At 41.5% G+C, this 70,066-nt stretch overlaps 2 protein-coding genes across 2 annotated transcripts; both read left to right on the top strand.

Annotated features, from left to right (window-relative positions):
* The first annotated feature begins 2,340 nt into the window (after positions 1-2,340).
* Positions 2,341-7,879, top strand: EPCAM (epithelial cell adhesion molecule). The gene is made up of 9 exons (XM_085054604.1): positions 2,341-2,618; positions 3,026-3,133; positions 3,721-3,961; positions 4,242-4,307; positions 5,492-5,555; positions 5,913-6,014; positions 6,182-6,379; positions 6,722-6,763; positions 7,384-7,879. The coding sequence occupies exons 1-9, from the start codon at positions 2,549-2,551 to the stop codon at positions 7,423-7,425; spliced, it is 933 nt and encodes a 310-aa protein (XP_084910730.1). The 5' UTR covers positions 2,341-2,548; the 3' UTR covers positions 7,426-7,879.
* Positions 7,880-14,796: 6,917 nt separating this feature from the next.
* MSH2 (mutS homolog 2) lies at positions 14,797-56,816 on the top strand. Its single transcript, XM_085054603.1, has 16 exons — positions 14,797-15,074; positions 17,220-17,374; positions 17,792-18,070; positions 18,367-18,513; positions 19,527-19,676; positions 21,720-21,853; positions 38,409-38,608; positions 43,842-43,951; positions 45,956-46,079; positions 47,105-47,255; positions 50,126-50,223; positions 51,247-51,492; positions 53,006-53,210; positions 53,601-53,848; positions 54,502-54,674; positions 56,413-56,816. The coding sequence occupies exons 1-16, from the start codon at positions 14,855-14,857 to the stop codon at positions 56,581-56,583; spliced, it is 2,811 nt and encodes a 936-aa protein (XP_084910729.1). The 5' UTR covers positions 14,797-14,854; the 3' UTR covers positions 56,584-56,816.
* Positions 56,817-70,066: the final 13,250 nt, after the last annotated feature.

The following is a 70,066-nucleotide window of genomic DNA, read 5'->3' as shown; positions in this document are numbered from 1 at the left end:
TAACACTGCTGTAAATGGTCCCTCATTTCCATGGCCTTGCTGGTGAATGACATCACGTAGAGCAACTCTCCTTCAAAAACACTGAGCAATGTTTAAAGAATAATTTCTTCACACTTGGAAACTTGGCAAGACCACAGGTAGTGAGCTCCTTATTAGCTCCTGCAAATTAGAGCTGAATTAAATGCTATGCTACTGAAAGCAGAATGATGCACCAATGTTTGCACCAGAGTTATAGAATTACTTTCTACAGGTGCTAACTCACAGTTTGCAGTGTGCCCCAACACAACAGCAGCAAAACACACTGTGAGAAGCTTTAGCTCACATAAATATCCTAAGACCACTCAGCCCCTAGATAATAAAGGTTATGGCTATTTTTTGGCAACCAAGATACCTATTTGGTATTTGGAGGTGGTCATAAAAGCAGAGCTACCTTCAGTAATAGCCACTCCAAGGTTTCAAGACTGCTTGGATTTTTAAACCTAGGCACAGAGGTTTACCTACACAGAACAAGGATCAGGAGAAGAAAGAGGACCAGCTGTACCCAGCCTGTTCTGTTCTCTTACATTTACGTATAAAAAAAAAATAAAGGCAAAAGCCTATCATAAAATTTATTGGTCCTTATTATCAAGGCTTACGTAGTCCAGCTTGGCAATTTGATAATGACAAGATAGCTCTTCTCATCTTGAACAAACCAGTACATTAACATGGAATAAGAGGTTATAGTAAGGCAGACATTTCTGAACTTATTGATCCCACTCATGTTTCTGGAAAATGCCATCACTTGACAAAAGTGATGTGAAAAGTCCTCATCTGGAACTTTAGTCTTCCCAAGTTTTCATATTGCTAGGTCAAACTTTCATCTTGAGTCTTTGACAAGTGTATCAGAAGAATACACTTATCAATCAGAAACCACAAGAAGAATCAAGATAAATGCTACAAAACTCTGATTTGGGCTGTACCAGGAGCAAATCCAAAGAACAGTCCTTTAACTCAGACCCATTTGAGACAGCAGCAGGGCACTGGAGACAAAAACAAAACACAAAACCAGATACAACACAAACACAGCTGCGCACTAAGACAAAACCACTAAGATATTTTACCTACACTTTCGTTTCAAACATGCAAAGTTTTCCAACAGTTTCACTTCCTGAGGTCTGCATGTGCAAAACAAACATGTTTTTATTGTACAGTGAACTGGTAAGAGACAGCTTCAAGTCTTTGGGCAGAATGTCATTCTGGTTTCATCCTATACTCAACTTGTTTTTCTAGGGGTCTAATATATCTTTTGGAAAGATCTATGCATATTTTTAACTGAATTAATAAACTCAAGGTTCCTGAAGCATTTCCGGTATACCATACCTATCTTTTGTCTTCCATTTTAGCATTGCTTTTACACTTTGGAAAGCTAATTTAAAGTCTGCAGCCTGCTTTCCTGTGTTTCCTCCTTGGCAGCCTCGCAGGGCTCCAGCACTACCTCCCATTTTGTGGGTTCCCACAAAGCTGCGCTGCTCAGAGACAAAGCACTCAGGACTACTTTTTCCTGAACGAGGAAATGTGAATACTGCAGCACCAAGAAGGAACCTCCAGAGCAGCGTTGAGGTAGAGAGATCTACTATGAACTTTAGAAAGGAACAATAAACGAAAATAAAAACAAAACACATAACCAGTAAAGATCCTTACAAAAAGGCTAATTCTGTACGGGAAGGCGTTCTGTTTTTTAATTTACTGAGGCATTATCAGGATTTATGTCAGTAGTTCACACGGCACCCCCGGATGTGAACAAAGCTCACTGTAAAGTGCGAGTATTCCCCGCTTGCTCTCAGCTCGCCGAGAGAAGTGTGGAAACATCCCTGGCCTGTCCCGAGGGAACAGCCCGGGGCCACCAGGCCAGGGCAGGGACCTCGGGGCCACACGGGCGCTCTGAAGGTCAGCGGCGGGCGCGGGAAGCCCCGGGCCGGGAGGGACACGGGCTCTGCTCCCCCTACCCGTGTGTCAGCGGGCAAACGCGCCCGGGAGCTCCCGATCATGACTAACACTTTCCCCTCGACGGCGTGGGCAGCTGTCCCCCGACTCCCGGCGACGGCCCCAGCCCGCCCCTCCGCCCGGGCGGGGTGGTTTCACAGCTGGGGTGGTTTCACAGCTGGGGTGGTTTCAGAGCCCCGGTAAAAAGCGCGCACGGCCGCGCCCTGGGGATGCCCCTCGCATCGCCGCTCCCCCTCCCCGTTCTGCAGCCCAGGCGCTATTGGGGCCGGGCCGGGAGCGGGTCCGCCCTGCCCCAGCCAGTTTCGCCCAGGAGCGGGGGGAGGAGGGGGCGGAGGTGGTTTAAGAGCGCGCCCGGCCGGCCCGGGGGAGGAGCCGCCGCCGCTCCCCCCGCGCGTCCCAGGTGTAACCGGAGCCGGGAGGGCGCGGCGCAGCACCACCACCTGCGGAACCTGTCGGGCGACTCACACCGCTCCGCCGCCGCTGCCGCGCACGCACCGCTCCTTGTCCGCCCGCGTCCCCGAGGACTTTCCCCCGGCCTCTGCGCGCCCCGCCGCCCGCCCCAGCCATGAAGCCGCTCTGCGGGGCTGCGCTCCTGCTGCTGCTGCTCTGCGCCGCCGCCAGTGCCCAGCAGAACTGTGAGTGCCCGCTCCCCTCTGTGCGCCCCGCGCCCGCTCCTGACCGGGCTTCCCCGGCCCGGGACCCCCTCCTACCCCCCGCTCTCCGCAGGGCTGCCCCTGCAGCCGAACGGCGACACCATCCCCTCATGCCCCCTTCGCCGGGGGCGCGGAGGGGAAAGGAGTGTCCGGCCCCAGTAGCGCCCCTTTGTCCGCGCCCCGAGGGCAGCCCTGGCGCTCCGGAGGAAGCCTTCGCCCCGCGCTCGGCGAGGGAGGGCGGGTGGCCGGGGGGCAGCGGGGGGTGCGGGCACGCCACGCCCGGGCGGTGAGGGGTGGCTTTGTTCGTCCTGCCCGGCGGCGGAGCGCGGGTGGCCGTGCCCCGCGGTGTGCGGCTCCCTGCCCGGCTCACGGCCGCGCTTCTCTTGCAGCGCCCTGTGTCTGCGAGAAGAACAAGCGTGTCAGCAACTGCAGACTGGAAGGCGGCCGCTGCCGCTGCGACGCCATCGGCTCCGGCATCACCGTGGACTGCACCACCCGTGAGTTGAGGGGCACGGCCGGGTGGGTGGCGCGGAAACAGAGCGCCGGGGAATATGTGAGAATGACCGCTGAGATCGCAGCAAATAATGGAGTCGAGGAAGGAATGCTTCCTCCTGGGCTTCCAGGTCAGCTGGTGATGGAAGACAAGCGTTTAGGGCTCCTCTGCTTGTACTGATGTAGGCTCCTCAGTATTCGTTCTGCAATGGCAAGGATTTCTCAAAGATGATTCTTTGGCTTCCTTACAAGTACATATCATTACTTTTCCTACAAATTTAGATGGGAAAGAGCCTTGTAACAAGATCATACTCCAGTTTTGAGCTTAGCTAAGCTGTGAGAGAGCCTCTGGCTGTGAGGAATGAAAGCTGTAAATCCTACGGCTGGACTTGCTAGGCCTTTGCCTTAAGAGGCTTCCATACCCCAGTTGTATTGACTTTATGCACCACCTACATGTTAGACACCTGCTCTTCCGTGTAATGGCTTCAGAGCTGGTTGCTGTGATGTAACCTTGTGTTTGTACGGACTCAGAGCTCTGGTTTGGACATGCGTGGTCTGATGCTGCATAACGTGCCTCTCTGGTTATTTTTAGTGACTTCAAAATGCCTGTTGATGAAAGCAGAAGTGATGGGCTCGAAATCGGGTCGTCGTGAGAAACCAAAAGATGCGTTTGAAGATACCGATGGCCTCTACGATCCGGAGTGTGAAAACAGTGGTGCTTTCAAGGCGAAGCAGTGCAATGGAACCACCTGTTGGTGTGTGAATACAGCTGGAGTTAGAAGAACTGACAAACATGATGCAGACTTGAAGTGCAATCGATTAGTCAGAACGACGTAAGTCTTTCAGCAGGGTGTGCTGTGACATGAAAACATTCCTGTATGAGGCTCTCCCTTGTGTGGATGATGCACTGGGTATGAATGAAGATGAAGCAATCAACACTTGGTTACTGCTCGGTTTTTTTCTTCAGAAACCAGGAGAGGCATTGAAGGGGGTTGGAAGAGACTTTTCTTCCTTTGTTTTTGTCTCCCCGTTCTGCTTTTTTTAGCCTGGGGTTAGATTTTTTTTTTTAATGTTTTATATGCATGTACTTCAAGAATATTCATTGTACTTCAGGTGGATCATCATTGAAATGAAACATGCTGAGAGAAATGCTCCTCTGAATGCTGAATCTTTAAAGAAGTAAGTGGTGATAGTAAGATGTCATGGCAGTGTCTATGTGCCCTACTAGGTATCTAGTGTATTTCTAAACAGTTGCTTAAAAGCAAGTTCAGCACTGAATTAATTTGTCAGACATCTTAGAAGTGAGCTGCAGGTCTTTCATAGAATTGCTTTTAAATTTTTTGAAAACAAATTCTAAGGAGATTCCCTTCCATATAAAATTGGCTACTTTTTTCCCTCCTCATGTCAACAGACTAAAAGAAATGGAAGGTAAGAGGTGAAACTGTCTAGAAAGTAAACTGAGAAAGATGGTGGGACTATATAGAAGCAGCAGGAGAAAAACAAGAGTTTAGCTTTTTCTATTTTTTTTTCTAAAAACCATACTTGTAGCTATTAGACTGCCTCCTTTTCAGAACAAAAGCTACTGCCCTCTAGCTCTTTTTTCTGAGCTCTTCAAACTGGTAAGACTCTTTTGTCTACCACAGGTGTTTATTTTTCAGTAAGTGCATCTTCACTGTTAGGAGTTAATTGAACTCCGGTGTAAAGGCAGTGTGCTGGGTTTGGTTGGGGCAGAGTTAATTTTCTTGGTAGTAGTTGGTGTGGTGCTGTGTTTTAGACCAGTGACCAAAACGGTGTTGATAAATGTACCAGTGTTTTAGCTGCTGCTGAACATAACATTTGTAATGTCACAGCCTTCTCATACTCTCACTCTGCTGCCTCAGTGAGTAGGCTGGGAATGGGCAAGAGGCTGGGAAGGGGGACAGGGTTGACCTAAATTCACTGAAGAGATAGCCTATGTTGTATAATGTGATGTTCAGCAATAAATCTGGGGGAAAGTCTTTTCCCGAGTAGCCATTGCTCAGAGATTGCTGGACATTGATCTGTCAGTGATGACTGGTTGCTTTTACATCACCTGGGGTTTTTTATTTCCCCCCCACAGCCCTTTCACTTACCAGACTGTCTTTATTTTAACTGATAAAGGTTGTTTTGGTTTTTTCCCCTTGCTTTTGCCCTTCTGATTCTTTTCCCAATCATGGTGGAGAGGGAAAGTGAAAGAGAGACTAGGTGAGGGTTTAGCTGCCAGCTGAGGTCTACCCACCACAGAGACTGCAGGAAAAAACGATTGCACTGGTCTTCTCAACTTCTGAAATTATATGTGTGAAATAGTACTGTTTTTAACAGCTATGGCTTTCATATCCTTACAGGTTTTTCATGGATACCATTACCAATCGCTATCTGCTGGATGGCCGCTACATAGCCAATGTTCTGGTAAGAGGCACATAATATTTAGTAATGTATTAGGACTTTATTTTGTTGTGAGTAACTTTGAAAACCCTTATTTGACTACTGCAGTACAGCCTGAGTTTTAGTAGAAGCTCTCAAAACAGTGTCACTCACTGAGCAGTTAGCAAATAGCTGTATCTGAACAGAAGTGCTGAGAAACTATACTGCTCTTCTTAGTCTGGTGACTTCTTTGCTTCACTTAAAAAGTGGAATTTGAATCCTACTGTAAACAGTAGGCTTGAGTTGAAGAACTATAAACTTGATCCAGGATGTGAGTTTACGAACTGGATCAAAATGTTTTGGTGAATTTTAATACCATGCTATATTTTTTTTTTTTTTCAGTATGAAAAACCCCTCATTACTATTGATTTGAAGCAGAATTCCTCAGACAAATCTCTCGGAGGTGTGGATATAGCTGATGTGGCCTACTACTTTGAAAAAGATGTAAGTGTGTCACGGGTAAAAAGTCTGCCAGAGGCTGGATGTGTGTATTGCACTGCACTGGGGAGTCTGGCTGTGTGGTGGCCAAAGCAAGGTGAATTATTCCTGTGGCAAGATAAACACCTACTACAATGTGAACTAGCAAGTCTCTCTTTTCCTATCTGTTTTAGGTAAAAGGTCAGTCCATCTTTCATAATAATGCCGGGCTGAATGTCAGCATTGACAACGAAGAACTGAAGCTTGAGAGGACAGCGGTCTACTATGTTGATGAAATAGCACCAGAGTTTTCCATGAAGTCTCTGACTCCTGGCCTTATTGCTGTCATTGTAGTGATAGTAATAGCAATAGTGGCTGCAATTGTTGTTCTGGTAAGTTCTAGCAAAGCTGCCAAGCAGAACAGTACTGGTGCAATTTGGGAAGTAACACCACACGTATTTGGACTCTGATAGAAAGTCTTCTTCTGTAAATTGGCATCTTCAGACATGGGAGGTGGGAAATGATGTCACTGTTTCAGGTTACAACTGAAGAGTGTCACCTGGAAAACAAGTACTGGAAACAATTCACTGAGGTGAACAAAGTACTTCCTGGTTTAAAGTAGCTGAGAGTGACGGACAGGGGAGAGGACAGCTTCAATTTTGTTTTTAAAGTCAAAACCAGATGAAGTTAATTGTATATCAAGACTTAAAAAATATTGCATCTTTCTCTTACAGGTCCTCACAAGGAGGAGGAAAGGGAAGTACTTGAAAGCTGAGGTAATTAATTTCTATTTGTGGTGTATATGTGAGGAGGAGATTGAGCAGAATCCAGAAACTCCTAAGTTAGCTGTAGGTTAAAAGGTTGCTTTGGGTACTTCAGATGTGTTCAAGGAGACTGAAAGTATTCAAATTCTATAGCTAGTTTTCATCTCTGTGTAGTTCTGTACTACTTTCAAAGGCAACTGGTGATCTGCTGCTTTTCCCAGGGCTGAGGGGGTGGGGTTAGGTTTTACTGCAAGTTCTATTTTGCATATGTATAGCAAAGGGCTGTGCAATCCACAGGAAGTGCTGATAGTCTGTGAAGACCTTTACTGAGGTATTTGCATGGATCTGGCAGTTTCCATTGAAGAGCTGCTTTCCAATGGGATAGTAAAATGGTGCTTCACACCAAGTGTGGAGCCTTTTGTGAAGGAATCCAAACAATGTTGTAGCTAAATAGTGCCTTTTTCCTTTTTTTTTTTTTTCAATCTGATGATTTTGGCATGGTTGATTCTGTTAGTATTGCATCAAATCCATTTGCTAATGAAAATCTGGGCTGTTAAATCCTAATGGCTTACAGAGTCTTAGAGTTGAGAAGTAGCACAAATGTTGATCACCCTCTACCTCCTCCCTTCCAGGTGAAGGAAATGAACGAAATGCATAGAGGACTGAATCCTTAAATCAACTGAAGTACTATTCAAGCAAGAAGACAACAAAAACACTGGAGGCATGAATCCTAACTCTTAAAAGATTCCTCCTGAAAGGGAGGCAATTGTGCTCACTTAATGATTGATAAAACTCTTAACAACCAAGACTGGTTCTTTCAACTACTTTTACTATTTGTTGAGAGTTAAATGCCCCATCTAACTCAAGTCAAACTTAACTATTGCTCCCTGAATTTTTTTTTATGATGATGAAACGAGTTGGCAACTGCTGTTACTAGAGTTTTGGAGCATATATACTTAAATGGTTATTTTACCTTTGTGGGAGTTTATTGAAAATAATGATTTTGTAGCCATGTTTTAACGAGACTGTCTCCTGTTTAACTGGACGTGCGATTTTTATGGCAGTTTGTACATATTTGAAGTTGCTGTAACTTTTTTATGACTTGAATTAATAAAACTTTGAAACAGGCTTCTAATTCTTCCATGGTGAAGTGATAATCTCCTAAATTATCATGCTTACAAATTCATAGTTGAATGTTTCCTTAAAGCAAGGAACCTCAGCATAGCTGAAAATATTCTGGAACTCCAATTAACAGTTTTAATAGCCCTCTAGTATAAGAGCATGATTTTTTTTCTTAAAGCTGTGAAAAGTGTGCAACAAGAGTGAAATGATAATGTACAGATTGTTCTATAAAATCAACATGCCGAGAATGTAGTAATTTCAGGAATGCATAGAGTGCTCTTTCCAATGCTATGTAAGTATTTAAAATAAAATAAGCCTCTAATCTAGAGCATCTGTGGTTCAGGTTTGGGGGTGGGCAGGCCTGGCATCTGCTGGTGGAGCTGGGGAAGAGCAGTTTACCCCATTACTGTGATTTTTGTGCATGTCAAAGCCGTTGCACAGCAAGGAGCTGTTTCTGCTGTTGTTCCTGTTCTCTGCCATGGATGCTGACCACATTTTCACAGGCTCTCTGCTTCACAGAGCCTTCTTTGGACAAGAGAGCTTGCTTTGGCTGTTGGTAACCTGTGCCATGCATGTTGGCTAGCAATCCCTCAAGCATATCTGATTTATAAAGGAAATGCTGTAACTTCTGTTGCCAAAGAAATAATGAGATGCAAGATAAGGAACTGAATGACAAACCTTGTTACTAATGTGGTGTGTGTTTTGACCCACCCAGGCTAAAACAGGAAAAGTAGGATAAACTACCGAGAGAACATTTTATGAACTGCTCATGAAATTAAATGTGAAGGATGTCCCATCAGTGTGCCTCTTCGATTATACCAGGGATGTTGCTGAACTGTGGTGGTGTTACCTCCACCATCACAGTTCACCTGAATCCCTTCTGCCTTTCAACAAGGTACCTCACATGCATGCGTTGCTGTGTGGGATATTGTACAAAAATCCTGAAGCAGGGAATTTACTGGAAAGTTTTGCAGCCTTTTCAGGCAGCTTTGTTAGTGATAACTTCTGCAGGGCAGGCTCTCCCTCTGCTGATCTGTGCCATTCCCTTTCTCCCCAGGTATGCGGGCAATCTGCTGAGGTGTGATGAATTTTGTACAATTCTGTAAGCTGTTAACTAAATAAAGCCGAGTTTTCAGTAAGCTGGTCTTGTGCTGAGTTGTGTGTATTGTCTTCCCCGGGTGCTTCATCTCCATCTCTACTCTCTTCAATGTCTGCAATATGGCACATTTTCCTTTTCTCTCTTCTCCCCAATATTCTAATGCCATTGTTTTCTCTCTTCCTCCTCCCCTCCCTGTTTCACACCAGGTTTTTGGCCTGTGGGATGGAAAGAGGTGTTGAGTGCTGTGGCTGGGCTGGAGCTGCACGTGTGCAGACTTGACTGGACTGGCTGGTATGTAGCTGCTGTGTGGCCTGGACCTTGTCCCAATCGGTTTGTTTGAACATCATATCCCTGCTTTTCCCACAGTACAGAGAGGCATTTAGATACTTCTCAATTTTTTTTCACTTGTGGAGCTTTTCGTGTTATATGTAAAGCTTAATGCTCTATGCTCTATTATGGTCTTCTTCCTTGTCCAATTTGCTTGAAACTAGCCAACAGCTAAGAAAAACAAAGTTTACAGGAATTCTTAGGGAAAAAAAAAGAATTTAACTAAATCCACAACTGAAGGGAATGTATTGTTTCTAAACTCAGTTACTGCAGTTCAAACAGTGCTGCTCCGCTCTCAAAAGAGTGATCAGTAATAGCTTTTTCATTAGTTTCCTGTTCTAAATAGTTTTATCGTCATTTATATTGGTCTTTGTGGTGTTTTGTTTGCTAAACACTGCATTTGTCCAGCTGCATGAAAGTGTGTATTTGTAGGGAAATGGAAAAGGATGAGGGGGAAAATGCCTGAGAAATTAGTGTGTTGGTATCCTGCAGCTTATTGTGTTTTATAGATTTTTATACTGAGAGGAGACTAGTGCACTGATATAGTAAAAAAAAAAGAAGCCATTATCAGATTGTGTCAAATCTCCACATATGCATGTGACAGTTCTTCTCATATGGAGAGCAATGTGGCAAAAAATGATTGCTAATGAAAAATAACATGTTAAATAGCAAAATATTAACTGTTTGCTAGATATTTTTCAAGTATCAAAATAGCAAAGTTAAAAAGAGGGTTTCCTGTAAAAGAAACAAACTAATAGAACTTAATATAGGGCTAGTAGCCTCTGAATAAATTTTTAACTAGGTAAATGTTTTGATAATTCCATTTGTATTATTCATTAACTTCCTTACGTGAAGGAGCATATTTTTAAAATCTGGAGTTCTACACAAAGTTGAGATGCCATGTTTCCTCTCTTTTAATGTAATGTCAATTTGGAGAAAGCATATGAAGGGCAGATTGAAAATGTATTAAATAATTTGAGACTGGATAAATTAGATTTTTGTGTTACAGAGACGGATAAACACAAACTGCAAGAAACCCTAGTAATAATATATATCTTAGTGCCTATGTACAACATGGGGAAAATAGTGTTTGTGTAGGCAAGTGCAAATCTGTTAATTCCTCATGAATTATTACACTAGCAAATACATATTATTATTACTGCTGAGTAAAATGAAATACATGTTTATGCAAAGACAATGACAGACTTTGTAGAAGAGGGTATGCAAATAATATATTTGAGAAAGCATGACCAATGCAGTTCATACAACGTTCTTCTAAGACCTAAGGAATGCCAAAGCACAATTTCCATAGCTAAAAACTGAAAGGTCAGTGTTGCATGTGTAGGGTCTGACAGTACTGTACCCATTACCCTTCTGATCAGTCAGAGCAGTTAGTTAAGAGAAATAACATTGTTTGTGAACAATGTTTATTTATATCCTCACCTGCTGGACTTTGATCTCCATAATATACAGTGACTTTGGATTACTTGAAATAGCCAGAAAAATATTCCAGGAAACTAAAAATGCTAGCAGCTCTGCTGCTCCAAATTTACAAGTGCTGGTTAGGGAATCCTAGCAGCTCCCAGGAGAGGCTGCAGTCTGGTAAAGGTCCATCCTGGGGTATGCAGTCAGTCAGGCACATTGCAGGGGTGCTTTGTATGTTCAGAATAGTTGGGCCCAAACCTGGAGAGTTTTATAGTGTATAAAAACATCACACATGTAACAAGTGTTTTTTTTCTCTACTGTCCTCTAAACACACTGCAGAATTCTTACACTTGCGTGCCAAGTAGAGCACAGCCGTGCCAAATCTGAGTGAAAAAAGTAAACAAAAGAAAGTTAAAAGGTTCTTTACAAGGCTACAGCCATATTTTCTGTTTTCAAACTTAGGTTATCTAAATATTCTTATCTTGTTAATGTTAACAAGATTAACATTAATCGTCTCTGCTGCACAACGCGTGTGCACACAGATACACTTCAGTCTGATACCAGATTTTCTGGTGACATCCCCACCAGCTCGAAAGCATCAGAGTTCCACTGCTCACAGCTTTATACTGGTTAGCCACTGGTGAAAAATAATTTTTTTCCCATAAAGTGGTTAAAGAAAAACTGAAAATAGCCTGACTGAAAAGCCATTGTAACTTTTCTCTGCATGCTACTTACCCCTGAGAAGGCAACAAAATTAATTAAGGTCTAGATTTGCATCAGTTTTCCACCCGCCATGAGCATAACAATTACAGACATCTTTTCACTCCCATCGCCAATGGTAGGCAAGGGAAAAAGCCGGGAGTGTTCTGTTAGATACAGCACGGTGAAACAGGTCAGCCTGGCCACAGGGAAATGGTCTCCATACAGAGATGGCCTGTGTGGATCAGCCGGTCCCTGCTGGAGCCGCCCGGGAAGAACAATGGGACACAGAACATGGCAGAGGCTCTAAGGGAAGTGATCAGTGCCGAGCTGTTCTGTGCAGGGGATGCCGCAACACGAATGTTGTTCAGGGCTGTGGTCACCACGCTCTCAGGGCATTAGCGGCCAGTTTGGGTGGAGCTCGCTTCCAATGGGAGCCTGCAGAGCTGCCTTGAGCAAAATGCGGAATGAGGAGGTGCGATCAGCCCAGGGCAGAGAGAGGGAAACGCTGAAACATGCAGCAATTACAGCCTAGCAGGCATTATTGTACCGCTTTTGAAAGTGACAATGAGGTCCCTGGAGTCCACCCTGTCTCCAGATGTTTGTATGGGACACTCCTTTTCTCCTTGTCCTGTCTCCTGCCTTATCTCTCTAACCATCAGCGTGTACAAAGACAAGCAGTCCCAGCTATTCAAAATGTGGTTCTGGATTGACCTGGTATTATCGATGCTTGGCAAGGTTGCCTGACACTGTGAGTGGCTTCCCAAGTAAATGATAGTTGTTCACGCTGAATTTTACCATGTGAGTATTGCTGCAAGCAAGCACTTTTGGTGGAGGGAAATATCAGAGCAGATAGTTTAGCTACTTCTGAAAAGAAGGTTAGGAAAAGTACACTTATTCATACTGAAAATACATACAATTGACTTGCTAGAGCAGTGTCATTTTTACAACTGTTATGGAAATAAGAGGAGGATTTGGGGCAATTACAAAGCTGTCAAAGCTCTAGTGACCTGCCTGCTTTGCTTCTCCTTCCTAAGTCAAATGAAGGCAGATTGGTCTTTCTCTTCACCACGAGAGCCACCTGGGATTCTTCAGCAAATACATTTACGGAAGGGGTTTGAAGGCCTTTGCTGGAAAAGCTGTGTTACTTCAGGGATACAGGACTGGAGTTTCGGAGGGGAAGGCAGAAGTGTGGACAGGAAGCCAAGAGTGACACCAGGCAGGAATGGGGCAGAGGTAGAGACACCAAAGCACTCCCTGGGGTGGAACAGGCAGCACATGGCAACACTTTCAGACCAACGTACTAGGGTGACCCCAGTAAAAAGTTAGTGTGAAAATCTGAAGTAGTTCGTATGTAGGTATCTGAGAGCCCTTTGGAAACCACCTATTGACACCAAGAAATATTAAAAATGAGCACATTTCCAATTGGAAAAAGAGAGAAGCCAGGTGAGAAAATCTAGAAACAGAGGTCCCAAAAGTGTTCCGTAGCTGGAACCAGCTGGGAGGAAGAAAAGAAGGGTGGGAGATGAGTTTCAAGAAGCTGACTAACACAGGGTAGAAATGAGAGAGAAAGTAATGGGCAAACAAGGGGATGCTCATTAGCATCAAGGTACACAAACCTATGCAAAAAATACTGAGGCATGCAAAATAGAAGATGTGTTTTGTCTATAGGTGATAGTGTGCAGGCAGATGGATTGGGATACAAGAATCTGGGAATTGGGACACAATGGTTTTGAACTCTTCGGAAAGATGAAAACCAGTGCAAGGCATGAGAAGTTTCCAAGAAGACTTGACTCAGCTGATGAAACATGGCATTTCCCATTATTCTTTGTATCTAAAACAAAGATTGTGACCTATACTGTTTCTATTCCTTTTGTACTGTTTCTATTCCTTTGTGCCTTTGCATTACAAGATAAAACAGGCAAAAAAACAAAAAAGAAAAATGCTTAGGACAGTGCAAGGAAAAGAGCACAAAAAAATCAAAAACCTAAAGCATTCTGGTCATGAAGACCAGAATATAGCCAGGGCTTGGGATACCTCTGAGTGCCACAGACCAGTCTGTGCTCCTTTTGTCCCTGGGCTGTGTAATCCCCATGCATAAATGGGGTTCACATCTTGTGGTTTTTGGCTGTTTGTTTGAAACAAACAATGTTTGTTTCCTGTGCTGCTTGGGAGGAGGAGTGACCACCCCATAAGGAGGGCGAGAGCTGCTTTCTCTTTACTGGAGGGAGCACAGTGGGTCTCTGGACACCATTCCTGATGTGAGCAGAGAAGGCCCCTGGCAGTGTGACTGACTCGGGTGACAGCCCTGCTCTTGGGTTGTGCTCAAGCATTCGCCTTCTAGCAGCTTGTGAAGATCCTCAGCACTGAGCCCTGGGGGCTTCCACACTCCACAGGTCCACAGGACACTGTCTTCCTCATGCAGTAAAGGCAGTAACCACCTCGGCACGGCTGCCAGGGGCACACTGGTTGTCCATTAGGTTGGACATTAGGAGGAATTCTGCCCGGAGAGGTGGTAGAGTCATCATCCCTGGGGGCGTTTAAGGAACGACTGGATGTGCCACTCGGTGCCATGGCCTGGTTGACACGGTGGTGTTCAGTCACAAGCTGGACTCGGTGATCTCTGTTATAAATGAAGTCATGGAGTTGGCTTTCCTAAAGGGTTATGATGTATTTGTCATGGTTATTTGTTAATGGTTGTGTATGTGTTATGGCCATCTCTATAGATTTGTTGGGGCTAACTGATAAATGTTATGGCTACCTCTATAGATTTGTTATGTCTAATCGTCGATTTGTTGTGGCTAACTTACATGTTATGGTTAAGAAAGGGGAGAGCTGGACAAGCAGCTAAGCTATCAGAAGACCCTAGAAAGGATGAGCCAAGGAGGACTGAAGACCACGAGCCCATTGGAGCACCTGGGGAAGGCGGGGTTAAGGGGTTATAAAAACTGTATCCCCTAGCTTGGTGGCTAAACACCCAGCGCTGCATTTCGCTTTGTGTAACAGCAGACAGCCATTCTAAGCCTCTTATCGTTGTTTGCACTATGAAAATGAGTGAATAAATCCTCTCAAAATTTAAATAGTGAGAGGACATTTCTTACAATTTGGGAGGTGTTTTCCAATCCAATGGATTCTATGATTCCGAGATGCCCGAGCCCCGGAGATGACCGACCCCGGCCACGCCGCATCACCGTTGCCATGGCGGCGGCGCGCCGGGCCGGCCTGACCTGCGCGCTCCCGCGCCCCGAGCGGCCTAGGGGCGTGGCGGGCGTGACGCAGCGAGCGGGCCCCGCAGCGATTGCGCGATGGGGCGGGGCGGGCGTGACGCAGCGAGCGGACCGCGCGGCGATTGGGCAGCGCTGCTGGCGCGCTGGCGCGCGCGTGGCGTGTTTGGCGGGAGGTGGCGGCAGCGGCACCAGCGGCGGCAGAAGATGGCGGTGGAGCCGCCGCGGGAGGCCTTGTGGCCCGAGGGCGCGGGGGCCGAGGCGGGCTTCGTGCGCGCCGTGCTCTCGCTGCCCGAGAAGCCCGACACCACCGTGCGCTTCTTCGAGCGCGGCGACTACTACTCGGTGCACGGCGCGGACGCGCGGCTGGCCGCCCGCGAGCTTTTCCGCACCCGCGCCGTCATCCGGCAGCTGGCGGGGGCACCGGGTGGGTGGGGGTGCGCGGGGAGCCCCGGGGCCGGGCGGCGGGGGCGGCACGGGGGGACTCGCCTCCTCGGGCCTGGCTGCGGCGCGGCGGTGCTCGGGTGGCCGGGGCAGCGGGGATGGAGGGGGCGGAGGTGGCAGCTGGCCCTGGGTGCCCCAGGTAGGCACTGGATCCCCCTGTAGTCCCTGGGAGCCCAGGTAGCCCCCGGGAGGCCCTGGCAGGGGTGCAGCGATGCCCCGTTGCCAAGGCCCAGGCCCGGAGGTGTCACAAGGATCGGGCTCCAAGTGGCATTTCGTGGGTGCCTCGGAGTGGAGCAGGGGCCGGTCCTGGTCCGGTCACCGGTGCGGTGCTGGGTCCCTTCCCGCCGCTCCCGGGGGGATGGATGCGGGAAGGGAGGTGCTCAGAGTATTCCCCGTGTTCCAGTGTCCGCTCTGATTCACTGCGGCCGGGAATCACTGAATGCAGCTCTTTGCTTTCAAATCTTTCTGTGTATTTCATAAGGTTTTCTTGTCCATCCGCCCCGTGCCGCTTTTCATTTATCTCTAGGTATAAGACAGTGCAGCTTGGAGATGTTAGCTGTAAGAGCATCACGATAAATGATCTTGTTCGAAGAGACAAACCTTAGTATTAGCCTTAATCTCGAGGAACACAATGTTGCTAAGTTATTAGCTCAGGTTTTGCAAAATAAACCTCTTTGTAATGAATCAAATTTTTTTTCTGCAAGCAACAGCACTAAAACAGCATGACATTCTCATATGCTTTTTATTTTCTATTGACTGATGAGCTCATATGTAAAAAAAGTAAAAACCTCAGCCCTCCCCAAAGCTTAATGTGTCTTCCAGACTAGAAAAATGCCTGAGTATTATTTTTGTATTCAATTTAGAAGTAATTTTTAAGATGCAATCATGTGACTACCAGCTCCAGTTTTAAACCCTCTAAAGCCTTATCTGCCATATGCAACTAAAATCATGAAACTGCACTTTTTGCTTTCAGGATGATTTCAAAGTACACATAAAGTTCAGCAGTTCCCTACCACCTGCTAGAGTATTACATTGTTTCAACTGTAAGAATACAAAAAAATTGTGTTTTGTTGGACAGTTCTGTGCTGGGAAAGAGAGCATAATCATGTAGAATTAGTTTTTTTACCTGTTTCCAAAAAATTACTAGTTGTTTGAGGAAAGAAAATGAAAAAATCCCGTAAGTTCCTATGGGCATGGAAATTTGCCATATAACCTCTTTCATGTAAAGGGAGGAAGAACCTCAGATGTGATGAAGGCATGCTGCTAAGAGAGGGATGTCACACTCCCTATTGCTTGTGCTTACTTTGTGTGTCTCATGTGTCTGACACTAGTCTGAGTTAGTTCCACTTCCCAATCTGCCAGAAAACTTAATGTTTTCAACTGAAATCCCAATTTGTTCAGTAGTGGGATTACCTTATTCTTTGAGTAGGCTGCAGCTGGAGGTGGGGAGGTAGAAATGATGTTGCTCCACTGGGCAACTGCATGGAATTAAATTTGTTAATTTGTTCATCTGCATCATCTGCTTGCACACCTGTAGGAGCAGAAGCAAGGAGCTTGTCAGGCACTTTCTAAATTAGGTTTTAATGTAAACTGTAATTTTTTTTTTTTTGAGGATATGTTGTTTTTACTGGATATATTAGGATAAAAGGGAAATGTCTTGACACGTGTCTTCTGAGTGTGAATAGGGTGACAGTCTGTTCTGTCAACAAAAGCTGCTTATCCAGGAAAGAAGAAATGTCCAGAAGGAAAACCTGTAGCAGACTTCTAATGCTCATTACGTCAAAGTGTGTGAAATATTAATTAGTAAAACAAGTCAAGAATATTGTGAGAGGGGAGGGGTGAGAGGAACATATCCCTTTGTATATATTAACATACAGCTTTAGTGAAATGAGGAATTGAATGTTGGTTTTATTTGGAGATGGAGTATGCTTTCTTCATTAGTATTAACCAGTTGAATGTTGTGGGTTTGTGGTGTTTCATGGATTCTACATGTTTGCTGCTTTGATATTAAGATAGTGTCTTTTGAAGGGTTTTGGCTCCCACAAATTCTTGGGGATTTTGACTACAGAAAATAAGCTTTATGAAAAAATTCAGGTATCTCATATTTTTTTCTTTTTTTCTTTTGTAGGAACTCAGAAACTTGAGAGTGTTGTGCTTAGTAAAATGAACTTTGAATCTTTTGTGAGAGACCTGCTTCTGGTTCGTCATTACAGAGTTGAAGTTTACAAGAACAAAGCAGGGAGCAAATCTGTCAAAGAAAATGACTGGTATTTAGCTTACAAGGTACAATTTTCAGCCTCTCTTTATAACCATGAGATGAAAGAAACAAAAACCCCATAGCTTTTTTTCTGAGCTCCTCTGCTTGGAGTTTTGGGATTTTAAGGGACTGGTGATGAAAAATCACACCTGTTTGTTACATATTGGTCATATATCTGTTACACATATCACTGTGTTTTCTACTGCTCTAAGGCTGAAAGAGTTTGCTCTGTGTCTTTGTCATAGGTTGGGAAATAAAGGAAACCTGAAGTGTTTTGCTCTGTGTAGATGATATGTAAATTTAAATGGTTAAAAAAATAGAATAACTGTGTATTTTGTTTTAATGGACCATTCTGTACTTAGTTTTTTCCAGTGTTATTTTTAAAGAAAAAGAAAGTGTGTATATACATGCTCTTCAAAAAGTGTTTTTCTTTTTCCAAATAGGGTTCTCCAGGAAATCTTGCCCAGTTTGAGGAAGTTCTCTTTGCCAACAATGACATGTCCACAGCCATTGGGGTTGTGGGGGTTAAGCTGTCTGCTGCTGATGGACAGAGAGTAGTAGGAGTGGGCTATGTCGACACTACCCTGAGAAAATTGAGTGTTTGTGAGTTTCCAGATAATGATCAGTTCTCAAACCTTGAAGCTCTACTGGTTCAGCTGGGCCCGAAGGAGTGTGTGCTGCCAGGAGGAGAGACTGCAGGAGAGATGGGAAAACTGAGACAAGTAAGGGAACCACTGTGGCTGACAGACAAAACTCCTGAAAATCTCTGTTCTGATTTATTAGCCAGGCTCTGTGATTTATGAAAAAACGAAGGACTCAAAGAAGTTTTGATTTATGCATACAAAATGTATTATTTTTTGATTCATTTGCACTTTAATCAACGAAAGTTGTTCTAAAATCTTGTCTGTCATTCCTTTCCCTGCAGCCTAGCAGTAAATAAATATAATTTCTATGTGGTCAACACCTGTTCCCTGAATATTGAAAGTAACTGCTAACTGTGTGTGTTTGTGAACAACAGGTCATTCAGAGGGGTGGAATCCTGATAACAGACAGGAAGAAGGCAGATTTCACAACAAAAGATATTGTTCAGGATCTCAATCGCTTGTTGAAATCCAAAAAAGAAGAGCAGATGAATAGTGCAGCTCTGCCAGAGATGGAAAAGCAGGTGAGCAATGTTTAATGTACCTCTCTTTCTTAGACATGGAGTGGTGTGTGCACCTGATGTGAGCTGATGTCCCTCACATTCCTGCTGAAGTGTTTAGCAGTTCTGCTCAGCTTGAGTCTGTGAGATTTGGATACCAGGGGTCCTGGAAGAAAGGGAGAAAACCATTCACTTACCTCTTTAAAGGAGTAGGCTCTGGTAAGCAAATAGACTGCACAAAAGCTGCCTCCTGTTTGTAATCCATCTAGCCTAAGGACTGAAATACAATACTCTGGTTATTTTGCATGAGAGGAAAATTGGTATTTGAAAACAGAGTAATGTTTATGATAATATTTTTGTGTTGTCTCACGGCTTAAGTGTATGATTTAGTGCCTGCATGTTTGTTGTTAGCTGCAGACAAGAAGCAGTTTATTGAGATAAACATGTTTTAAAATGCCCTTCACTGCTGATACTCGTTGCAGGTGTTAGGTTCAGAGTTATCCTCCCTTAATGTGTCATTTCATAACAGATTAAAGTTGTTTGAAGTGTGTTGCAGCTGAACAAGTCAGGCATGCTACTGCCTCTCTTTTGTGCTGGCACTCAGCAATGCCATGCAGTGAGTCAGATCAGATCCTTGTTCTGGTTGAAAATCAACCCTGAAACCATGTCCTGAGATGATCCAGCATATCTCATTTATCTGCAGTATAACTTGTTTGTGTTCCTGAGCTGGAAACATCCTGATAACAGCTTTGGAAAGCTGGCAAGGTGTGCAACTTCACATTTTGTTTATCAGATTATGCAGATGTCTCGTGTGTTACTCTTGCACCTGCCTAGAAAGACGCTGCAGTGCCATAGAATGTCCCTATGGAAATGAAGTCTTGTTAAACAGGATGAGTCTCTCATAGCTCTGCCAGAATTGAGATGGGTTAAAGTCTTGCCCAGCTGTAATCTTCTAGGAGCATTTATCAAATCCTCTTGGATTCAGGAGTGTTTCTAACTAAAATGTGATGTGTTTTTTTTAAAATAAAAACCTTCAGGTTGCTGTTTCGTCTTTGTCGGCCGTTATTAAGTTTTTGGAGTTGCTGTCAGATGAGTCTAATTTTGGACAATTTGAACTGACTACTTTTGATCTTAGTCAATATATGGTTCTAGACAATGCAGCTGTTCAAGCCCTCAACCTTTTTCAGGTAAGAATTACACACTTTAGTTTGTAACTATTTTACAATATATTTACATAGCTGTTCGATAATGAGCTTGACTGCCCAATTACAACTCCCCAGATCCTGATTAATGGCAACTTTTACATTTTAGCTTTGTTTTCGGCTACTCCTGTGCAATGTGTGTTTTAAACATTTAGATACTGTTGCCACCTTTTTTGTTTTTGTTTCTTGTTAGTTTATTTTAAATGTGGAAGAGGAGAGGAAATCATCAAGGAGGTAGAAGTGGCCACAGTAGTGCTGTTCTTGGGAAAAAAATACAAGCCTGAATTAGATGGTATTAGTGGAGCATGTAACATGTGGCGGGAGCTAAATTGATGGTTGGCTGCAGAAGTGAACAGGGCAATACTTGAGAACATTCTGAAAGCACCATGTCATGCTAACTGGATGATGTCAGTTTTACCTTTTCATACACGTTTTGTACAAATCCAAAGAGGCTGACAGGCTCCTTCATACCTCTTGCCACGTCTATTTTTCTACTTTGTCCCTTTTAATAATTATAGGAAAACGTGGACTCAAAGTAGTGTGTTGTATCAACTTTTCTCCTTTGTTTCCATGTTAGTGAGCCCTGCTTAATGATCTCTGCTTGGAACCAATCTGCTTGCACTTCAGATTTATGGGAAGAAATCACAGATTATGGTCCCCTGTTTATCTTGGAGGAGTTTCTTCAGGAAAACAGCATAAATTCAGCATCTAAGCTGGTTAACCCTGAAGACATATGTTCTGACTTTTTAAATTTTTTTTTTTTATTATTTTTGTTGCCTTTTGTTTTGCATGTATGTTGCATGTGTTGTGATTGGAAATACACTGCTGTGTCTGTCTTCAGGGGCTGTTGTGAGCCTTGGAGCAAAGGTTTTACCATGTAGCAGGAAGCTGCCTGTGTGGTAGGGTGTGTGTGGGGAGGTTTTTGGACAGCAGCAAAGCAAAGACAAACTATTTTATAATTTGAGTTGCTCTGTGAGGTGTGTAGGTCAAGTTCTTACAGTGCAGCAGGTGCAGTTGGTTATATGGAACTTTCAAATTGGATGTGCTGAAGTAGGTAATTCGTGTATAATATGTGTATTCTGTGATGCTCTCTTACATTCAGAAGTTTTTCATATGTAGTACTGTCCAAAACACTGAAAATATGCCCATCCACTTTAGATATTAGATATTTCAGGGGCTGAACGTGTCAGTATTCCTTCTCACTGCTGTTGTGATTCTAGTTCTACATCCTAGCTGTTTGCAGGCATCCAGACCTGCTTCTGCTTGAGTGCTTGCCTGCTGCTTTAATTGCAGCTTTTCTTTTGTAGAGAGGGTTGAGATTTTCATTTCCAAGTCAAAAGTTGAAACAAGCTTATTTGTTCTTTTCCAATATTAAATAAAACTTTTGCTTCCTAGCTCTTTGTGCAAAAACCAAACAAAACCTCAAGAAAAATGCCCAAAAGGCTGTCTGGATTCCAGCTAATATTAAACCTGAATTATAGGTAGTAAACTATAATCTGAATGAAGCTAAGTTTAGAGATGTTTATAGCACTGCAAAGATGATCTGGGGAAGCTTGAGAGAATTTGAGTAAGTGATTTCCTGGTTCTGTTGTGTTGTTCTTCCCCCAGCAGCCCCCAAAGTTCTTTAACTACAACCCTTGAACACAAGTCCTGTTTCTTGCTGCTTTTTTGTGATGGAGAGGACTCCTGTTTTTTGACCTTAAGAAGAGCAAACTAGCAAATACCTAGATCTATTTCCATTTTTGCTATTTAAAGTGCAAACTGCTGCATGGCTAGGTACACTTTCAACTTTGCTTTTCAGTCAGGATAGGTTTCAAAATAGACAAATCTATTCCTTGCTTGCCATGTTCCAGGGACCAGAGTTTATTGCTGTACTGTTTCATTTACCATTTTTAGTGGGTGCTGAGTTTAATAGAAAAAAAAAATCCTGTTCCTATATAGTTGTGTGCCATTTAGTGGGTGTCAGAAAACTTCACTAACTCTATTTTTTTTGCTTTATCTTTTTTTTTTTTTTCCATTTTTTTCCAGAGTTCTGTGGAAAATGCAAATACTGCACAGTCTCTAGCTGGTTTACTGAATAAATGTAGAACCCCTCAAGGACAAAGACTAGTTAATCAGTGGATCAAACAACCACTTATGGACAAGGCCAGAATTGAAGAAAGGTAACAATATTATGTGTTTGATAGACTTAAACAAGTTAATAGCTATTTTATATAAGACCTTCTTTTTAAGCACAAGATACTGCAATCAGGAAATAATAGTGGTTGGAGTCTTTTGTGTGCTACCCTGTAATGCATTGTAGTTAGAGCAGAATATATTTTTCCTTGAGATGCAAATAGACAGGTTACTGTTAAATTACCTACATTTTACAATTATACATTTTAAAGAGGAGGTACAATATGTTTAGATGATCTGAATGATGCTCTGCCACAGGCTAAGGCAGTGCAGCAGCCACTTACTAACTGTTGTTCATATGGAAATGCTCACTCTGTATAATAGTATTTTAATGTCACTTCAAGTTTACCAGTTGGAAAAAAAAAATCAACAAGACACCCAAACAGTTAAGCAGTAGTAACCTCTTCCTGTTTTCAGAAGAAAGCTACTTTTGGTTGCAGTGGGTCACTCTAATCATATCTTGCCTAGATATTGTGGGGGCTTTTTCTTTCTTGCTCTTTGGTCCTGCTCTCTGTCACTGCTGCCCTGCCAGTAGATAACAGCATCAGCTGATAAGAAGCCTTAAAGAATCTGCTAAATCTCTGCTGGGAATGTACAGGTAATTCTCAATCCTTCAGAAAGGGAAGCTACAGAGGCTGTATTCTTACTCTGTGTGTTTCTCTTGGATACATTCACCATGCAACTAAAAGTTAGGTGTTTTTTAAACTCCTCCTAAATATAGCTGCATTCTTATGATCTAAAACCAAATTTCATGCAATTCCAGCAATCAGCAGGTTAATTAATTACAAAATGTGTATTACAGTGTATCTTGACAAAGCAGAAGAGGCTGGAAAATTGAATTCAACTTTGATAGGTTCTCTAAGGCTCATATTTCATACAAGGCATTGCAGGTATGACTGTATATGCTGTTGGGCACAGATCCCTACAACCAAAAAAAGAAATCTTGGCTTGGACATGCTGATATTTAAATAAGTTATGCAAAGAGTAGTTGTGGTTTAAGTCCAGCTGGCAGCTAAGCACAGAGCTGCTCACTCACCTCCCCAGTGGAATGGGGAGGAGAGACAAAATCCAAAACACAGCACTGTACCACCTACTGAGAAAAAATAAACTCTCCCAGCCAAAATCAGGACGATAGTTTTCTCTCTAGATTTCTGGAGACTGAAGTATTCTGCTTCTCTTCAACAAGTTTTTCTGCTTTTCCTAATCATTTGCAGAATGGTGTGTAGTAACTTGATCAGCGGCCGCTTAGAAATGTTGTTAATGTGACACTGAAATACTTGTTCCCAGGTTTATTGAATGCTGTATTTCACTCTTGCATGTGTTACAAAAGTTTTCATTCTTAGTTCTTGACTACCTACCTGAGATCATCTCTGTTTGTCAGTTTTGGATCCTAAGGTCTGAGCCAAATTTAATTTTATAGTTGTGTTGTTTTTAAATTTTTGAAAGTTAGAACTCCCATTTGGTAATTTTCTTTTGTCAAAGGAAACATTAGAAATTTAAACTTCTGTGTGAGACATATTTGCTCATTACTGTGCATCAGAAGTCTTCCAAGTTTGGAAGAGAGACAAGTTTTCTTTATAAAACTGGGGCTGAGTTGTAGGCAGAAAATGTAACTTGACCTGTTTTGTAGAGTTACTACCACCTCTGCGTTTTGTGTTGCGATTCTGTGTGGCTAATGTTGACTGCATGAAGGAAAAGCTATATTTAAAGGAGGAGGGGAGTAATTAAATGAATTTAAGCTCTTAGTGAAGCTTGTAAGGGTCAATGTATCCAAGTGTTATGAAGTTGAAAGAAGTCCACACTGATAACCTCCTGTACCTTGCACAGCCACAGAATCCTTGGAGCTGCATTTTAATAAAAGTAGTTTGCTTTAACTTCCGCTTATGGGCACTGAAATACCATAATGATGCTTTTTCACTTTATTCTGCTGCATTCTGTCTGAATGCATCTTGCTTTCAAGTACTACTTGGTTGAATTAAGTTCTCTGAGATAAAAGCAATGTCATTTACTTGTAAACTTTTCAAAGGGTATAGGACTGTTCCTCTTTTTTAATCCCAGAAATAAAGTATGGTAAGAGAAGCTGTTACTGGGACTGATGAGATGCACTGACAGATTCAAATACCTTTTGAAAGAGATCCAGCCCCCAAGTAATTTCAGAAGACTTTACAGTATATTGTGGCTGTTTTAAGGATTGCAAACCACAGTTTAGAACCTGTGGGTGGTTTGAGAAGGAAATACCTGGACTGTTGTTCCTTTATGTCCCCTTTGTTGTTTAGGGGAGCTACTAATTATTTCTTAGCCTGAAGTGTGCCATGTTTAAGGACCCCATTTAACAATAAACAATTTAAACTCCTCAAACTAAGCCGAAGTGCCCAAGCTGGACTGATGTTCAGTGACTGTTTTGAAGGAAACCTCTTGTTTTGCTTATACAGGAAGTATTTTCACTTCACTGTTGTCCCAGTAGTGTAAAACTGGTTTCTGAAAGTTTTATTTTCAAAAGTTAGACTGTTGCAACCCTCTGCTAAGGAAGACCTGCAGGTGGTGCAAGTCATCTTTTGGAGATAAAGTAATCAACTTCTTTCAGTAGTTTGTAATCTGCAGTGTGTTGTTAACCTATATGGATAAATGGAGCACAGAGTTGCATCAGCAGTCCGTATTAACTACTGATACACTAACAACACAAATTAAAGGACATTGTGTACATACTTTAGATAAAATGATGTTTACTGAGTGGAGCAGCTCCTGATGAGAACTGAGAAAACAGAGGCTCCTGGTAGCTGCCTGTCTTGTAAGACTTGGGATTCTGCCAGTGTCCAGCTGGTTTTCCTTGATTAAAAAAATAATTATCAGTCATAAGTAGACACAATACAGTCCTACTTCTCCTATGTGGTGTGTTCAGAAGGCAAGGACATGAGGTTCTTGCTCCTTGTCTCACAGTCAGCATATTTGAAATTAAAATGTAGTCGCAGAGCCAGCATGTGCACATACAAATATGAATTGCATAACCAAATTGACTGCAATACAGCAGGCAGCTTCAGTATGTCATGTTTATTCTTCAGATACTGGAAAGTCTGAGAAATGGGGCACAGTGTAAAATAGTGCTTGTTCTGTTACGTCCTGAGAAGAGAGTTCATGCGGAATGTTTTTTTTTTCTATTTCTGGGATAAGCTCTATCTGACATTTATACACAGCATAAGTAAAAGATTCCAGCTCACCTTTTTAGTCTTTTATGTATACTGTGGCTGAACCTCTTAAATGTCTGTGTCCTGTGGTGGAAGAGATGCAGGGGTCTCAGGGGAGTTAAAGGCTGTACTCAAACATCACTTGTTCTGATCCAAGCCTATTCTGAACTTTCCTCTTGTGTTTCTAAATATCAGCTGCATGGGGGCCACATTGTAGAAACAAGCTCTGTCTCTGGCAGGGTCAGGAAGTAATAAATTTGGCAAGCTTGAGGTGGATAAATGGCTAGCAGGGTAAAACTTCCAAGTTTGTAGAACATTTTCGTGCATCAGTCTTGACTGATAATTAAAGTAGCAGTTTGTTTAAAAATGGAAAAAAACCACCAACCCTAATTTGTTACCTTGAGACAAGAAGAAGAAACATCATCAAAGGCCCGGGCTTTCTTGAAGCCCCTGCTGGGGTGCATGAGGAGGGTCAGGCTCTGGAATGTCTTTTCAGAGAGATGGAGGGATCTCTGTTCTTGTTCTGTGTTCCACTGAAGTTAGCCTTGTTTTGAGCAAGGACTGTCACTACAGGCCTGGAGTTCAGTGTGAATTGTTCTGCAGTAAGATTTCAATACTTTCTTGTTCTTCTCTAACCTGCAGCTGTCCCTGCACAGCATTGCAGATGGGCTTTGTTGCTTTTGTCATTCTGGTTAGCAGCTCTGGAAAGACCCTCAGTGCTTTTCTGAGCTCAGGTCAGGACTTCTCCACAGCCACAGATGATTCCAGGCAGTTGGATTGTGTCCTCAGTAAGGGAAGATGAGACCAGCTTGGAGGTTTGTCTAAATGACCTCATAAAAATGCATTTTAGATGTTGGGAGTGCTCCCAATGCCTCTGGAGAAGCTTCTGAAATACAGATTGAATCTGAACAGATTTGAAGACAAATGTGATTTCTAATTGTCATGGAGGTCATGATGCAATAAATGTTTCCCTGGAAAGAAGTTGTCATTCTAGTGACAGGAAAATGGAGTTGGCTTCCAGTAAGCCTCTAGAAACGTTAGAAAAATACCAGCTTTCTTATTCCAAAAGTTACCATCACTGAGTTCCCTAGAGAAATGTTTGGAGCTTGAAACTCTCAATGCTGCTTCTTTTACCCTCTTCCCTCCCTTCAGCTATGTTAACTATTTTCAAAACTAGCAATTTACCTCTATTTTCATTTGGGTTTGCTTGTAGAACTGAGGTTGACATTGGGTGCTGTCTGGAGACATTAAACAAGAGCTCTGCTAGTCAAGCACCCATCACACAGGCCATGTCTCTAGGAAGGAATTTCCATCAAAATCCCAGGCACTCAAAACCTATCAAAAGGCTTAGATTGTTGTGTTGCAAAACTTATTTTTAGTTTTCTTGTCCGAGGGGCTGAAAAAAAGACTCCTTTCATGACATTTCCAGGTGTGAGAAAGACAATGTTGGTGTTTGCATTCTGCATGTTATCCAGATTATTTGTCTTCTGGGTCAGGGATCAGCAATCAGTGTTGCAAATCTGTAAATTATAGGTGGCATTGAGTGGTGCAGCACTGGAGCAGGTAGTCACAGTGTCTCCTAGTAGATACTTCCAGCTCGCCCACTTCTTCCTGACAAATCCACACACGGTGCAAAATAAATAGGATTAAGCTTTTAGTAATTTCTTTTGTGTCTGAATTCTGAGGCTCCACAGAAATGAAAATCAAACTAAAATTTGATTGAAATGTCAAATCGGTTTCCAGACTTGTAAGACACGATCAAATTGCTGTTTATTTAGGGAAGTGTGAATCTGTAGCTGCCATGCTGTTCTTTGGCTCTCATCCTGCCAAAATGAGGTGGATGGCACTTACTGCCGTAGTTAAATTTTGCTTAGAATCTGTGTTGAAGTATTCAGGGCTGTATGAAAACTTTCAGGTGCAAAGCTCTCAGCTTTGTAAGTGTCCTTGGTAGTCACTGTTTTGAACATGGGATACTTTTGAACGTGGTATATTCTCTGTGAAAGAGCAATGACCACATTTTTGTTTCTGCTCTGTTTAATTTATGTCCAAAAACATTAGAAAGGTGTCATGTTAGGACACTGCAATGAAAGCTCTTGGCAAGAAAATTTTGTCTTGACTTGTAATTTAATTTCATTTATCATGTATGAGGATTATAAAAGTCTTTAATGTTTTGTTGACATACAGTTTTGAGTTTCTTCTGTACAGAATGAATGCAAATGAAGAAATATTTGTTTTTCTACAGCCAAGAAATAGAACTTGTTCAGTATGCTGTCAGTCTGCCCAAGATTAAAGAAATGTATAGGTTAGCAATTTAAAAGGGTATTAATGTTGATGGAGTAGTGTAATAAATGTAACATCTTAATTTTAATAATGTATGGAAACTTGTAAGGAATAAAGCACAAAAAAAAAATGGAAATACCTTTCCTCAGCTGACTCTAGTCTTTGAAGACCACACAGTAATACCATTTTATCATTGTATCCCAAAATGCCATATTTAATTAAAAAGCAAGACTGCCAGAATACCTCTGTGGTGTAAGGCATTAGGCTGAGAAACAGCCTCTGCTGCTTTCCATCTGGGCTTTTTCTGGAAGTTTTGGGTGGAGCAGTTTCACTATGTGGGGTTTACAAATATGCCCATGACTGTGTAGTGTTTGGTGAGTTCTTGCTCCATTGTCTTCATTATTCTTTGTTACCACATAAGAAGTGGAGGTTTATTAGTAATTCTTAAAAGATTGGCAATTGTTTTTTTTGTCTAGATGCCTGAATACTGTGTTGGTTGAATAGCAATGTTTAAAAAAAGTATTGTTAAACTGGTTGTTCTTGTCTTTATTCAAATTAGGATCTTTTTGCCATCAGGTCCCTGACACTTGCTCACGCTGTCTGTTCTGTGTGTAGGGTTTCTTTGTTCTTCAGGATTTAGTGTGAAAATTTTTCATTTGTTTTCAACTCTTCTGCACCATGCGGCAGCCTGTGGCTCTGAGTTGTTTCATAGATGGCTTGCACTGTCTGTAATCACTTAAAAGCAAAGGTGCAGGTGTGCTTCCCTGGCTGTGGATTGTCACCTGTTCCCTTGCTGTTGACACTGGCACTGCTGTTCCTATAAGCTGACTTGTTCATCTTTTGATGGGGAGTTAAATAATCAAGGGTGTCATGTTGGATAACAGATAAGATAATCCAGAAAAACTCAGCAACTCAGCAGTTGCCAAAAGGGGCAGTCCATACCTCCTGGTTTTTTTTTTTTTGTTGTTGTGCTGGTTTTTTTTTGTTTGTTTTTGGGTTTTTTTTTGGTTGGTCTTACAGCTAAAGATTGATTTGATTTGGCTAGTTCACAGGATGAAAACTAATCCATGAAAAAGTGAGGAAAGTTGTTATGTAAAATTAACCCTTTTGCTCCTCTGCAGTTGGTCCATGACCTGCTATCATCATAAACATGAGAAGATTAACACCTTAAGGGCAGGTCAGCTAATACCAGAAGCCAGAAGTTGTTCAGATTTAATAATCTGGCTTGAGTTTGCTTTCTGGTGGTATTTTGATGTTTTTAGAGGTTATGCCAATAATTTATGATGTGAGTTAGATTGTCAACCTTGCTCCAGGAGGACAGAATGGATATCTGCCTATCCTTGGATTGGAATAGTAAATCTGTGAAATGGAGCTGTGCACTACCATTGCTCAATAAACCTGCTGCTTTCCTGACAGATTTGCTGTGAAGGTGCTGCTTGACTATTTTTAGCTCCTACAGAAAACAGACTATGAAAATTTTTTGAAAAAGAATATATGCATGGAAATAAACATTGGGAAGACAAAAAACATGTCTCTGACAAAGATTTTGGGAGATACTTCTTGTTTAATGAGCTATACTCTTATCACTTGTGTCTGTACAGTTCCTTGAGGGTAAGAGATTACTTAGTCCAGCAAGATTGCAATAGAGTTTGAGGTGGAAAAGGATTTACTGTGTTGAATATTAAAAATTCAACTTTGTTGGCAGATACTTTTGTTTTTTCTCTTCTATAAACGTGCATGTTTATAAGTTGGGAACACTTTATCATTTGGTGAAGTAGTGTGTTACTGTAAGGTGAGAATTTCCCCTTTTTTCCCAGCTCCTCTTCTTTGGAGCTTTTTAATTCACTAAGGTTCATAATTCAATAAGTTAAGTTATTCCTTAACTGTGAAAGAGGAAGAGAGGGGAATCATACCTAAAAATTCTGTTACATAAAACTAGTCAGAATAATTGGTAGTAATTAAAAATATTTCGTTCTTATTTGGGAATTACAGCCTTTCCTATTTGGGAAAAGTAAGTAATGGTTTATTTTCCTTGTCTGTAACTCAGATAGTGACTGTTCCTGTATGCAATACATCCAGGCTGAGGAATGGGAAATAAAAGACACTTGGCTTTGGTTTTAACTGTGACTGGGATGATTGTGTAGGTTGGATGAACAGGAGTATGAAAGTTTCTTTAGAATGTAGACAGGAACAATACTTTTTGTTTTAAATGTTCCAATATTTTCAGGACCTGAGTCTTGTAGAAGCAGGGCTGGTCTGCCACGGGAGTGTGGAGTAGTCCCATCAGCAGTGTGAACCCTCAGCAGGAGGTGGTGAGAGGGAGATGTCTCTCTGTGTCCCTGTTGCACAAAGGAGGCAAAGCAGAGCTCTGCTGTTGTGGTGCTGCTTTTATTTGCATGCTCTTCAGCAGGAGGCCAGGCACTCCCTGCTCTCAGGGTCTAAAAATACTGCTGCTGCAGCAGCCTGCTTCAGGAGCAAGGTCTTAATTGCATCAAGTGGTACTTTGCTGACAAGAATAAGACCAAAGATTTTCTTTTTCTGCTGAAGACTTGTTTTCTTCTTTACCTTGCCTGATCTGCTGAGGTTGGACAGTGCATAAGCACTTGTGCAAAAATAATGAATTATTGGTAATATCAGACTTGAATAAGTATCTTGGAAGGAAAAAACCCCAATATTATTTTGGAATTAACTGCTTTTCCTGATAATCCTGTTTTGTATTTTGTGCTAATCCTTTCAGCTTGCCTCTGAGTTAATACATACAGCTTTCAAATCTTTTCTTGATTGTTACAGAAAAGAGTTATTTTGTGCCTGGTACCCCTGATAGAATCCCAGGGCTTTAATTTGCTCTCTAGCCTTTGTCATAATACTGATATATTCAGGAATTCATGTAGGGTGGTAAAGAGTCAGTTGCTTCCCTGATCCTTATTAATTTTATGTTACATATAACTGATACAGAGGAGTGTGAACTCTATTTATTTGGAAGAATACATCTATTTGAATTACAAAATATATGTATAAGTGGACTGTCCTGAGGTAAGAAATATCCAGTATTGTTATCATGCTAGGATGGTTTAGGGACTAATTAAGAAAACTGGACAAAGTGTGAGACTGATATTTGGATGTGACTTTCTTTTATATTGCTTAATCTTCCAGGTTTAACAGCAGGGAGTCTGATCTGTCCAGCTGCTTAGTAGCAGATTCTGTATACCCAGGGCTCTGGAAAGTGTGTGCAGTTTGATTTCTGTGGCTCTCCTAGGGTCTAAAGCTGCTCTTCAAACCTTGGACTCTGCTTTACAAGGGATTATACTTCAGTAGGGCAGTGAAAAACAGTCAGGATTTTCATGGTCTCTTCAAGTTACATTTGAAATTAAAAAACAACAGTAGCAGGTTAAATCCAGAGAGCTGCACTGTTATAATGGAGTGCAGGCCAGTTGTTAGTGCTAAATACATTTTTGGGGTTTCAGATATATGCCTGGAGATCCCCTGGTTTAGTTAATTTAAAACTTGAAGGAGAGGTTATGGAAGGGAGAAGAGCAGTGGGTAGCAGCACTGTCTCACACTTCTCCTGGTGGCAGTGCTGGCAGTGCCAGCTTGGAAGTGTTGGTGGGACTGGGGCTTGAGGGCATCATTTCCTAGCCAGCTTAAGGCAATTGGGCTTGTCCACAGCTGGCGGGGCCACCCCAGGGCAAGGTAGGTCAGGGGAGCCAGTGGTGCAAAGCTGACACAGCCACAGCAAATGAAGATGTGTGTTTGAGGATCTGCAGCTGGGAGCATCACCCTCAGTGTCACGCTCAGGTATCCACAGCTGCCTTTGCCAGACTGCCAGGTTTTGTTCCTGCACACTTTCTGACTTGTCAGGACCACTGAGCCAGGTCATGTTTGGTCTCTCTGACTTCTTCGTTTTGGCAGAGAAGTTTTGAAACTCTGTTTGGGTCTAGAACTGTGAATGATTGCAAAATCTTTTAAGAAGCTGGGGAAATCATCAGAGTACAAGGCATGCTGTAATCGTACTGGGATGACAGCATTGTCTTTGTAAGAACACAGACATTACAGGTAAACTCTGAAATGCATCACCCTGGGGCTCTTTGTTCCTGGTTTGCTGTTAATCTACTGTATTATACAATATCTTCTCATTTGTTAGAAGCCTGTAATTTCACATGAAACAGTAATGAACTTCAAATTCTGAATTGAGGAGGAATATACACTGTTGTACTTCTTCACTGTTGTGTTCAAAGTTTTGTTTTGTAGGCAACTGTATCTTTTAATTCAGCATTTTGGGGGGGTTTAGGTTGTGACAGTGGTTTTCAGGGGGGGAAGCTGTGGAGTAATTTGATAGTATAGAAACATTCATGGCATGTTAACCGAGGGAACAAAACCAGCTTTGTGCTCACATGCCAAGAAGAAACAATGACAAGGTTGCACGGTTTGGGCAAGAGCAGGTGGTAAAGAGAACTTGAGCCATTTAGTGTGGAAAGGAATCCATATGAAAGTGCAGCCTGCTCCTATTTTGGCAGTCAATAGGAAGAAGTCTTGTTTATTTGGGCACAAGCCTCTCACCCAAGCCAACGATTTTAACTCCTTGCTTGGGATGTTCTGTCTCATATGTAAGAAGTGCTGGACAGGTGCTGTGCTACTCATCTAGAATGCAACATTCTGAGTTCTTGAATCAGAGTGATTCAGTGGTGAATCAAAAACCTGGGTTCAAATCTAGACTCTTCAAAGTACTGGAAGAACTGGTGTCCCTGGTGAGCCCCTTCTAAGGCTATTCCTGAGACTTGGGAAAATGTTGCCATCAGCTGGAGACTCCCTGCCAGAAACCAGAGCAGTTTTCTGGCTGTGCAAAGGCTCCAGTGTGAGCTGAGTGGGGATTGAGATCAGTGATCCTAAGCCTATGGTGTATGAATAAAATAAAATAGCTTTTAATGGTAATAGTCTCTCTAAAGCTGCTGGTTCTTTATTCCCCAGGGTTTGTGTTAAATTTATTTCAAATTGTTGGCAAAGACTCCTCCAGTTTCATTAAAAAAAAATTCTTTCGTGCATAACTAAGCACTTCCAAAAGCATGTGTGGGTTGCCTAGCTATTTTGCATTGTTAATTTATTGTGCTTGTCTGAGGAATTTTGAATGTTACTTTTATAAATGCATGCAACAGGTCTGATTGTATGAGGCAAAATTACCTGAGGTGGTCAGTGTGATTTTTATGCTGCTGTGTGCTGGACTAAAGCAATTCTCAGTATCAGGCTTCAGATTTCTGATTTAGGCTCCAATGTGCCAATCTTTGGTGTCTGTCTTAGTACTTCAAAGGCTGTAAAGCATACTGAAGTTCTTTGGCATGGAAAGAGCTTTGCAAATTTAAGGTGGTATCTACTGCTTACCTGAGGCAGTGAACTGGATTATGGCTGAATTTTTGGGAGAGAGATGATTGTCTAGGGAATGACTGGGTCACCAGGAGAAGTTTGTAAAGGGAGCTTAGGACAGTGCCTTGCTTATTTCTGGTTTGAAAAGAAGATGCCAGTGTTTATCAACCACAGCATCTTGCTGTATTCTGGGCTTCCTCCAGGGTGTTCAAATACCATGTGCTTTGTGTGGAAAAGAAAACCCAATTAGAACAGGTGAGGTGGTGGGTATCATTTTATATGCCTCTGTTTAGTGTGTTCAGGGAGGATTTGCCTTGGCTACATTGGATTAAGAAGAGATCTGAGTTTGAAAGAAACCTGAGGGAAAACAAAATAATCATACAGGAAGTGTTTTTCCACTTTCCTCTGTATTAAGAAAGTATGAAATTAAACTGATAGAACTGTGCATGTTCTGAAACTCGGGGTGAGATGAAAATCTCAGTATATTTTAAAGCAGTCCTTAATATGCTGCCTTGGTAAAAGTTGTTTCTCGATTAAAATTCTGTATAATCAAGTAGAACAGTTGGACAGGAAAGTTGATCTTAATCTGCAGTCAAAGAAGCTCTTTAGCAGGCAGAGAATACAAGTGTCTGCTCTTCAGAAGACTCAGCTGTTAATCAGTCAGGGGAGTTACAAACTTAAAAGTCTTCTGTAAAGCAAGGCAGCTTTTCCTGTACGAGAGTGCATTCTTAATTTCATTTCAGCGTTAATACTTTTTTTCCTAGTGTCATGGAATTTTGAGTTAGCACAGTTTTTTCCCCTTGAAAACGTCTAGGAGTAATTGGGATTTTAAGTCACTGCCCTGTAGTAATAAAATATATATTACTCATTATGAAATATGTATATTACTGATTATATGTGGATCCCAGTTTCATGGATTGGATAAAAATACCTCAGGGTCCTTTTCCTGAGGTGCTTGAGGGCGGTGTTTTATTTCCTGTATGCACAGAGAGGTGCAGAGCTGTCCAGGGTTTTGTAGGATATTGGTGGTGGAGAGATTAAAAACTTTAGATGCATATACAAATCAGGCTTGCTTAATGTTTCCCTATTAACTTACACTTTGATACTTAAAAGTTAATATTAGAAATTAATATTGATATCAAAGATGATATATAATCCTCGATATTTAAAGCTGTGTAAAAACTAGAAATATAATTAAGACCTTCTGTGTTGAGGCACCTTAAAATGGTGATGAAAAATGCTGCATAGGTGTAGCAAGGGAAGAAGCAATCTCTTCTGATATCAAGTATGATACAAACCTCAGTGGAATGGAAGTAGTATGTTGAGACTTGGGGAAGTGTGTGACATTTATTAGATTGCAAACAGATTTTTGTTGCCTTTTTTTGTGTGTGTCTGGTATGTTGGCCTTTTGTCAGTAGTTGGTTCAAGAGGTGCGTCTTGTTAACAGCAAAACTGGGGAAAAGATGGAATGTTTTGGGTTGGATTCCAGAATATCCAGCAGAAACTTGGAGATAGGTGGGTTTTCTCCTCTCTCTGTCTCCCAGAGCACAGTAAGCCTAATGTAACTTCTTAGTGCACAGAATTCAAAGCTGGTAAACAGCCATGGTTTTGCATAGCAGGAATAAAAGGTGGTTACAATTTCCAAGTTCAAGAAAAGCACTTGTGTTGATTTTCACTTATATTAGCTGCAGTCTCGTTTGCTGTTTATGTGGTTTAATTTTCAAATTTAAATAACCGTCTTGAAACAAAGATTTCCTTTATGTTCTAGTGTGGTTTCACTACTTACAGTTGTTTCTGTTATCTTGACTGTGCTGGCTTAGATCTGTGATGGGAAGTTTAGCCTTATTTTCCTTTCAGCTGTGTGGCAGAAACAAGTTATCCAGTGTTGTCAGCTGGTGTTTGATTACACTTTCTTGGATTGTTAAAATTTCTTTTGTATGTTCTTTTTTTATTCCCCCTCAGCTGAACTTTACATTAAAAACAACCTGTCATTTGATTTTGTTATTATTTGTGAGCATTATTCATGGCTTATGGTTGCATTACCTTTGTATTCAGCAGCCTTGTATGTATTCTTACCAACAGGAAAGTGTTATGCAAAATGTGGCAATGAACACAACCCTGTCAGCTCTGTCTTTGTGGTTGGCAAATGTAAGGGGGAAGACAAAACAGCACCAGGAAGGTCATGAAATGTTAGTCTAATTATCATGGTTTTGGCAGAGGAGAATTGTTCGAGCTGATCTGAGAACTCTTTGAACTTGTCATTGTGGACAAAAGAGGAGGGGAGAAAAATAAATTAGAGCTTTCAAAGCGCCTTTGACAGGTCTTTATCCAGGAGGCTGTTGAACAAGCTGAGGGAGTCGTGGGATGAAAGTGAAGGGTTTGTTTGTGCAAAAGGCACAAGCGAAAAGAAAAATCTAGATCTTGGTAAACTCAAGACTACAGCAGCTGTGCTTGGGATATTCTTTAATGATTGTTATAGCAGCTGTACAAAATTCAGTAAGTTTTCAGAAGTGATTCAGTGTGTGTATCCATATGCCAGGATTACTGATTTTCTAAGAACCTCTTGGAAGAGAAGCTAAGTTCTCTGACTTTAAACATAAGCCATGAGAGGACAAGATAGGATCTAATGTTGATGGTGAACTTGAATTTTGCATGTTCTTCCGTGTGTGAAGTTAATTGTCAAAAAAAGAAAAAAAAGGTAGTTTTTATACATGAAATTTTGAAGTTGAAATCATGGAGTAGTCTGTAGTTTAAGTAGGTTGCATAAACCCAGCAAACTCTGGTTTCCTACTGCAGGCAAGAATAGGATTTTTGTGTATTAAAATTCACTCTGATAATGGATAAACATTTCAAATGCGTCTTGCTTTCTTCCTTGTGCTTTTTTTTAAGAGAAGAAAGCTTGTTCTAAACAAACTCCTGCAGTTTTGCAGATAATAAAACTTGAAGGTATTTGCAGCTAGTTCCTCTTTGTGGGTTAGCACTGTGGTGGTATTTTGATAACTGAGAAACAATAAATATGTTTACAAATCCTACATAATACCTGGGAAGTGAGAGGACATAACATCAGGGTAGTACCATTTCTTGTGTGTTTACCATGACTACAACTGCTAAAGACTAGGGAGGGTAACAATAGGAACACATGGGTATGCTTTATGGAGAAGTTTACAGTGAATCCTGGTTTATTTTTGCCAAATGAATTGTTTCCAGATTACAGGACTAAAAATGACCAAGCTGTTTAGTTCCTGTGGGGAGGATCATGTTGGCAAGTTGGTTCCTTCTCTAATTCCTTGGGGAAGGAAGAGATCTGGTTAGTGGGCTTATATTTAGGCTTTTAAGCAGTTGTATTGGGTGTCTTTGGTTTGTTGTTGGGGCTTTTGTTTGGGTTTTTAAAATAATATTTAAACAAAATCTGGTCTTTAGAAGCTGTATTTGGTCAGCAGTTGTTGGTGCTCCTGAGGGAGCAGTTTGTGATGTGAATCCTAAGTAGGGTCTGCTCAGTAAATTGAAGGGATTTGTAATAAACACAGCAAAGTGTCTGCTGTGACAAGATCATGTAGTTCTTGTTATTCCTCCAAACCATTTGACAGAAGTCTGAAAGCTAAAACTCATGCTCAGAAACACCAACAGGGATCAGAATGGAAAATTGCTTGGCTTTTATGATGTTTCTCATACAAGTCTTGTTCTGTGTTCTTGCAGTAGTTATCTTCAGTATATTCCTGTCTACTTGTGACAAGTTCTGTGTACATGCTGAAACTTTAACATATCTTTTGGAAGTAAAGCACCCTTATGTGTCAGTAATGTCAATCTCTAAATTTATCTATTAAGGTTGTAGTTGAATGAATAAATGTAAAGGTAGGATTCTTCTCTCATCTTTTTCATTGATTTTTTTTTTTTTATAATACAGAAGATTCACTGGAGTGTGGGGGTAGAACACTTTTTGAAACAGAAAGACATTCCTTTAGAATTTTTTGTATGCAGAAATGTACCAGGGGTCTCTACCTCTTGTGTTGCTTTAGCCAAAGCCTTTGTTTCCTGACTGTCTTTGCTAATTACCTGAGGCAGTGGACTGTGTTAACCCCTGTGTACTGCTGCCAGTGTCTGGCACTCTGCAGAGCACTGCAGTGTGTAATGTAGAGATTACTGCTGTCAGAATGACAAAAAAATTGTCATTTCCAATGCAGTTTGCAATTGCAGATGTTGCTGTAATTGAAACAAATGCATTTTTCTGCCAGTAAGCAAACCAGCAGGAATAATGTGGTGAAAGCTGTCCTTTCTTTGTGTGCATGTCTCTAGATAAAATTAACTTCCTTGCTGAAGCAAAGATATTGATAGATGTTATTATCCAGAAATCAGCACACTATGTAATATGTGGAGGTCTCTGAAGGAGGCAGAGCTCTTCCTTGGTACTCTGAAAATGTGATCAAAGAACACTGACCTCCCTGGCATTCCCACATTAACAATATCTGCCTTCTTTTTTTAACTGCAAATGCAAAAGTTCTAGAGAGATGGCAATATTAACTGATGCAAAACCCCCAAGAAAGGTATGAAAATTCACTTGCATTCTAGTGGAGAAATACAATTTAATGCTCTGTCAATTCTTGTTGAGATTTATGCTCGCTTTCAGAACTTAAAGAATATTTATGTCACGATTTAAAACCCCCCATACCTACAATTAAAAAAAACCCTCCAAAAACACAAAACAGGAAAAAACCCTCAACAAAACACCAAACCAAAATGTCAGGGAGCAACAGCAAGGGAAGGCAAGGTGGGAGTCAGTGGTGACAAGGCTGGCTGACAGTACCCTCATTGATAAGAATGCAGTCCCCCAATGCCTGCCACGAGGCAAACAGTAGTTTGGAAGTAGTTGGCATGGATTTGCAAAGGGAAAATCATGCCTGGCTAACCCAATAGCTTTCTTCAACAAATAGACTAGGCTGTTGGATAAGGGAAGAACAGGGAATGTTGCTTATTGTGTCTTGAGCTGTCACTGTCTCCCGTTACATCTGATGAAGTATGGACTGGATAAGTACAGTGTGGACTGAAAACTTGCTGAGCTGCCAGGCTCAGGGGTATGCAGTAGTCCTGGAAGTCAGCCACTAGTGGTCTGTTCCAGGACTAGACACTGGAGCCATCCTTGGGCATGCCCAAAATGTCACTGGACACCATCCTGGGCAGCTGGCCTTAGCTGTGACCCTGCTTTGAGCAGAGGTTGGAGGAGCCAATGCACAGAGGTGCCTTCAACCACGAGGATTCCCATTCTGTGCTCCAGGGCTGCACAGTGTCAATGTTGGCCCTGACCACAGGGAGCTAAACTCTGCCAAGAGGTTTTTTTTTTTTCCTGCTTAATACCTCTTCTTCCATAGACTACTGGAAGACTTTTTATTATAGTGAAGGGAAAGGATTAATCTCAAAGTCAATTCTGAGAGTCAGTTTACCTACAGGATAGATGTTGGCATTTGCATTTGAAACAATTGTACTCCAATGCTATTCATTAGAAACCCCAGCTGTTCAAAACTACAGAAGCATGACATAGGCTAAATATCCTTGCTTTCTCAGATCATATGTTGTCCTATTTTAGTTTGGTTTTTTTCCAGGGAAGTTGGCCAGTGGATATATGCGGAAATTATAGATGGAAACTGTCAGCTAAGTGTTTTCATTCTAACTGGTGACACAAAAGAATTACAGATCATGCCATGCTAATCATTGTTACGAATTTCTTACTTAGGTTGAATTTGGTTGAGGCTTTTGTTGTGGATCCAGAGCTACGCCAGTGCCTTCAAGAAGATCTGTTACGTCGCTTTCCAGACCTGAACCGGCTGGCGAAGAAATTCCAGAGACAAGCAGCAAACTTACAAGACTGTTACCGAATGTACCAGGCTATCAATCAACTGCCTAATGTTGTACAAGCACTAGAAAAACATGAAGGTAATGCTACCCCCATCTATTTTCAATGTTTTGTAGCATACTGATGATGCAAAGAAATGGAGAATGGTAGATTTCCAAAGATTACTTTTTTTTCCTTTGTGCTTTTGTTGCAGGAATAAAGCTTAAACACATGTGAATTTGAAATGAGCTGAAATTCTGAAGTCAGTAGATACTTGCAAATATACATAGCCAGATCTTTGCAGGCAGATGTGTACCAATTAGTGTGTAGCTGAGATACTTGAACTGTTGGGTGATGCTGTGGTAATCTTTGATATAGACTTGTCTCTAAGAATTCCTGACCCAGTGGTGTGTGTATTATGTTCTTGTAAACAAGATACCATTCATACAATATTGTTGTCATCCACTTTGGGTTGTAAATAAACACAAAAATCCCCCCAGTTTAAGTATTATTGATATAATCTGAAGGGCTTTTTTTAATAAAATCATTATGCTCCTGTATTTGATACAAGTAACATGGCAGGGTTTCTTCCAGTCTTCATTAGTAGAAAGCACAATGCTGTGACAAGCAAGTGTAGAAAATATAAAAGCTGCTATTTTTTTTACTTTTCTGTATGTTACCAAGAAAATGCAGAATATGATCAGCATAACAAGGAGGTGATTCAATTTAGCAATAGCAGTTCTAACTTGACATAAAGCTCATTTTGGTAGAAGGCCATTAATTTGTTTGAATTTCTCTTTGCATAAAGCAAGCATCAAAGGTTTAGAAAGAAATGGTATTTGAAATTGTATGGTTACAAAAATTTCTTTCCTCTATTTGAGTAGAAAATAAAGCTACCCAGTGTCTTATATTTTTCTGTACTATAGTTTTATGACTTCAAGTAATGAAATTTATCTTCTAAAATAGTAATCTTAAAATAAATCAAGATTTGGTTGCTGGCTGTGTTATTTCCAAGAGCAGTTAAGATCTGAAACTCTGAAGGAACTGACAGATGTAACTCTTTCATTTGTTTTTGTTCTTAAAGAGCTGTGCCACTCTTCAGCTGCCTCAGTCATGTCCATTTGGCTTTTCCAAACAGACTCTGCTTGTTTTAGCCTTGACATGTAGCTCTTGAATTCCCATCTTATATTGAGGTGTTAGTTCAGAATGCTGGCTTCCTGTTTTCTTTTTATATTAGGTGCCATTTGGATCAACAGAGTCCCTCTGTCATAACACTGGGGTAGGAAAACAATTCCATTTTTAGAGTTTTGAGGAGCAAGCTGCATAAGGCAAACTGCTAAGCTCACCATATGGAAAAGTTAATAGACTGCAAAAGGTTCTTCCTGTTCTACACATGAATCAGTTGGACTCAGTAGGGCAATCACCAGCAGTATATTAAAGATAGTTTAAAATAGGTGATGTGTTATTTTCATTTTGCTTTGTACTTGTACCACCTGTTCCAAGTATGTGAATGGTCTGGTAATTTTCAATATCTGTGAGTGATTCAGGCTGGATCTGGTAATTTTTCTGTTTCTGACTATACAGGATGCTTTTAACTCATCAAGAGATGGAAACTCAGGAAGATTTCTTGACAATTCTGAGTGTGTGCCAGTTTCAGAACTCCCTTACCTTATGAATGGCAATGGGTAGTTCCTGCAACTACAGCAGGAAGTGATCAGCAGTGCCTTTCCCTCAGTATGAAACTTTTGTTTCTTTTGTTGAGATCCTTGCTTTTATGGATGATGAAACCTGAGGAGGGGGGTAATGAGTGAGATGACTTTTTTCTGGTTTAGACATAGGAAGTGTGTGTAAGATGGGAAGGGACTCTGAGTCATCAAATCATTTTGCTCTAGCTGGCAAAAGGGACCAGTTGTTCATTACTCAAATTGCTGGGGCATAAAATTTAGGTACTTACAAGATTTCTGTCTTCAGGAAGCTGCTGGAGTATCTTCCTTCCCATCTTTAAGTCTGTAACTGTACAGGATACAGGAATTGTATGCTGGGTTTCAGATGTATTTTTACCACACTGTATACAGTGACTTGAATACCTCTTACTTTTGGAAATACCTCTTACTGCTTGTTTCAGTCCTGTTCTTTCCCACTGTTGCACTGGTGTATTACAGCAGTGTTGTGATCAAACTTGGCTGTTTCCCATCCTTTGTCATATCCAACTGATTATTCCCTTACTCATAGTGGAAACACATTTATCTATCAATGTGTCATCTTACTCAGTGTTAAATTTTACTTCATTTCTATTAGCCCAGTTTTCAAGGTCAGTTAGTGTTGATCTATTTCTGATTTATCTTACTCCAAGATTATCTACAGACATCTTCCATATGGTATATTTTAGTGACTTTTGTAAGCAGCCTTCTTTTGTGCATTAATATGAATTCACACATCTTAAAAAGCTAAATGGTTCTGTGAGCCCTGAAGGAACTGATGTCCTTTCAGCTTGTTCATCTTTTGCATCTTTTGGGTGATGTCCTCTTGGTCTGCACTGTGGTCATTGCATAAACCATACATCTTACACCTCAGCATCTCCTGTGACACCATGCTGGATGCTTTGGAACAGCCCAGGTTAGTTCTGCAGAGCCTCCCTTGGCTTAGGCATTCAGTATTTCAGACAGATGTTGCACAGTATGGGTATGATCTGCCTCTAGAAAGCCATACTGTATTTTATCCCAATTTCCATAACCTTAGGAAAGGTTAGGTCCTTCCATTGTTCTTTTCTGCTGGAGGTTAGGATTTTTCCTTTTGTTTTCTTTCTCTTAGGAAATTTTCTCCCATTTGTTGCTAAGATAATAACAACTGGAATTTAAGAGAGACAAAAAACATAGCTGTGGAGGAGGAGGAGGAGGAGTGCAGCTGTCAGCTATTCTCTTACATAGGGGTTTTCTCTTGGGAAGGACAGGATACCCCAAGATTTTGGGCTGGGGGGAAGGGGCTGGGCTTAGCTTCTAGCTCTTTTTTGCACTCAGCATTGAGGAGGGCAGTGGAATTCTTGCTTGCTGCAGGAGTTTGCTGCCGAGCTGTGTGTTTCAAGTCTGAAGATCAGTGTTTTATTTTAATTTCCATAAAACATTTTTAGACCATATTAACAGTCAAGTATTTAATGCATGTAATAAACACTTGTCTGTGCTACAGTCAGTAAATTATTGTTTAAATTAAAAACTGTACCTGGGAGAGCAGATAGTCTTTGTAATCAATATGCAACTCTGCTTTTGATGGTACATAGGTCTGTTAGTCTTTCTCTCAATAGTTAGTTTACATTCTAATAACGTTGAGTATGTGCAAAAGCAGATTTTTTTACTATGTATCTTTTCTATGAGTTTATGAATACAGGTGCAAGACATGTTGGAGTTTAATTTAGAAATTTTCAGTGGTGTTTCTTGCTCACATTCTTTTACTGCCAGGTGTTTTAAGAAAAGCATATGCATGTAACTTTTGTAAGTCCTTATTATTCGCTGACTCCACCATTTTACTTCCTTCAGGTGCTTGATACTAAGTTTAAAGTTGGATTAAAAATGTAAATAAATTTTGCAGTGTATCAGTTTGATCCATATAAATGTATGTAAATACATGGGTATTTTATTTACTTCGTAAATCAATATAGTCTAACTTTTGAATGTGACATCTTCCTATGGTGTCTGAGATGTACTCTTCAAGCTTAAATAATGAAATGGCATCATGAAACTTCCTTACTTATTCCTTTCAAGAAAAGAAATGATATCACTAAGTTCAAGCACAATAATTTCTCATTGATTCAAGAATACTGAAGATCATTTCATTGGATGTGTCATGTATTCTGTCAGCTGGAGCACTGGGAACTGCTAAGTCCACTCTGAAGAATGAACATAAAGCCTTTTGTGCTCTTCAGTTTCTTCCTTCTTTGTTGACTGTTTGTTTTCTGGGTTGGTTTGGATATGTCTTCTTGCAGGAGGGAAAAACCAAGATATTATGAGAGCAAGCAAGAAATTTGGAATAGAAAACAAGCTGTACTTTATTTCATGTCTCTTAGTTTTGAAGATTTTTAGTCAGTAGAAAACAATTTTACAAGTTCAGTAATCTCTCAACAATATGTAATTTTTTTTCTCTATAAATAGATATTAGTCAGTTCACAGCTTTAAAAGTTTGAGGGAGTAGAGAAGCAAAAAGTCATGGGAGGAAAAGGAATCAAACCAAACTTTTTCTTTCTACTTGAACTACAGTGTTGAGAGATGAGAGATTCACTTGGGTAATTATGTCCTCACTATATGACTTGTATAAATTTGAATGTCAGTTTTTCTTAGGAAATGTTAGGTCTTTTTTCCTAGTCTGGTAAGATATAGAGAGGCTCAGGAATAGCCAGAGCCTAATCCTGTATTTCTCTGTTAATGTGCAAAGCCTTGCCTGTAAACATTAGAGACAAGCAGTGTAATTCTGTACATAATCCAATGACTAAAAGATCATAGTATGGGATTCATTTTGAGGCATTTTTTGCAAATCAATAATGCTAATCTTTCTGTGATTAAATCATAACTTGAAGTAGCTGCAAAGATGTAAACATGCATTTACTGACAGAACATTTTCACAGCTGGCTGCTGGATATAGGTGCTTATTTGTAGGCCTGAAGAAAATACTTCTTTCACAAATTTGGCAATATTTGTGTGTGTTAACTGTGAACTGCTTTTGGTGTTCAGTGCTTCTGGTGTTCTGTGGACTCCCAGCCAATATGTGGTCTATGCAGTTTAACTTGGTGCTACAGAGTATCTCTGCTAATTTTGATGCCTTCCTATCTAGTGGAAAGAAGTGACTATAAAGATCTGGTTATGATAAATGGTCTTTTTTTTTGTGGAGAACAAAACCAGATAACATACAGTTCAGTTTCTATGTCCATATTGTAATTACCAAATGTTCCAAATTTTTGGTAATTTTTCATTTAGAAGAAAACTGTGAGTGTGGCTGATAAGACCTACATTTTTGCTAAAGGCATGTCAACTTTTTATGCACAAGAATCTGTAATATTCAGACAGCAGTTTTGCTTTCATGCTGTTGTTTGTATCCTTGCTCATAGTAGAAGGGAATGAATACCCTCAGTTATGAACAAAGATGGCAGAAAAGGTACAAGCTTAATCAGAATGTAAATGGGATAATGCCAATTTTAGAATAAGGTACGTGTGTTTCAGTGAAATAATTGTAGCCCATCTTTGTAAAAATTAACCAGCTATGCAGTTGTGTTGTTTATTTTGAGTTAGTGAATTCTGGTAAATTTGTGGGAGTTTGTGAACAATAATTTTTCTTGTTTGTTCGTAACAGGAGCTCACCAGATGTTGTTGTTGGCTGTATTTATAACACCTCTTACTGATATCTGCTCTGACTTCTCAAAGTTTCTGGAGATGATAGAAACAACACTGGACATGGATAAGGTATGGGCTGGTGTGTGGGAGGGGTTTGCTCAGCAATTAAAGTTTCTTATTGAACTTTGCAATCTGCTCCACTCTCACTAAATTTAATTGATCATCTATATTAAGGAGCTAGTGATAATTTAGCTGTGGAATATATGAATACTGTTATTAGAATATCAGTTGAATATTCTGGGTACTTAACAGAATGTTCACCCACTATCTGAAATTATCTAGCCAGTGAAAAAATGCTTTGGGTGCATGTATGCTCTGGACTTGAAACTATTTTTAAAAGTCTCATCAGTATTAAGGCTGGAGAAGTAATTTTTTAATTTCTCTGCTTCTTTGTATTTTTAAAGTTATGTCTTTATGTCTCCAATCTAGAATCTAGCCAGGGTATCTTTATTACCTGAAGAGTCTTTTAAGATTTTAATTCTCTTTTTATTAACCAAGGATTAGGGTTATCCTAAGTGTAGATCTCAGCTGGCTGTAGAAATGTGAGAAATACCTAAAAATTTGTGCCAGGCATGGTAGAAAGGGCAGTTTGTTGAACTTGTGGAAACTGCAGTGGCTTTGAAATTTTGAACATGCATACTTTTCTCCAAAGGCTGCATTTTCTCTCTTTGTATTGTGTTGTGCATCCATCAACTGCATTTTACTGTTTATGGAAAGACTGTTTGATTGGCATGTTGCTGTAATTTGTGATGTATGGTAATGAAGAAATTTATAGCTTTATACAAGTTACAGACCATCTGTTGATGCTGTTTGTGTGCCCTGGGACTCTGTTTTCTTTAAAGCTAACAGCTGTTTAAGCCTTCACCCTTCATAGTCCAGCTCTTCAAATTTCTTTTCAGGTTCTACTTTAAAAATGTTTTGTTGTCCTTCTAAATAGAATAACAAGTCAGTTATTTTTAATCAAGTCCCATAGAATCTGGCATGTTGGGTTTGGTTTTTCTCCCCCTTCAAGGTACTGGCAAATGTCTATAGATAAGACAGCACTGGTTTTACCAGAAGACTAAACCTTGTCTGTATGAATATGAGAATTTGAACTTTGACTTGAAATTCCTCTTCGATTTTGCGGGAGTTCAAATAAAATACGTGGTTCTATTCTGAGTGCAATTGAAGGATAGGTTGTCATAGCAACTAAATTATGTCAATAATCCATTCTAATATAAAAAGAAACATCTAAGTTCAAAAAGCGTGGGATGTGGTTATTCATTTACCTAGCTGTAATAAAAGTTGAGAAACTGTCACTTCCATTCCTATCTATCACAGAAGCATAAAGGGCCTTTGAAAAACCATCTACTCCAACCTCCTCCTCAAGTCAGGGCAGCTTCAAAGTTTGTTGGTGCTTTTGGTATGTAGCCACCTGGCAGTGGAAGCACGGGGAAGAGAGAAAAAAAAGATTAAATACAGCATACTTCATCCTTGCCTCTGAAAAGGTTAAGCTTAGAAGGAACTGTGTCTGCTTTTCAACTCAAGAACTGGGTTGAAATTGGTAGGTTTTTTGGTGATACTGTGTAGGTTCTTTCCTTAACCTCTACAGTCTCTTTTGGGGCAGAAATCACTGTTTCAGAAACTTGCATTTCCAAAGGCTTCTTTTTTTGAAACATCCCATCCTTTTACACTCTGTCTTGATGAGCTACCTAAGTCCAGGGTAGCAGACAGATTATGTACATAACAATTTCATTTCCTCTGACTTTCCTTTTTGCCCTGCCTACTGCTTATTTATTTGTTGGTAAATAACTGTGCACACAACTCCATTTCAGCAGAAAGGAGTTGGTTAAATTGGTGTATTTTGCTTGTACAAAGTGTATTATTTGAGAAAACAAGTATTTGAGATGTGTTTGTTTTGCAGTTGAACCAGACACCAACTATCACAAAAAACATTGTGTGACAACATTATGTATCTATATAAAAGAATTGAGTAAATTATTAAGTAAATTCGTTTTACTGTGTATGATCAGGGAGATGATTTTTTTTTGTTGCCTATATTCATATGAATTTTTTCTTGTTATTTTTCCCTAGGTGGAGAATCATGAATTTCTTGTCAAGGCTTCTTTTGATCCTAATTTAACAGAATTAAGAGAGAAAATGAATGAACTGGAAGAAAAAATGCAGTCCTTACTAAAGACTGCAGCCAAAGAACTAGGTAGGGTTTAGAACTGCCTTTGATTCTTACCTCTTTTGTAAAATGTTTTGCAATTGAGTGATGAAAACTAGTATAAAGGGGTTAAAGGGTTTTTTGCATTTTTTTATTATTGAGTTGAGTGACTTTGGTTGTCACTGTACAAACCATTGAAAACAGTGATTTTTGGTTTATAACTTGCCCTTTTTTTTTTAAACAACATTGCAAAATATTTCAGAAATTATCATATACATTGCAGAATGCATTTTGTAGAACTGTAACTCATCAAATCTTGGCTAAGTCTAGTTCTGTTTTACATTCTTTAAAGACCTGCACTGAGAGATATTTTTCCCCTCTTTTCATTATCCTCAGTGTTCATTCAGTTTTCTTTTGACATTCCTTGCAAAATGTAATGTGTAAGCAAATTAGACATTTAAAGAATTGATTATCCTATGCAAAAAATTCCATGTGCAGCTGATGAATCAGGCATTCAAAGAGCAACTTTTAAAAAATGCCACCAACTTTTAATGCAAATATGGCCAGGAAAATTGGCAACACTATGGTTGTTTTGGGTTACATCTTTAAGAGGTTGCATTTTTTTTTAGTGTAAAGGTGATACCTGGATGAAAAGAAGGAAAGCTAAGATTGGGTAGGGATGGAATGAGAAATCTTGTAAGAGATCTATGTGTTAGCAGAAGGTTCACAAGAGTACAGGTGCTGTGCTGAACAGCAGCAATACAGAATGTCCTTGCTGTGTGCTGTGAGCATTTTTCACCTTCCTGGAGAATTCCCAGCAATACAATCATTGTGAGCCTCATTTCAATATGCAGTTTGAGAGCATTTTAAAGTAAGAACAGAGGATGAATCTGTACACTTGTGTTGGGTTTGAGTATTTCTCATACCTCTACAGAACCAAAGAAAGTCTACTGAATTAGGTCATCTAAGAGAGGCTACATTGTGGGAGCTGGGGGTTAGTGAGCAGAAATAGCACAGGCTGCAGGATTGGTGATGATACAGCTGCTTTCTTTTCCTTTCTTTTCATCTGAAAGGTTTGGAAGCTGGCAAAAGCATCAAACTGGAGACAAATTCACAGTTTGGACATCACTTTCGAGTAACTTGTAAGGAGGAGAAAGCTCTCCGTAATAATTCGAAATATGGAATCATTGATACACAGAAGAATGGTGTGAAATTCACTAACAGGTATGCAGTGGTACTGGTAGCTTTTCAAGCCTGTTCTGAAAGTAACAGAATTGTTCCTTTTAAGTTATGCCGATAAACTGGATTCCCTACATCTTGAATGGCAAATTTTCACCTTTTTAATTGGCTCACAGATTGAAATATTGAGCAAGACTGGCATGAGGGAAGAACAGTCATAGAGTTTATGTTAAAAGCTGCATTCTCCGTTTGTATTGCCAACTGTTATCTATTTTTGGTCCTTTGACTTGGGCTAATTTCTCTGTTTTAGCTGCAGCAAGTATCATAATTGCTTTTACTGTGAGTGTTTATACAGACACAAGCTGCAGTAGGGAAAGAGCTATTTATGTTTATCACCAAAGATGACATGCAGCAATTTTGTTGGTGATTACCTTTTTTTTTCCCCTTTGTTCCAGATCACTGTCTAATTTCTGTTAGTCCTGTATATTGAACTTCAATTCTGTGGCTCTTTTGATTGAGCTGTTAAAAAATTTAAGTCTTCAGGCTAATTGCATTCAGGCTGTTTCAGTGTGCCTTTGTCTGGACAGCAGTTCTGTCACAGATCAGCTTAAAAGTCTATATTTTTTCATCGAATTTCAGCTCTTCTAGGGCATTTTAGCAGGAGCAAAGGCTGCATCAGTCATCAGATAGCTCGCTGTTCTTCAGTGTTTTTATACAGAGCAAATGAACTAGAAAGTTGCATGTGCAGAATTGGGCAATAACTCAGGCTGAAGGCTACTTTTTTCCCCTCACTCAAAGCAGATGCACCTTGGAAACTGGATCTTATCTCAAGCTTTCATGAGGTAGCCCAAGGCCTTGCCCAGGATTCCATCCTCCTAAGCATCCTTCACAGCCTCATGGAGCACAAGTTCCAATGCTGAATTACTATTTATGAAAACCTTCCTAATCAGAACTAATGAGAATTTTCCGTGCAGAAGCTTGGGGTCTTAGCATCTCATTCTTTTGCTCTGCATCTCCAAGAAGGGTCTGTTGCCTCTTCCCTCCCGGCTGACTTCAGTTTCTCTCAGCCTGTCCTTATGTGCCATGTGTTCCAGCTCTGTACCTTTGTGCTGGCCATCTGCTCCAGGCTCAGTGTTGGGAAGAAAAAGCCCCAGACTAGAGATGTCACCTCAGGAGTGCTGAATAGAAGGGAAGAATGACTTCCTTCAGCATGCTGGGTCCACTCCAGCTGGTGCAGCCAGCATGGGCTTGCCATTCTCTACCTCAGGGGCACCCTATTGGCTTGTGTTCAGCTTCATGTCCCCTGGGTCCCTCAAGGATTTTATGATTTCTTTGTTGTTGTTCTATAGCCATGTGGAATATAGTTTGCATTGTTGCAAATTATTTCATCCCAGGTGCAGGACTTTGGATTTACCTGTGCTGAAATTCTTGTTCACCTATTTCTCACATAGTCTGTAGTTATCCCAATGAATGGCAGCCCTGTCCTCCACACATTCCAGCCCTCCTTCCTGTGGTATTGTTCACAGCCTTGCTGAGAGTGTGTTCAGTCCCATTGTTCAGGCTGTTAATCAAGGCATAAATAGGATCAGCCCCAGTATGACCTCTAGGAAATACTGCTAATAGTCAGCCTCTAACTGGACTTCAGCCTCCTGACAAGTTCCTCCTTGTCTGTCAGTGGCAGATCCGGGATAAAACTAGTTTTTAAGCCTCCTGCATGTGTTCCATGGAAGGGTGAGAGCAGCAGAGTCATGTATGGTGCAGTGTGTTTCAGACAAGCCCTGCTGCTCCTGCTCTGTGTATGAGGTCAGCAGGGGGGTGACTTCACTGAGATCTTGATGGACACACGAGTGTGAGGAGCACTGCCTGCAGGTCAACGTTGTTTAAAGCCAGGGCTATGACCAATAGTGACTTGTTTCACTTCCAGAGTTATAAATCCTTATTTTTGAAAAGGAGGGCAAACATATTGGTTCCCACCAACCAATATGTTGGTGTATTTCGCACCAATTTGCTTAAATGAACAAAGTGTAAACCTTAATTGCGTTTAGTTTTAACATTTACTCAGAGGATATTTTGTAAAAACATCCCTGAAATTTAGAACAGCTTTTTTTGGTTATAAATATGTTGTTAATCTAAATGTGTGATGGAGTTAGGCTTTTCTGTAACTGAGAAGATGTACTTAGAACCTGCACGGTGTCATCTGTTACTTTCCCTTAGGGAAGCAGCCCATGCATCACTAATAAAACAGACTTCTTTGTGCTTAGTTAAGTTATAGTTGCTTCTGTAGGTGGTACTAGAAGCACAAGACTGACTTCTGCCTGTAGTGTGGGCACACTACTTGAGTGTTTCTTATTTAGTCTTGCAGACTCTGTTCTTTGTTTAGGAGATGAACTTGGGAAGAATAAATACTTGTTTAAACTCTTCTCTTGGTTTCAGGTTACTTTAGTTTGAAGACCAGAACCTGTTCTTCGTGACAGTAGTTCACTGAGGCTTTTACTAAATGAATAAAGTCAATGCCTTCAGATCTGATAAGCCTGTTGTAGGACTCTGGACTAATCACACAGTTGCTTAGCTGCAAAATGTAGTAAAATAGCCAGAAATAAAGTTTTAAGAGCTAGTCCTTATCACATAGCATCTCTGTAACAAACAACTACTGTTAAGATGTTTTTAAGAATCGTGTGTTGATACCAGAATTGCTGGTTTGACCTGTATGGATGATCCTTAACTTGGAATTAATCTAGAGGCTCTCCTGGTGTGGATGAATTGTAGGTTGGTTGCTTCGTGGTCCTTGTGCTGAACCTTGTTGTTAGAACAGGTGGGACACTGGGTATTGACTCCCAGATGAGGAGGCCAAAAGTTTGGCATTGCAGGTGAAGGCAGAGCATCACAGCTTCTAAATACTCTTGTTTTGTTTGCAGCAAACTCAACACCATCAATGAAGAATATATAAGAAACAGGGAAGAGTATGAAGAGGCTCAGGATGCAATTGTTAAGGAAATCATTAACATTGCTTCAGGTGAATATGCCACTGTTGATGTACATGTGTCACAGTCTGGAGTGCTGGGAGACTTTGATGGTCTTTTACAGAGACAAACTGTAACGTTGCCCAAGGAATTAGTGTGAAAAGTGAGGTGTGGCTTTCAGACAGCTGTTGAAAGTTTGAAGTATAAATTGTCTTGTGTGGCCAGATGCTTTGCTGCAAATGTGCAGTGATGAGGTGTGTGCAAATGCTAATCCCATAATAGGAACAAAAAAAAGGCACTAAAGGCCACATCTGTCCTCCACCTACCTCCCTGACTGGGCATCTTCACCCAAACAGCAGAAGAGGTAAAGGACAATAGAGAACTGAAGGAGTGGGATCTGAGGTCTGTGAAGAGCATTGATGTGCAATATAAGATCAAGTTAGTCATTGCTTATATGGCAATAAAAAATATTGGTTTCCTAAGTTATTTCCACATGCTTTGCTCCAAGATTGCCTATTTACAGGGCATTCTTTACTATCCTTCACCAAAAGCAGAAGAGTCACTGACAAATTTAGGCTGTAGACTTCAGTCCCTCATCCCTTTCACTCAAGAAAACCAGACACCAAAACTTAAAAGCTGGTATGGGATGCTGGGCCATCTAGGCTGCTCTCACAGACATGGCATCTGACAGAGCTCTCCCTCCCAGCATTCACATAAACATAGATGTCTGCTGGGTCTGAGCTGTCTGTGCTGTGTCCATGGTGTCTTTGCTTGCACAAGCATCAGAATGCAGTGTGTTATTCAGGAAGGAAACATACTGGATTTCCAGTAGGGAAAATAACCAACCTGGCCTCACCTCTTCCTTAGTCTGAAGAAGTCCCCTTGGTATTCAAGGCATGGAAGCTTTAGGATTACATCCTAAACATCCTTCACAGGAGGTGACTTCCATCTTTGACAAAATTGTTACTGCAGATGAATTAACTTGATGAACTCAGTACAGGCTTCAAGATACCTTCTCATCTGGGGCAAAAGAGCAGCTAATGGCACTGAATTTGTATCTCCTCAATCCAAACCAGGGTATGCAGAGCCCATCCAGACGATGAACGATGTGATAGCTCAGCTGGATGCCATTGTCAGCTTTGCCCACGTGTCCAACGGAGCCCCAGTGCCCTACGTCCGCCCGGTCATCCTGGAGAAGGGACAGGGCAGGATTGTGCTCAAGGGCGCCAGGCACCCCTGCATCGAGGTGCAGGATGAGGTGGCCTTCATCCCCAATGACATTACATTTGAGAAGGGCAAGCAGATGTTCCACATTATCACTGGTAAATATTTCTGTTCTCTTTTTTGTTTGTTGTTTACTACGTAAATGTCGCGAGTATTTCCAATAATTATGTCTTTTTTTAAAAAAAGAACAAACCAACAACAAGCAAAACAAATCAGCAACCTAATAAAATTCTGTCAAAACAGCTTCTCTCATCAAGGGCGAGCAGATAGCAAGTTACATATCTTTCTGCATGGGGAATAAGATTTAGCTCTGGAAAAGAAGGGGAGGGTATTTGTAAGCTATTATTTATTTCTGTTATTGATTATATTTAAAAATTGTCCACAGTGTTCATGTGAAATGTTACATTTGACTGTGGATATTCTAAATGTTTGTGTATGTACTGGCATATTTCTCATCATCCAAATTAATAGTAATGGAATTGGTTATTGTGAGTTTAGTTGTAGTGCACTGTTTGGACATGGGGATCACTAATTTACAAAGAGTCATTTGTGAAGAAAAGAGAGGCTGCTAGGACAGTAGAAAATAAGAAATTAGTCCTTCCTTAAACTGTCTATTTTTGCCTTAGTGACTGTAACTCCACAAGCCAGGCAACCTCAGGAGCTGGAAAGCCTGACCCTGCTAAAGTGATTTGGAAAATTCCACTAGGCATCAATTGTACTGTAGCCACACAGGCACTTTTTGTAGGCAAGATTTTAAGCAACCTATTTGTTAGTGTTTTCTTTGTGAAGTATTAAAGTTGATTTAAAATGCAGAACATGTTTCAACAACTGTGCCATTTTTTACCCTTTTCTCTGGTGTAATTAAGATGATTTTACTACACAGAAAAACATTTTTAGTGTTTATAGATTTAATTCAATCTTAATTTCCATCCAGATGTCCTTGACATACGTTCTGAGTAACAAAGATCTGAAATTAGAGAATGATTAATGAACACTTCTAACATAATCAAAAAGAAAAACAGAAAAACTGAGTAAATGCATGGTAACACGCTTCTTTTTCTGGTTAGCAAAAGCGTAAAATTAGTTTTAATGATCAGTTCTCTGGATAATACTTTTTATTTCATTTGTACTTCAGTTACAATTAACTAATTAATATCCTGGTTTGCTGATTTTAAATTACTTATTAGCATGTACCCAGGCTGTAACAAAGCTGTTTTATTTTTACAGAGAAATTTTAATAGTTGTTTGAGGTGAAAATGAATTATTGCAATTCTTAAGCAAAAATACCGATGATTTTTAATTTAAAGCTTATTAGTTTGAGGTATGAACACATGTTTTAGATGACTGCTTATGTTTTTGAAATGAAGGCCCCTAATGTTCTCTGATCACGTTTCTTTTGAAGAAGCAGCATTCAGTTAGACAAAAAAGCCTTGTTAGCCCTGAAGCCACTTGTTGCACCTGTTAGACGAGTTTGCTGCTCTTTTCTGGCAAGGGAATAATAACTTTAACCATTCTTTGTTTGAATTTAGAGCCTGTTCTCCTTTAAAAGAACTGTCAAATTGCAAAAAGACGATGCTTTTGAAATTGATTTTTGGAACATTTCTTCTGCAGGCCCTAACATGGGGGGAAAATCAACATACATCCGACAGACAGGGGTGATAGTTCTTATGGCCCAAATTGGGTGTTTTGTGCCCTGTGACTCTGCAGAAGTGACCATTGTGGATTGTATCCTGGCTCGGGTGGGAGCAGGAGACAGTCAGCTGAAAGGAGTGTCAACTTTCATGGCTGAAATGCTGGAAACTGCTTCAATCCTTAGGCAAGTCCCATGCTTTGATTTGCTTGTGTTGGTTGGGGTTGATGGGAAAAGAGCCTAAGAAAGATGCATTTAAGATTTTTCTTTTGTGGAATCTTAGTGGAGGATCTCAAGTTCTTTTTAGCTGGTTCAGAGGTTCTTGAGGTAGGCTTCTGTTTATTCCAGTGGTCAATGAAGAGCTGCTACCAAGAGGCCAAAGTCTAAATGTGACAGAGAACTTAATTTGAAATGATCTGTGTGACCCTGTGTTTGAGGTTTATTTGCGTGTTATTAAGTAGACAAGAAGGATCTTTTGCCTCTTCTGTGCTATGCATCCATGGTATAACTTGTAATACTCCAGTATCCAGGGTTCATGCTGCTATCAAACATTATAAAATGCTCTTGTGCTTTTAGGACAGCAACTGAGAACTCCCTGATAATCATTGATGAGTTGGGAAGAGGAACTTCCACCTACGATGGCTTTGGCTTAGCATGGGCTATCTCAGAATACATTGCCAGCAAAATCTGTGGTTTTGCTATGTTTGCTACACACTTCCATGAACTGACAGCTCTTGCTGACCAAGTGCCAACAGTGAATAACCTGCATGTCACTGCTCTGACCAGCGATGACACACTGACCATGCTTTATCGTGTCAAGGAAGGTAAGACTGTGTCTAAACCTCATTTTGCCCTGAGAGAGAAAAATCTTAATGGAAAAAAATCCTCCCAAAAGTTCATGTCATACTCCAGACTTAGGGTTTGTAATAGATACATTCTTCTCTGTCCATAGTGTGTGTGGCAGGAGCTCTGTCCTTGTGTGATGTCTGGAGACTGAGGAGTTACATGGTGCAGATGCAAAGGAGGAGAGGGGGGATTTAGAAGGCAACATTTTTAATATTTGCCCATACACACACATATATAGAATAAATGTGAGAGGTATATATTTAAAAACATGCAAATTATTATATTCTACAGACTGTGCCAAAATACTTTAATAAAAATAATTGTTCAATTTCATTCACGTACAAGAGGGAAATTCTCTCTGCCTGAAGAGTTTTCCATTTCTTCCTGAAGCACTTTGGAGCTCTGCAATTACTGCTCTAACAGAGCTTAATTAAATAAGAGCATATTCTTTAGTTTGTGTTATTGTGTGAGGTAGAAAAGATAAATCAGCAAGTGTTGGGGAGAACCAAATGATGTCACACACTTAATTCTTCAGAACAGAGAGCTACTACAAGTGTGTTCATATCATCTCTGTGTAACCATATCATCTTTTGAGAATTCTTAACTGTTGGGTTTTTTTCTCTGCATCCAGGTGTTTGTGACCAGAGTTTTGGAATACATGTAGCAGAGTTGGCAGCTTTCCCAAAACATGTGATAGAAAGTGCAAGAGAGAAAGCATTGGAGCTGGAGGAGTTTCAAAACATTGGCAAGTCCAAGGAATCTGAAGGAGAACCACCAGCCAAAAAATTATACAGAGAAAGAGAGGTTTGCTATCAGAAATATTTTTAAAATCTGTTTTGCTGGAATAGCTCAAGCAAAATGGTTTAAGGATTCAGATTCCCCCAAAGCTTGAGGATAATTACCTATAATACATTTTTTCATTACAAAATGTCTTGGCTATGATGCTCATTAGGAGTTAAAGAGATGTTCAGGGATAGCAGGTTTTGGTTTAGATTCATTTCAAGTTAGCATAGGCAAGAATTTTATCTACAAACATAGTAATGAGATTGAAAGTTATTTTTTTCTTAAAGAATAACGCTCAGCAGTACAGCTTGAGTTATACAAGGGACTATGCCTATCTGTCCTGTGGAGTTTTATTTATGCTGGGAACCAAGCCAGAATTTTGTGTTCATCACTTTTGTTGACTATTTAGTTGTGTTCAAAGTTTCTTGGGACTTAAGATGCAGCTTTTGTTACCATTGTGTGGAATACTCTTGACTCTGCAGTTGGGTCACACCTGGTTTTGCTCCCCCTTATTTGAGGGTTCATAAATGCTGATTTCTTAGAGCCCAGCATGTACAGCTCTGTTCATGAGAGAAAATCTGAATCCAAGCACTCCTTACAATTAAAAAGCTTTTGCTGTAAACCTTTGCTGTTACAGCCTTTGCTATTTATTTTCAGTTTCAGAGGTCAACTGCATTTGTTGTTACTGGCTCAGTAAGTGGATCTGATGTTGTAGGTGAACAATCTCTGGTTCTACTTTTTATTGCCAGGAGGTTTTCCCTCCAATTACCTCAGTTACTCCACTATTACCTTTCCTCTGTCAGGTGTCATGGTGAAGGGGTTTTCAGATTAGTTGGACCTGACTGCATGGTCCTAAGTTGGTGTAAATTAAATTGATGTGGTAAACACTTGTGACAAATACAGCATCATGTTTTATTCTTGGGTATTTCAGTAACACATAATATTCCATAAACTCTCTAGGCAATAGAATGGCAGAGCTTTAGATGTCTTGCCCAGAGAATTTGTCTGCTTTGGTTAACATCATGTGTAGAGGGAAAAGGGTGCTATTACTTTTTGGAAACTTCTGCACTGAGAACTACTGCATCAGTCTTAAATGATAAGAGGGAAACTAAATACACTTTTTTGTACAATTCTGGAAGGTAGAGGACTAGGCAAACATCTGCATTCTGGACCAATTGTTTCCAATACAGGGATTCTGAATACTGTTCATTGCAATGTTTGTTCTTGCTATTCAAGTCAGATTGTTTAGAAGTTCCACTTTGCCTGTTTGTGTAAAAGCATATGCATAAAGCTTAATTATCATCTGTTCTCCTTGGTGACGGCCACTCTGCAGTTGCTTGGTTACAATTTCTTCTTTCCTTTTGCATATTGAAGCATTGCTTTTGATTGATGGTCCCTTCTAGAAGTAACTAGTTGGGGTAATATGACCATTCTGGTGCTATTATTGCTGGCAGTCCTCACCTCAAGTGGCTGCACACTGGAATGAAATGTGCAACACTTATAGGAGATCACAGTGTTAAATACTGTATTTATGCTGACAAACTGGTGTTTTTTGCTCCAGTATTGAGAAAGAACTCCTGGTGCCAGTATAAGTGGTTTGTTCTGGAACTCAGAACTTGATAGCAAGGATGAAAATAACCATGATTTTTGCCGGCACTGAGTTTCTGCTGATGAACAATACTTTGTATCTTTGGAAAATTCCTGCTTGCAATCTAAGCATCCTTTATGTTTTCTTTTCCTTCTGTTCTCTCCATTTCAGGAAGGTGAAAAGATAATTCAGGATTTCCTTTGTAAAGTGAAAGCGTTGCCCCTGACAGATATGTCAGAAGAAGACATCAAAATCAAGTTGAAACAGCTGAGAAATGATGTGCTGGCAAAGAACAACAGTTTTGTGAATGAAATCATTTCTCGAACGAAAGTTACATCATGAAATGTGTGAGAACAGGATACAGTTGTTGAAGCATATTTTGTATTGAAAGAACTATAATTTTCTTGTCTTGTAGCTTTTATACTTAATGATACTTGTACTGATGTAGGCATTTTTTCTTGGATTGTAATTATTTTGTAAAAAATTCTGAGCATATTATGTGCCAGATTCCTGCTTTAGTTGGGATCATTGTGTCATTCTAGAAGTCTGCAATAAAATTGTTTTTTTCATATTGACTCCATAATCTTTGGTCTTTTCCAAACAGATGTTTCTGATTTGTCAGAAATTTTTTGTGTGTGTACTTTACCTGCACAGGGCTGGGGAGGGGTGAGGCGGGTGGGTGGGATTTTTTTTTTTTGTTTGCTGTGTGAATGGTAACACTTGATTTGAATATACTACAGACCAGCTGTTCCTGCCTGAGCTGTGATAACTTGCATATTTTGGTGGTTTTGTAATGTAAGCAGAGGCTGGGGTGAAGTTACAGTTTAACTGGAGCTTCTGAGATGGTCATAATTGGTGAGCTCTGCCTGAAAAGTAAGAATGCATTGATTTTTCTCTGATGTACTTGTCTCACAGTTTGGAAGCATGCTGGTACAAGTTTATTTTCTCCTGGAAATTTAGCATTTTAAATTGTACCTGAAGAATACTACCTATATTTAAAACTGTCAGTGTTGAAAGACTAACGGGAAAAGGTGTTTGTCACAGGAGATGATAGGAATAAAATCATGCTGAAGATGTTAGGCAGACACTTGCTGTGTTCAGAGATTGCATCAGTGGGTGTGTGCTGGGGACAGCAGTGCTGCTGTTAAAGTTGTGCTACAGCCCTGTGTCAGGGATTAATGTGTTTCAGTGGTCTGCATTTAAACATTTAAATAGTCTTAAAAGAGGTGCTATGTTCAAGTTGCTGTTGGATAATACTTGTAACTAGACTGGAGCTGGGACATACTAGATCTGTGTTTTAACAGAAGCAGTAATGACTTGTTTGAGAGGTTTGGGTGAAGCATAACACCTTTCTGGCCTTTAAATTAAAATGCATTCTACTTAAAAAGACAAAAATAGATGTACATTTACAAACAGCACAGTTGATGCATGGTCTGGAAAAGTGTGTGAATGAAAAAATCTGTTGCATAAAGTAACAAAAAATGTATGTTTTTGCAAATTTGATTATTTCAAACACTAAGGTATCAAAAAATGTTGGCTCAAAATGCTTTAGCTGTTGCTAGAAATGGGCAGTTCTTGTGAGAGACTGGAGTGGCTGGTACTGATGGCCTTTTCCTGTGTATGCTCAGATCCCTGTGGTTTGATGCCCCTTGCTTGGTGTCGTGATCATGTAACCATGGGAACAGGCATGAACCCTTCCGAGGTCATCCCTTCCAGGAAATTCTGTTTTCCCTTTGGTCCTGTGTGCACTTTAGGTGTCTATAGCACTCTTAGCCAAGGAGTTCCTCACCGAGCTGCCACTAGCAAGAGGGGCCACTTCTCTGCTTTGGACCAACTCCCAGTTCCACTCAGTCCCCCTTGTTTTTGTTCTTTGTGTCCACTCCTCCCTTTCTGCACGTGGTGCATCAGTTCCATGTGTCTGCGGTGTGCTGAGGACAGGCTGCTGTTATTTTTGTGTTGCAGTTGGAGGCTGATAGAGCTGTTCTTGCGTGACCAGATTTGCCCATCTGAAGGTGAGAGGGGTGCTTTTGTGTTATTTGGGAGGGATGGACCAGCTCTGGGCAGCACCTTTGTGCTTCAGGAAGGGACTTGTGTATCTGCAGCAAAAAAGATTACGTTTTTCTCATGCTCTTCAGCACTCACAGCGAAGAAGGGTGCAAGTTAACCAGATTTTAAAACTAATCTTTTGAACTGTTTCCTCCTCTACACTACACTTCCCCCTCCTTCTGCTGCTGGATATAGGCAAGAGAAGATCAAGCAGGGTTAAGTCTCCATATGTCAGTACTGCTTGCAAACTGGGTTACAGGTAGTGTGATTTCATGTGAGCAGGCGGGTGGCTATTTTTGCTAGTTCCAATTTAGCTTTTTGTTCAGAAATGTACCTATGGGGCAGGACCGATTCCAGAACTTGTCTGCTTATTACAGAGCTGTGCCAAGGATGCAAAGATTATCAAAGTTTCAAAAGAAAGTAACGAGGCTGTTGAGGAGCAGTGAGGCCATGTACTGTTACCCTTGAATAAAGATGCAAAGTTCTCTTTGCTCATTCACGTGAGAAAGCTTGTCACTGAATGCTTGCTGCAGGCAAGTGGTCTTTTTGGCCTCTGCTGTTACTGTTCATCTAGAAGGCTCTTTATGAAGAAAACTCCATTAGGTGAGGTAAAACAAAAGGGGGGACATGAGCAAATACTGGGGGAATTATTTTTCCTTTCATCATCTGTCAGCACTTTAGGTGATCAGGAGTTCAACCTCTTTGTGTGCAGGTGACAGTTTAAACTGGCTTTACATGGCATTAATTTGATGAATTTTCAAACACCTGGCTGAGAATTTCTCTGGCTACAAAGCAGTGGGACAGTTGGTCTTGCTATTCTACAGTAGGGCAGATTTATTTGAAAAATCAAGGGAGAGCAGTTGCTGCTCTGTGTCTGAAGTAGCATGAGGTCATGCATTGAATTCTTTGCCTCTTGCTGACCTGGGAAGAAGGAAAACAAGCAGCCTCAGGTGCCTGAAGCCTTAAAACACAGGGGAGAGGTGCTGTCATCTTTCTGAGATGCTCCAACCCTTGCAGGTACAATTTAGCTCTCGATGCTGTTTGCTGACAGAGCCTTGTTTGCAGTTGTCTCTCAGATATTCCTGTTCCTCTCTCAGCCTTGCAGCTGCATTTCCCAGCCTGTTGCCTTTCTCTCTACTGCCAAGCTCTTGCCCTGTTCCTGTACACAGGGGAGCACCTTGCAGTACTTCTTTTATGTGTGTGTGTCTCTCTCTCAGCTGCCAGCAGTGCTTTTTATTTGCATGGAGTAGGGCAGGTTTAGATATGTCCCCGAATGTGCTGCTTTGCCAGTCAAACTGAGAGCGAACAACTTCTGCTGGTAAAGAGGGAAGTGACAATTTCTGATCATTTTTAGTGGCAGCTGGGACTCACCCTCCTGACACAGTGTCCCTTGTCACTTGACCCAGAAGTAGTGCCTGTAGCTGAGGGAAACAATAGTGTAAAGCAGGTGACAGGTTGTGTTCGTTGCAGCTGCAGTGAGTAGTGCTTTCCTCGAGGTGAGAAAATGTGTTTGCTTTTTTGCCTTTGTGGAGTAAAAAGGGTTGGCGCCTGGTTTAGGCTGCTGGGTGCCTGTGGCAGTTTCCTTAAGGATGTAATCGTTCTGTCTTCCTGGGGACAGTTGGAACACCAAAACCAGCTGTGCTAAACAAGAGCCCAGGGAAAAGCTGAGAATAAATAGCCTGTGCTTATGAGAACATTTCCCCTGCTGATCCACCCCGTCCTGCTGCACACTGCAAAGTCATTGCTTGTCAGGGTGATAATGCTTGCACAGGGGGTGGCTTCAATATGCTCTTTCTTTTCCCCAAAATTAGACAACTGTTCCCATGTGAGTTGCTGGGGACTCTGGCAATGGCAAAGAGCAGCCCTGCCCAGGGAGGGCTAGGGCTGCTGCATGTCACTGTGGCAGAGCAGCACTCCTGAAGTGTCTGTGCCTGCCTGAAGATGCTGCTTTGTACCCTGAGGAATGTGATTTTTTTCATGCTGAGATTTTGAAATGTCTTCTGTCTTGCACCTTTCTTTCTGTGCACAGAACTTCAGGAAAGTGTCCACCACTGTGGACTTCAGAGCAGAGATTGTCAGTGTTTTCAGCATGCCTGCTGGTTTCCCTTGTGTGGCTGTTCCCACACTGCTGTGATGCCTCTGACAGTGGACAGTCCAAGCTTTTAAACCTCTCTGCACCCCCTGACCCCATCCAGAGCTGCCTGGGGATGTGCTCTCCCTGTGCAGGTACTGCAGGGAGACAGAGCAAGCCAGCAAACCTAGCCATGGGCTGCACCTCCTCCCCAGGGCCTGTGGTTCAACAAAAAACACTCTACTAAGGATCAAAAATGTAGCTGTCAGAATGTGGTCCCAAGGCTTGCAAGGAATGACAGCATGTGTTACCATGGTGCAAGCCTTGTGGGGTTTAGGTGATTGGGGAAATGCTGTTTAGAAGCAATTCTCTATTGCCTGGATATTTTCAGTAATTCTTCCTCGTGTCTTTCTGCTGCAGGTTGATGCTGACCTGAATGTCCCTTCCTTGGTTTTCATGGTCTCAGTGTAATGGCAAGTAGTTTCCTTATGCTTTGATGTGCTAATGAAGAAGGTAAAAATAAAAACCAAGCTTCATGTCAATGTTCAACACCCATCAAATTACCAGCAAGATGATTCTGATGCTCATTTTAGTGCAGATATTCTGGCTATAGTCTTTTTTTTTGCCATGACCTGGGAGAGCAGCGTAGGAGTTTTGGTTTCTGTACCTACTGATTGCTCCTCTTTTCACCTTGGGCAGTAATAGATTTTTCAAGCTCATGCTCTCTTTCCGCTTGCAGGAAGTCATCTTTCATGTCTTCATTCTACTGTGGCATTTATCATTCAACTCAGGGACACTGGGATGCACTGTAGCAATTCACTCACACCTTGGTGGCAATCAATGACATTAAAAGGTAAAAAAAAAAAAGCCTGCTGTATAAAAGGATGTGTATTATTCACCAAGGCTGGTGATGTAGGTGTAGGAAATCAGGGAGGTGCATGTGAGCTCTGTGAGATGCTCCCTCACCCTGTGGATGTATCTCCCCAGTGAAACTCAAGTAGCCCCCAGGGTTTAAAAACTGCACTTTTTCATGCTGGCCCAAAAGCCTGAGATGGCAAGAGTGGCTGCACCAGTTGGGAGCAGACAGCTGGGGTAGCTCTGATAGTGCAGAGTCCATGGTGTGGTCTCCTTTGGTCCAGTTTGGGAGCATCCTGGTTGCTGGAGGAGCCCTGGCCTCAGCACAGGCTGGCCTTTCTCTGGAGGTGTTCTGGAAGGTGCTGTTTCAGCACTCATTTTGTCACTTCCATTTTGCTCTAGTTATTTTAAAAAAGTAATCTGAGACCAAACCCACCTGCTTGAGGTTCCCCCAGAAAACAAGCAGCACTTGCTAAGCAGGCAGTGGACCACCAGCACTATGAAGCACTTGCATAGCTGGGTAATTGCTTAAAATATTTGATCTTCCAGGGAGGAAGCTCTTGTGGGACCCCAGCTCGGATCTGCCCTGCTGCACTGGTGCCACCTTGCAGTGTAGTAGCACAGCTAACCTGGAGCAGAGCTAACCTGGCTCTAGCAGATGTGAGTCTAACTCCTGGTCATCTCATGTGCCATTTCACCTACATTCAGCATTTTAATGACTTTTTTTTTTTTTTTTTTTTTTCCCCTCCCAGACTCTGGGAAGGGAATCAATTTCTGAAAGGGAAACCTTGCAGAAGCCCCTCTTTTCTGTGCTGCTATGGCTGGATTTCAAGCATGATGTATTGTGATACAACACTGGTTATGAGAAAACTGCAGTGCTGTTTATCTTTCTGCTGTAGAGAGACACGGGATTAACTCTGTAATCTCTCTTGTAAGAGATGTGCTCATTCAGTGTGAATTGGAGGAGCTGCATGAAGTAAATGCTTTTTTTCACCCTGAGATTAGACTGGCTGTTGATTTGGCCCATGAATCCACACTAATGCTGTTGTGCTCTCAGTAGCTCTCAATGGTTTAATTTCTCTCTGGAGTGTAGTTTGTAGATAAAAGTGTAATTTTCTTACTGGAAAACTTCGAAAGCTGATGAGTATCTTACCCATTAGTATTACAAAGTTCAGTTTTACTGTTTCTTTTAAGAATGAGAGCTGGTCTCCATCAGTGACGAGATGCTTATTTATCCTGTGCACATGAGAGGAAATAAAACCATCCAAGGCTTTGCTGCACCTCCCACGCATCCTAAGGCGTGCACTTAGGATTTTTCTTTTCCTGTTTCCCTTGTCAGAGGGCATCATGCAAGGCATCAGGCTGCTTGAAGGTGTTTTATGTGAACAAAGATTTTTTTGGGGGAGTATGGTAACCAGTGCAGTAATCTGAGTAACATTTGCAGATAATGCCTGAAAACTTGCTCTTTGGCCCTTCCAGGAGGACACAGTAGCATGTGAGGGGTGCCTGGTATGAAATCCTGATCTGCTCTGCCTGCTTTGGGCCAGTCCCATTCTGAGGCCTGCCTAAGCAGGATCAGGGAGCAAATCCTCTGTGGGCAGGTGGGAGAGGGACAGGCTGCATTTTTGGATGCCCTTCACATGCTTCTCTACAAAAGCCACCCCAATCAACCAACCAACCAACCAACCAACCAAAGCTGCTTGCACTCAGAAAATAGTCTTATTTCTTCTTTTTAAAACATGTACACACTAGCAGGGTCTTTCAATTCCAGCTGAGGAGGAAGGTGGTTGCAAAGATCAATGCTCCTGAATGTGCACAGGCAGAACTCCTCCAGGACTTGGATGGCAGAAAGCTTACTGCAATCAGGTTGTCTTGTGCCTGCTGAAAATCAACCTTTCTGGAAATGCTTTTCCCCACTGTTCTGCACCCTCTGTCAGGCCATGTTAAAAACATCCATGAGAGGGGACAAGCTGTGATGAGTAGGATGTGAGTCCCTATGGCAGAGTGTGAGCTTGGCTGTGGAAAAACCCTGGCTGGGCTCTGCTTGTAGCAGTTTCTGAGAGACCAGCAAGAAACCAGCCTAACAGAAATAAGTTCTCACCTTCAAGGTACCCTGAAAGTCAGCAGTTCCTATTTTAAAATGGACTGAACAGCCAAAAATCACTGCTGGAAAAGCTATGTAGAAAGATGTCAGTCATCATCCAGTTTATAGTGGAAAAGTACATGAACATGGACAGGCATCCTTGTTGATGTCCTGAAAGGAGACAGGCTCTGTGTTTCCCCCCTGAAGCAGGATCCTAAATAAAACCACTTGGGTGTCACCCTCAGCCCCCCACTCAGCCCCTCTCTGGGGAGAGCAGCAGTTATTCTAACCCATATTTTTAGTGGCTTGCAGCTCTACATCCTGTCCAGACAGAAATGTCTATCAATGATATATTGGGGTTGGAATGGCTAAATTTGTTCAGCAGTGGGGAAGGAAAATCCATATGGGGACCTGTCACTTGTCTCTCCCTGGAGTGTCTCCACAGCCTGTGGCATTTAACCACAGCAGAGAAAACCTTAGTGGTTTGAATTGAACACCACACTACTCACAAGGCAAATATTGCCTGCTCAGAGCTCTCCTCACGGTCTCAATATCCACATTACAGGTGCTTTAATATTGCCCATAACATATTTCCTGCCTGCAGAAGAAAGCACCGAGCCAAGGAGGAACAAGCTCTGTGAAGAATGATGCTCCCAGACCCCCAGAGCTGCCAGCATGGTGTATGAAACACTAATGGGGTACTAGAAAAGTACTGGAGGGTATGGAACTGATCTAATAACATCCAGCTGCAGTTTCTGGAGTTTTAAAAGATTTTAGAGCAAAGGTGACTGACAGTGCTGAATAATGCAGTGAGTGCATATTTTTCTGGCTTTATGGGGTGCTACTGGTGCTGACTTGAGCATATCAAAGTCATCTCTTGCCCTGAGAAATCTTCCCCTTGGCCCTGGGCATCTGTGGGTGCCAGCAATGTCTTGGAAGTATTTTCTTTGTGGGGGTTGTTTCTCTCCTGGCAGACTGTGCAGATCCTCTGTGTCAGCACCACATTTTCATCAGAAGTGGGAGATGTGGGGATGGTGCCACTGCTGAGCCAAAGGGTTGATGGGCAGGCAGAGGGGAAATGTGCCAGATGAATAGGATGAGAGGAAATGGTTAGATTGGATATTAGGAAAAAGATTTTCATGGAAGAGGTTGTTAAATATCAGAACAGGCTGCCCAGGGAAGTGGAGGAGTCACTATCCCTGGAGGTATTTATCAGTGATGTAGATGTGGCATTCAGGGACATGGTTCAGTGGTGGCAGTGCTGGGTTAGTGATTGGACTTGGTGATCTTAAAGGTCTTTCCCAACCTTAATGATTATGTAATTCTATGATTCTCTGGAAGAGCTGCTGCAAGCAGCAGTGTCACCCTGAATGCCAGGCTCCTGCCAGCCCACCAGCCCTCTTCTTCTTCCGTTGGGCAAAGACAATTTCATTAAAAACCTTTAATGAAATTATGTTCTTATAAAAACAGCTTTTGAGTCTCCTCTGCTGGAATTGTTATGTATTTATTTGCTTGAAGGGCATCCAGAAGCACTTCTTTGGGCACCAGTGCCAAACCATCTTCTGTTTGCAAATGGGATGGATGCTGGCTGTGCTCTGGATGCTGCTCTGGGCTGACAGGGGAGCTAAATGTCACTGTGCCTGGTCTGCACATCTGTTGCCATTCCTGGGGCCCTGTGGCACTGCAGGTGATGGGCACTACCTGAGCACTATGGTGGCACCCATTCCCCTGCTCAGAGTTTGGATCCTGAGGTGTCCTGCAGGTGGGACCAAAGTGAGAGGTAGGAAGGTGAGAGATGGGTAAAACACCCCAGCTGATGTGCTGACACCCCTCTGGTGTTCCCATCCCTCTCAGTCAGTTTGTGCAGGAATGGCCCTGGGAGAAGGGTCTGCTGGCATGGATGCTGGACAGCCCCCAAATGCAGCCCAAATTCCCCCAGAGTCACCCAGGTCTTCCCACATTTGGATTTAGGACTTTGGGCATCTGACCCCACACATGGCAGTGCACAGGGAGTTATCCCCCACCTGTGTTAGCTGCTGCCTCTGCCTGGGTTAGATTGTAATTTCTGCTGTGGACATGCACACAGGCTGTAGGAGGCCTCCCTTATGGTATGTGCTGGCTGCATCCATCTTCAGCATCTCTGTGGAAAAGCAAGCAAGAGCACCTGTTACATGAGGCAGGGTTTTGCACTGGTTATGTTTCCATTTGCTTTGGAAAAGAAAATGATGTGCTCTAGCAAGGAAGTGCTGTGATATTTCTGGGGACTTTCCAGCAGAGTCTGTCTGCAGCTCCAGATTTCTCTGTAGTCTCTGCTCTTTTGTAGGTGAAACCAGTCAAAAAGAGTGAACAATCCCTCACAGTTGTTTTCACGTGCACTTTTGAAGTAATTTTTTTACAGCAGTGCAGTGTAGATCAAAATGCATTTAGGTTGGGAGGTGATACCATAAAAAAACTTCTAAAAAGTTAGCTCATTGACTTTGCAGTGCTTCGGTACAAAGCAAAAATAAAGTAATTTTTAGGATAGCTTTTAAAATTGCTGAGAGATGCAGCTGTCTTTTCACTGGCAGTTTCAAAACCTAGAGCTGTGCTTTTTTTAGACTACTTTGATAAATGGATGTTTTGTTACAATTCCACTGAGCTGAGCTGCTTTCTGATTCCTGCTTCCTAATTCTGATACCTGCACGATGGGAGGATTTGTCCCCATCAGCTTTTTTATGTGGCAACATCTGCTTTCAGCTCTTTCAATTGCCTTTGATAATAATACTCTCAGTGCTGTGGCCTGATGTCCACTTTTACCAACTTTGTGTGCACAAGGGAAAAATTCAGGAATTGCTGAATACTCTGCATTTCTGTTAGAGCCAAGGTGCTCAAGATTTGTAGGGTCCGGACTCTGACCATCTTCAGGAGAATCCACACAGAAAAATGTTCTGCACACAACGCTGTCCTGGCACTCAGGGATCTGGTGTTAATTCCTGCAGAGATCTCCCATGTTGTGGTGGACAAGTCCTTGACTCTCTGGTATCTGAGTTTCTGTGAACAGAATCACAGAATCATTCAGGTTGGAAAAGACTCACGAGACCATAAAATAATGTATATGAAATGAGGATGCCAAAAATGTCTCATTCAGAGGCTTGTGGAGGAGCTTACAGCTGATCACGAGATGCTTGGAAATCACCAGAGACAGAAGGGAGCCAAGATAGAGTATCTGATACATCCACAGGCTTCTCATTATTGATAATTCTCTGATGGGTTGGAAAAAAGGTAATTGCACTTCAGATGGAAACAGTGACTAAAAAATGATCCTTGATGGTTCATTTTTTTTTCCTCTAAAGGGCTGTGGATACAGCCTGTAACTGCCTATAACAATTTTTAATATGTGGTAATTTCTGCTTTAATGATCTCGCAGATCTCAAGGATATACTAACATTTACCATCAGCTATTAGATCTCCATAGGAATATTTCACTTATTTAGTACTAGCACAGATAATACTCATGAGAGGTTGCTTAATTATACCTACATTTTGGAAGATGAGAGATAAAAATAAATATTGGTACAAATCAACACGATTATATGGGTATGAATAATCTTGTCCATGTTGTCTTTTTCCTTTCCAGTTGCTGATGGTTTTTACCTGATTTGCAGAGATTTCAGCAATGAGTGTTTCTCTCCCTGCACAGTTCAGATGAATTGGTTTGATTTTGCATTGCAAACACAGTTGATGTAATGACACACAGACTGTTGCAGCTCCTGGCACAGAGATGGCTCTGACCAGGAGTGCAGGAGAAGAATTCAGACCTTATCTAGCCAGGCAGGAGTGAGCTGGGGAGAGCCTGAAGCACAGGACAGAGCAAAGGGACCCCTCCATCTTACCCCAGAGGAATCCTTATGGTTTGGTCCCTCCACTGATTTCATCACTTTTTTCCCATGTTATTAAGCTGCAGTAGTGTGTTAGTCTAAGTCTTCCTTTCCTGGACACCACACATTAGCAGAAATCCCTTATTTTAAAGACACTTCCTCTCAAATTCCCATGTATTTCCCACTAAAAGAGCAGAGACTTGGAGTCACTCGTCTCATATAATTTCGCCAGGAAGGGGCAGGGATGGCCACAGCTCTGTGGCTCAGTGAGGATGGAGGTTTTATCTCTGTTGGAGGCAGAAGACCTGAGGAACAGCACAGAACACTTCCATCAGTATCCAGGTGCCCCTAGTGTGCAGAGCTGCCCTTGGTGCAATTCATGGCAGGAGATCACATGCCAAAAGCAGGGAGGTGCAATTAGATGGCCACTGCCACTCTTAGCACAGCAAACCCAAGCTCATCAGTTATGGCTGCACTAGGTCCTCCCCACTGAGAATTTTGTTATTCCTTTCTTTGGCTTACCAGGAGCATAGGAAGGTCAGAACAATTTCCTTGGCCAAGAGAGCCATACATGCAGTATTTTGCCAACTGATTGACAAAATACTAAGTGCTGAGGGACATATGGACATAAAACTTTGCCCAACAGGCATCCACCTGCAGCTGTAAGAGGGAGGGAAGGAGGCTCCCTCTCCTAATTCTGGGAATATGCCCAAAGAGAAAATGTCCCCACTTGTTTGCCGCTGCTCTAGGGCTGAATCACCCAGGACCATCTCTCTTGGTGTCATCATGATGTGTGAGTTAAAGGCAATCAGAAGTCTTCATGCAGAAGATATGTGATGCTAAAATGTCAATAAATTCCAAAATAAAGTGCTTGATCACAGCATTATAAACTTCCCACATGAACCATTTTGAATGACTGGAGGGTGACAATCTAAATATAAATGTAATTTCTTTTTTAAAACTGACTTCAGGCACATATATACAGCTTTGGTTGACTTTCAAGAGGAGTCTGTGGGAACATCTGACAGCAAAATTAAGTTATATGTTTCTTGTGGGAGTTAGTTTCCTACAAAACCAGCAAACGCCTTGTTTCCCTGGCACTCTGATTTTTAAACCTGCAATCCTAACAGGATATGAACTGTTTTTAATTACCTCCCAGTGATAGAATTTTGTCCTTTGAAGGAATCACTCAGGGTGTGAAGGGGAACAAGGACATTTAGTGCAAATGTGAGGGTGTGATTCATTTTTGGAGCTGGTGTGGTGATCAGCTCAGCCATGGAGGTTTTGGCACCAATTTCAGCAGGTCACAAGGTCACACATAGCTCTTGTATTAGTTTGGGAGAATAAAGCTGTGGGAAGGAAAGAGAGGACTTGGAAGCAGGCAGAGGAATAAAAGGGGTAAGAGACCAATTAAAGTGGATAGAAGCAAAGAGACAAACAGTGGGCATGGTGAGGGCTTTAATGACTTGCACAGCACATTTCAAGGGTATTTCAGGTGAAAACTTTTTTGGAACACTCATTCAAATAGCATCATTTCCACCAAAATAACTGGTTGCATGACTAGGGTGAGGTGGATTTTAACCTTTATATAATCTTCCTATATAAACGCAATAGTTGAACAAAATGTACTTTTGGGATATGGTATGGAGAGAATCCCAGAATCCCAGAACCAATCAGGTTGGTAAAGACCTCTGAGGTCATCCAGTCCAACCTTTGACTGAGCACCACCACATCAGCTTAGCCATGGACACTGAGCACCAGGTCTAGCTGTTTCTTCAGGGATGCTGATGCCACCACCTCCCTGGGCAGCCCATTCCAATGCCTAACAACCCTTTCCATGAAGAAATCCTTGCTGATTGTCCAGCATGAACCTCCCCCAGCACAGCCTGAGGCTGTGCCCTCTCCTCCTGTCACTGGTTGCCTGGGAGAAGAGGCAGACCCCCACCTGGCCACAACCTCATTTCAGGGAGTTGTAGCATGATAAGGTCACCCCTGAGCTTCCTTTTCTCCAGGCTAAACACCCCCAGCTCCCCCAGACACTCCTCATAGGATTTATCCTCTAGTCCCTTCAGCAGCTTCGTTCTCTGGACTCACTGCAACACCTCGAAGGTGTCAGTGTGTTTCTGGGTGTGTGCTCAGGTGCCCACTGGAGATGGAAGGACAATGAAGCTCAGTCCCAGGAAAATCCAGCAGCAGCCATCTTAACCCAATCAATATTGCAGCTCGGTGTCTGGAACTGTGGGAAAACCCAATACATGATTATACCCCAAATCTCAGTTGCATAAGGTCTAATTAATCACTTCTTCCACCTCCTAATATGCACCAAGGCTGGATACTTTCACAGTGGCTTTCTGCTTACACCAGGACAAGCTGCTTGAGAGACCTCAGGAGCAGCTGTGGGAACTGCTGGTGGTGCTCCTCAGGTGAGTTTTCATTTGCTTTGCTGCCTTCTTGGAGATCAGAATTCAGTGGGCTTTTTTTCCCTTTAGGAAGTGAGGTGAGGTATCTGGTGGCTCCTCAGGAAGGGATATATTTGTAAACCAGGAAGGCACTCAAACAGTAATATCAAAATAGAGTGGTCTAAGAAAGGGTAATTATTTTTTAAAAAAGAAGTTATTTTTTGATGTTCTGTAAGTATGAATGTCTACCAGATTAGTAGGATTTTCCCACCACACTCTGTGATGGAGAACTTTATGGCTGGAATTGTGAAGAATTTGAAACAGTCTGAAAATCTGGACTTCACTGAAGCATGGGAGACCTTGAATAAATCCCAGGTGAATCCCAGCATAGCAATTTCGGGGACACCCAGCATCAGTGAAATCAGTGCTAAACAGCCAAAAATTTCCCTCTCCCCTTTGCTGCTGGGCCCAGCATAACTTTTGGTGGCTGCAGTTCTTCAGCCCTTCTCCTTTC

Source organism: Lichenostomus cassidix, chromosome 3, assembly GCF_008360975.1.
Source record: "Lichenostomus cassidix isolate B80296 chromosome 3, HeHo_3.0, whole genome shotgun sequence".
NCBI classification, from domain to species: Eukaryota; Metazoa; Chordata; class Aves; order Passeriformes; family Meliphagidae; genus Lichenostomus; species Lichenostomus cassidix.
Note: the sequence above shows the minus strand (reverse complement) of the source record. Positions and strands in the feature narration are given on the sequence as shown.

Bases quoted from the DNA above. Each gene is read 5' to 3' on its own strand.
- EPCAM (XM_085054604.1), top strand. From the start codon at position 2,549: ATGAAGCCGCTCTGCGGGGCTGCGCTCCTGCTGCTGCTGCTCTGCGCC. The intron at 3,962-4,241 runs GTAAGTCTTTCA...ATTGTACTTCAG, and splicing joins AATCGATTAGTCAGAACGAC to GTGGATCATCATTGAAATGA. The intron at 4,308-5,491 runs GTAAGTGGTGAT...ATATCCTTACAG, and splicing joins AATGCTGAATCTTTAAAGAA to GTTTTTCATGGATACCATTA.
- MSH2 (XM_085054603.1), top strand. From the start codon at position 14,855: ATGGCGGTGGAGCCGCCGCGGGAGGCCTTGTGGCCCGAGGGCGCGGGG. The intron at 18,071-18,366 runs GTAAGGGAACCA...TGTGAACAACAG, and splicing joins AGATGGGAAAACTGAGACAA to GTCATTCAGAGGGGTGGAAT. The intron at 43,952-45,955 runs GTATGGGCTGGT...ATTTTTCCCTAG, and splicing joins CAACACTGGACATGGATAAG to GTGGAGAATCATGAATTTCT.